Genomic DNA, 53,091 nt, shown 5'->3' on the forward strand with positions numbered 1-53,091 from the left:
CCCCCGCCCCCACAAACCCACTCTCCTGTTGGTAATAGCTTATCTAAAGTGATCACTCTCCTTACAATGTGTATGATAATCAAGGTGGGCCATTTCCAGCACAAATCCAGGGTTTAACAAGAACGTCGGGGGGAGGGGGGGTAGGAAAAAACAAGGGGAAATAGGTTTCAGAGTAACAGCCATGTTAGTCTGTATTCACAAAAAGAAAAGGAGTACTTGACTCTAAGGTGCCACAAGTACTCCTTTTCTTTTAAGGGGAAATAGGTTACCTTGCATAATGACTTAGCCACTCCCAGTCTCTATTCAAGCTTAAGTTAATTGTAGCTAATTTGCAAATGAATTCCAATTCAACAGTCTCTAGCTGGAGTCTGGTTTTGAAGTTTTTCTGTTGTAATATCGCAACTTTTATGTCTGTAATCGCGTGACCAGAGAGATTGAAGTGTTCTACGACTGGTTTATGAATGTTATAATTCTTGACATCTGATTTGTGTCCATTTATTCTTTTACGTAGAGACTGTCCAGTTTGACCAATGTACATGGCAGAGGGGCATTGCTGGCACATGATGGCATATATCACACTGGTAGATGTGCAGGTGAACGAGCCTCTGATAGTGTGGGTGATGTTATTCGGCCCTGTGATGGTGTCCCCTGAATAGATATGTGGGCACAGCTGGCAACGGGCTTTGTTGCAAGGATAGGTTCCTGGGTTAGTGGTTCTGTTGTGTGGTATGTGGTTGCTGGTGAGTATTTGCTTCAGGTTGGGGGGCTGTCTGTAGGCAAGGACTGGCCTGTCTCCCAAGATTTGTGAGAGTGTTGGGTCATCCTTCAGGATAGGTTGTAGATCCTTAATAATGTGTTGGAGGGGTTTTAGTTGGGGGCTTAAGGTGACGGCTAGTGGCGTTCTGTTATTTTCTTTGTTAGGCCTGTCCTGTAGTAGGTGACTTCTGGGAACTCTTCTGGCTCTATCAATCTGTTTCTTCACTTCCGCAAGACACCATCACAGCGCCTAATAACATCAGCCACACTATCAGAGCTCGTTCACCTGCACATCCATGCAGGCTCATTCACCTGCACATCACATGCTCAAATAAATTGGTTAGTCTCTAAGGTGCCACAAATACTCCTTTTCTTTTTGCGAATACAGACTAACACGGCTGCTACTCTGAAACCTCACAGACTTCAGTGATTGCTGCTGAAAGCTGACACTCACAGAAACAAGAGACAGTCTGAACCCCTGTTTTTAGCAAGATAACTTTCAGGCTATAACATCATCTGCTGTTTCCTTATTGCCTCTTTATCATTACAGCAAATTCTAGTATCTAGTCAGCCCAAAGTGTGTACCCTTTGGAGACTGGGAGCTGTCATAAAGGGATCACAACCTGCAAGTCCTCTGTCCTGCCCTCCCCAGCACCACTAGATGGCAGCAATTGTGTATCTTTTTCACTTCTTTTCATTGCTCCCATTGCACTTTTGTAAGACACACACTAAGCTTTAAGGCAGCCATGAAGCTGTCTTCTATGCTGTAGAGTGCCCTTCCCCTCCTGGTAAATAATTGTCTTTATCACCATTTCTAATCAAAGGGCTCTTTCTTATACTCTGCTACTTCTGGAATCTACCCTATAATGATGTCCTGGGGCCATAGCTCCCCACAGTTTCCAGTCCCTCCTTCTTTGACCATATTAATTAAGCTGTGACACTCTGGGGACCTTTCCCAGACCTGAAGAGCTCCGTGTAGGATGAAAGCTTGTCTCTCGCCCCAGAAGAAGCTGGTCCAATAACAGATATTACCTCACGCACCTTGTCTCTTTCATATTAATCAAGTGTTTTGCAGAGTGTTTAACATTAGTGACGTCTATGGATGTTTGTTGTAATAAAGATTAGTTGGCTTTATCAGTGAGTGTATGATCACTGTCTTGTCTGTCCTGGACGTTTACAATTCTTTGTCGTCCCCCCCAGGAGACTGATGACTAAGCTGGGGTTTTCTGTTCTCAGCTGTAACCTTTGACCTGCAAAGTCACAGCTACAGACAAAATCTGAAAGAGATTTCCACACACAAGTTATTCTGGCCAATGTGGTGACAGATACGTGTCACGATGTTTGATTCATTAGCTCCCTGGATTTTCCTTTTTGGGAGGGAAAAAAAAATCACAAATAAAAAACCAGTTTCTGTTTTATAGTAGCAATACCTAGCTCTTATACAGTCCTTGTCAACAGTGGATCTCAAAGCACTTTATAAAGGAGGTCAGTATCATTAGCCCTATTTTACAGATGGGGAAACTGAGGCACAGAGAGCACAGGTGACTTGCTAAGGTCACCCAGCAGCAATAGACCCCAGCTCTCCTGAACACAGGCCAGTTTCCTATCCACGAGGCCACACTGCCTAGTGAATTGTTCCTAAAGACGTCCAACTCTCTGTGGGTCTTTGTTTTCTTCCCCCAGAGGATGTTATATGTCTGATGAAACTGAAAGGCTCACACACACTTGCCTTGAGCACTTATCCTCCTTCCCCATACATCATACTGCCTTGTCAAAGCTATTTAATAAAGCCATGATATGCATATGGCTATGAGAATCTCACGAAGCCTCTGCTTCTAACTTACATCTAGAAGGTGCATTAGTGCTTGCAGTGCAATTCAGGGGATTTGAGACTCCATGAAACTAACTCTCTTGCGAGACAAAGATAAATCCTTTAAGGTGGCTGCTGTAGACCATCTGACTAACCTGGGGAGTCAGAAGTCTCCTGGAAATACAATGTCATAATTAACCCTTTTATAGACACTACATCACTGTTCAGAGACCCCACTAATAATTAAACTGAGCCCCTCCAGTAGCTGTCAGGTTACCTGCCAAGCTATTCTGGGAACAGACAAAACTAGAGCTGGTCTCAAGGCACAAAATTCAGATCCAGCAGCCCTAGCTTTGCAGGTTCTGTCTGTAGAAAGCCACTCCCTCCCCCCTCCCAGGTGGGGAAAGTAGGCAACTGGTAACGGTTAGTCAGCAAAACCCACTTAACCCTTTCCCTTCCCTGAGGAGCCGAACCTGTTAGCTGGGCGAGTGGGTTCAGATTAGTCTTGTTAGCCTGTCACTGGGTTGTTTCACATGGTTTCCTCAGCAGGTCTTAACAGATGCCCCCTCAGACTCCCGCCGGGTTTGTATCTCTATGAATGCGATGGGGTGGAATTGTGCTCACCCACACAGAGCTTAAGTAAATGTGATTTGTACAAAGAACAGGAGGACTTGTGGCACCTGAGAGACTAACCAATTTATTTGAGCATAAGCTTTCGTGAGCTACAGCTCACTTCATCGGATGCATACCGTGGAAACTGCAGCGGACATTATATACACACAGAGACCATGAACCAATACCTCCTCCCACCCCACTGTCCTGCTGGTAATAGCTTATCTAAAGTGATCATCAGGCTGGGCCATTTCCAGCACAAATCCAGGTTTTCTCACCCTCCACCCCCCCACACACACAAATTCACTCTCCTGCTGGTAATAGCCCGTCCAAAGTGACCACTCTCTTCACAATGTGCATGATAATCAAGTTGGGCCATTATTATTATTATTGATTGTCATGCACATTGTGTAAAGAGTGGTCACTTTGGATGGGCTATCACCAGCAGGAGAGTGAATTTGTGTGGGGGGGGTGGAGGGTGAGAAAACCTGGATTTGTGCTGGAAATGGCCCAGCCTGATGATCACTTTAGATAAGCTATTACCAGCAGGACAGTGGGGTGGGAGGGGGTATTGTTTCATATTCTCTGTATATATATAAAGTCTGCTGCAGTTTCCACGGTATGCATCCGATGAAGTGAGCTGTAGCTCACGAAAGCTCATGCTCAAATAAATTGGTTAGTCTCTAAGGTGCCACAAGTCCTCCTTTTCTTTTTGCGAATACAGACTAACACGGCTGTTACTCTGAAACCTGTGATATGTACAGTGAGTTTGAGGCTCTCTAGCCCTTTCAGTAGAGAAAAGAGCAGATGCACAGCTGGGCTGTGTCTGCAATGTACACCACCTTCACTGGGTTGGGAACCAGTTGATCAGCACAGTTCACTGCCAATGCCCTTTCCTGTCCCCTGTCCCAGGGCCCCTCCCTGCTGCCATAAAAAGATGTTGCGGTCATGATCCATGATTCCCTTCCTTTAGGGACTCCTGTCAGGGTTTGTTTGTCACACAAGCAGTGCATCCGATGAAGTGAGCTGTAGCTCACGAAAGCTTATGCTCAAATAAATTGGTTAGTCTCTAAGGTGCCACAAGTACTCCTTTTCTTTTTACAAGCAGTGCAGGAAGCTGAGTTATTCTTAGTCCCTAGAAATGCTTTGGAAAACCTGGTTTACTGTAACAATTTCCCACACACAGGACCCTCACCAAAAAACTCCAGTCCCAATGCTGTGCTCTAGTTCCAGAACCATGAATTACCGAGATGGTTCCAAAAAGTCTGTCACTGCAGAACATGAGGGGCTGCAGCCAAACAGCAGCCATGGAACACAGACAAGGAATCGTCTTCCAGCAGTCAGTGGCTCCATTCTGTGCCAGTCACAAGAGGAAATTGGAAGAAAGGATCTCTCAGAAAAGCTGAGATGTTTAAATCCTAGGAATCAATGTTATCTCCCTTTTAAAGTCCTGGTGCCCGTGGTCTCATGAGGTGACTTTAATGGGAGCAGGACCTCTGCACCTGATCTAGGAAGGGGCTGAACATCCTCTGTTTCTATTGGCTGGTGGGAATTGAGAGGAGGAATTTCTCATCCTCTGCAGCCCCTATATGCCAAGCAAGAATCATAAGCCCCGCAGCCAGTGTATCAGGGGAGTGGAGGAGGATCATTGTCGAGGGAGTCTCTGGAGTGCTGAGAGCTACAGAGATTCTGTGCTGCCATAGACCATGGAGCAGCTCACTGGCAGCCCACAAGAGGCTGCTGTAAATTAGAGCAGCTCTGAGCTGCTCTAATTTAGGTCTAGGGTACAGGAAGTCCTGGCTGCTTTAAAATGTATCAGCAAGACAAGATGGGTGAGATAATATCTTTTACTGGACCTTCTTCAGATCTAGGGAACTAACAGAGTGTCCAAGCTAAGCACAAGAGGGAACACATTGTTTAGCATAGGCAGTTAATATATAGTGCAAGGGGCCATTCAAGTGAAGTGGCCTGTTAATACCTCTCCAGTCATAGGAAGGGAGGGGAGAAAGGGCAGCTGAGAGGGGTTGTTTAGTGGACTGTAAATTGTAATAAGCCATAAATCCAGTGTCTCTACTATTCAGTCCATGATTTTAAGTGTCTAGGAAAGTTATGGATGTAAGCTCCCAGGCTTATCGTTTGAAGGTGTTATGCAGGTTTCCTTTGAGGATGAGGACTGAGAGGTCACATACAGAGTGATCACTTTGTGAACAGTTTTCACCCACAGACGATAGGGTGTTTTTTTCTTTTATCATTTTTCTGTGCAAGTTCATTTGAGCACGTAGTGAGTATCTCATTGCAGCCACTTAGTTGCTACTGGGGCATTTAGTGCACTGGATGAGGTACACCACATCTTGTGATAGGCATGTGTAGGACCCAGGGATCTTGAAAGGTGCGTTGTTGGGGGTGTTGATCATTGTAGAAGCAGAGATATGTCTGCAGGTTTTGCATCTGTTATTGTGGCAGGTTCTGGGGCCGCTTTGAGTTTGTGTGCCCTGGTGTGCGGGGAGCTTGCTTCTGATGATGAGCTTGGAGAAGTTGGGGGGGTTGTTTGAAGGCCAGAAGAGGGGGTCTGGAAAGATTTATTTCAGGATGGGGTTCCCATCAAGTATGGGTTGTAATTTTTCGATGGTACCCTGTATGGGTTCCATTGTGGAGTGGTAGGTGACAACTAGGGGTGTGTGGTCAGAGGGGGCATTATTTCTCTATTGAAATAGGTTTTCTTGGGTTATTTGTGTGGCCCGTTCCATGATGTGATCTACTTCTCTGGTGGAGTGTCCTTTGGTGCCTGCACTGGCCCCTACACAATCCAGAAACAAGGGTAAAACAGGGAAGTTAAAGCCACCCTTGTCCCCTGTTTTCCTGGAAGCACAGCACAGATGGGTTTAAATATGTCACAGGATCATATCTAGAAAGTCCATAGGTTTGAGATCTTTCTCAGATCAGGGCAGATTCACCTCCAAACTCTGCAGTCCAATATGCAGCAAACAAGTCTAAGAGTTTATTTTTCTTCATTTAAGTTTTATTTGAATATTTTATGGCTCCATTGCAAAATAAGAAAGAGAAATTTACAATGAAGAAATATTATTTAAAATAAATATCTTTCACATACAGATATATATTACAGAACACATTGTATATACATACACAGACAGGATTTATTTACCTAACACTATGTTCCAATACAGGCCGATTTCCAATTTACATTTATTTATTTATTTAGTAAGCACAAAACCCTTCTCTGAATGTGACTATCAGATAGAGTAGAAGCAACTAATTATCAATATTTATTTGAAGAAATCTTTCCAGTGCTGTGGAATGTATTTTCAGACCAGCTATGATCAGGATGTCTGAAGAGTTTTGTCTGTTTTTATTTATTTGCTCTGTAATGCTTGTTGATTTAAATATCAATAAACATGGGCTCACTATAATCCTATCTCCAAGAAATTGTAGATATAATGTATTCCCCGCCCCTGGAAATAAATGCGTAAGTCATAGCACGGAAGGATGAATACTGTGACTAGCTGGATATACCCAGCACAATTCAGAGCCCAGCCCTGTATATTTTGACAGATGTCCATATTTCTTTGTGTTGCAAGAAGTTTGAGGCTGGATGAGCTGGGTGCAACATGCAGACTGTGCTGTCTTCCAACCTGTGCAAAGTGGGAGTGAATTTTTTAAAATTGTTTTACTGAGTGATTTATAAGCCCATTAAATGTTTAGCTGGACTAAAAATTGCACATTTATCTAATACCTGGACCATCTGAAGCTTTAGAAACTGTTTTCAAACAGAACAGGGAGTCAGCTGTCTTGGAAGAGTAGCCAAATTACTGACTTTTGTTAAAACGCTCTTCCTAATCCTTTAATAGCTGAAATTGACTTTTATGATTCTGAAGTTCTCACAATTCATTAAAAGCAATAAAGAGTCTATTGGGGATTAAATCATTTGGTCCATGGGAATCAAAGATGTGCTCAGTATTGTACAAGACAAAAATAATATTAATACTCCCCCTCCCTCATCTCCTGTCTCTGTGAGGCTCACAGAGTAAAGGCAGCATTCTGCAAAACCTTACAACCAAAAGTAGTGCTTACTACTCATCCCAGTAGTACGAATTTGCATGATTGGGTCCTAGAACACAGACATACTGTAGATCAGGACCAATTACCTCCACCAAAGCTCCCCTCCCATCTACCCAGGACAATTAGCAATATGGGAAGGACAGGGTGGTTGTGAGCCCTTGACACCTATTTGCAATCCCCAAAGAAAGATAAGGCTTTTTTTTTCTTCATCCAATTATTTAATGTTGGGCTGCAGTAGGTATTTGGTCTTTACAGGCCTCAGAGAATAACAGGTCTTTATGAGGAGGTTAAAAAGGGAAAGGAAGGGCCAGCTGCCCTTGTATTGGGCGTGGAGGAAGGCGCGAAGATGGGCCTAGAGAAATAAACTCAGAAGGCTGTGAGTGGAGCTGTGCGAATAATGGATTTTCTGGTTCATTGGCCATTCTGGAAAATTAAAAACACCGAACCGCTTGGGTTGAACTGACAGGTTTCAGAGTAGGAGCCGTGTTAGTCTGTATTCGCAAAAAGAAAAGGAGCACTTGTGGCACTTTAGAGACTAACCAATTTATTTGAGCATAAGCTTTCGTGAGCAGCCGATGAAGTGAGCTGTAGGAAAGCTTATGCTCAAATAAATTGGTTAGTCTCTAAGGTGCCACAAGTCCTCCTTTTATTTTTGGGTTGAACTGAAACTGTTCAAAATTTTTGGGAAAACAAAAAGTTGGGAAAAAACTACAGTGTCCAGTCAAACAAAACGTTTGTTTCACTGCTGACCACGTCTGATTATTTTACACATTTTCAAAACAGTCAATTTGAACTGAAAAATCAAAATGTCATCTTTTTTGAAAGGAAACATTTTGATTTTCTCTGAGTCCTTTTTAAGGGATTTTGTTTGTTTTTCTCACCAATTTGGCAAAACCGACACAAATTCACCAAATGTTTTTGTCCCTGAAGAGGCAGGGCGCATTGGCCCATTGACATAGAAAGAATATGGGTCATGTTAATAGATCAGATCCAAGGTGTAGGCCAGGGCAGAGCTGAGCAGGGAAAAGTGAATGAAGAGTTCAAGCCGAGATGGTAAACAAGGGAGAGCAATTTTTTGGTATGGTGTGGTACCACTTTTAGTTAATTAACAACCTCTGTGACTCAGCTAGTGTTTTCTGGTCCTTGAAGGGTCACTTAAGGCAGATTACATGGTCATTCTAAAGTTGTTTGACTTGTTTTTTAAAACCCATATATTTGCCATGGGCAAGGCACACATTCCCCTGTTCACCCTGTGTGTCACCTTACTTGGAATAGGTCTATTTGGGTCTAGTTGTAGAGGGAGGTACCGTTCACCAGGAGTAAGGAAAGCAGAATCTGGCCTTTAAAGGCTAGTTTATTGAAGAAATGAGCTTTCAGACTCAGCAAAGAGCACAGATGAGAGTTTATAGTTTTGTAGTGTGACACCTTTTAAAATTTCATTTTGATTTAGGGGACTTTCCCCCAAACATCTCACGGGGCAGCTTGATTACAAGTTTTTCATATACACAAAAACCAACCAACTTGCTTCTCTTGTTCCATTCCTAATTAATCATGAGCACACTGAACTGCCAACAAAACAGGGGTAAAAGGCCATGTTTGAGGAAGCTGTCACTGATGCAGAATGGCTGCCTATAAGAGTTGAAGAGTATCTGATAATCGCAGTTCTTTTCTGCACGGCTAATTTGTTTACACTTGTCAGAATGGCAAATGCGGCCTTGAACCAAATCCAGCTCTGAGATTATGACCAGCCTATACGTGGGCAAAAAGAAGGGCTATTGTTTTCCCATACTGTACTTCTTGTCTATTCACATCTGAAAGAAGTTCACACCGACCCAGAGTGGAAACAGCTATTTTAACTGTCCACTGCACATGAGACTTCCACAGCAAAAATTCCCATGTTAAAGAAATGAGAGTATTACAGCAGGGGAAATTTTCGGTAAACTGAGTTATATGGATGGAAAGACAAACTCAGCTCTGAAGCCAGTTATAAAACTAAGATACTAATTACACTATGTCCACAATCCATTGTAATGGGCTACTGGGGATTGATGTAAGTTCTGTGTTATTAGTATGGCTTTCCATTTAAGCAACTGAATGGGACACAAAAGCTAAGTGCCACATCCTGCTTCCCCTCTGGGGGCCTGCAAGGCCCCAAATGCTATGGAAATGCCACCTTCCGGCTGAGCAGGATGCTAGGTAGTAACCATGCGCCAAAAGGCTTCCGCAGCCCTCTGCATGCCACAGAGCATGCTACATAGTGGCTCTCTGTGCAGGACTGTGGAAAGGAGCATTGTAGAAGGACTGGGGAAATGGCAGGGGCTTACTGACCCAATCCCCTATGAAGCAAGATGTGGCTCTCTCCAGTGCTTCTCTTCCTAGCAGCCATAGCCCAGCTAAGCAAGAATCTAGCTGCAGGTTTGAGGGAGGATTCTAACCCATGTGCATTCCCCTTTTCAGTTGGACTTCATGCAGGGAACCATGGTTTGGGTTTATGTGATCTTCTTGTCTTGAAACACTCTGGCACATGGTCTTGCATGGCCTACAGGCTGTTTTCAGCAGACAAATATGGTTTGCCATTCCGAGCAACTTTCAAGTAGCTGTGATCTCAGATGTTGCCTGCTGATGATGGAACCTTTGTGACACAGGCGAGGAGGGTGGCTTCTGACTTTCCATATTAGACCTGAGTGAAAGAAAGGAAATGTTTGTGAAACTGAAATAAAACAATGTGTGTGTGTGAATGCACTCTCAATACAGAGCGAGGCGATAAACCTACATAGGGAGAGGGCTCTAATGAGCAGCCAAAGATTTAACATGATCCTATGGTTTGAAGCTGAAGCAAGACAAATTCAGACTAGAAATAAGATGTAAATTATTCAGAGTGAGGGTAACTAACCATTGGAATGAGTAGGCATTGGCCATCACTGGAAGTCTTTAAATCAAGACTGGATATCTTTTCAGACGATATGTGCTAGCTCACTCAGAAGTTATGGGCTTGAATGCAGGAATCACGGTGAAATTCCCTGGCCAGTGTTAAGGAGGTAGTCAGACTAGATGACCATAAAGGTTCCTAATGGCCTTAAAAGCTATGAATCTATGCACTCTGTTGAAATGCATTGGACTAGGGGAGATTTATGGAGGGACCAAATGGAAAAACATTAAGTATTTGTTTAAAAAGGATAGGGATTGTCACTCCTAAGCAGGGCTAACTGGACAGTCTGAACAGGCCCTGTGCTCTGTGATTCTCTGTGATTAGACTAGGAGCCAAGAGTTCTGGGTTCTATTCACAGCTCTTCCACTGACCTGCCGTAACTTGGCCAAGTCACTTAAGCACTCTGTACCCCAGCTGCTCTATCTGCAAAATGATACTTAAAGACACACCGAGATCTACAGGTGGAAAATGCTATATAAGAGTTATTAATGCCAATTTGTATTAGAAATCTAAAAAAGTGGCATTACAGTCACATCAACTATTACATTATCTAGCTATAAATCTATTTACACACACCTATAGGCATATGTATTCACACACACTCACCTTTCCTAATAGCAGCAGCAGCAGCCACAGACTCCATATTTTCCAGCCTTTATTTCTATCTCGTCAAAAAACAACTTTTGTCCTCTTTCAGCTTCCACATAATTATCATAAACCACCTCCAACACAGCATTTCTGTCTGTCCAACTGAGAGTTCCTTTGATGTCCAAGATTATATTCAGATGTTCTTTCCTTTCCAAAAGTACCAGGAATCAGACCAGTAAAACAGAGGAGACAAATATGTTTGCTTGATAAGACCCAATTACAAAGAGCAGAGTCTTGGAAACTATTAAACTTCAACTGCTGATAAATTGGTTTCTAACACCTATGGCCACCCAGCCTGTTATAGCTGTATTTAAAATTATGATCTCACCTAGCCAAAGCTTTTCCTGACCCAGTTCTCTAGTAAGAGCAGACCAAGACTGTTTGATTGTTTGGAAGGTTGGTTTTTATGGTGACTCCACATTTTATTTTTAAAAGCATTTTTTGTACCCTTTCTGCAAAGAGATGGTGACCTCTTGGTCACCTGGAAGATGTTTTTTTCCTCTGTGTGGTAGTTGCTTGACTGAATTGAATGGTCACTTATCACCCTATTTAATGATGCGGGCAATAAGAACCCAAGTCAGATGTGATGTAAGCAGATGTGACGCCATTGAAGTCAATGACATTGAACCAGCGCTAGCTTTGGCCCTAAGAGACTACGATCAAAACGGGTATTTTTCCGAGTACTGTCTGTGCATATAAGTTAACTTGGAAAAATACAGTTACTAGAACAGGGCATCAGAAAAATGATGGAAGGAATTGAAGGAAAAAAACCAGAACAGTTTGACAAACTGAGATTAGCTACAATTTCATTTTTGGAACTAAAAGTCAATTTTAGTTCCTACTGTCAGTTTCCTGTGTGAAATGTAAGTGCTGAACGCAAGTTGGATAAAGTATAATTAACGACACACAAAAGAACGACGTTAGAAGAATGTTAAGGTTGCCAAGTTAAACATTCAAAAGTTAAGAATTGCCTGAATTAAGATTGTTGGTGCAATGCTAATTTGGCCCCCTTGTGCATGTGCATTATGATATAGTCTTTAATTACATGATCACATGCGACTTTTTTCCTCTGGACCCCTGCCTCATTCAGTGCACAGAATGGGAAATGTCAACCCAAATGGTCAACGTTTGATAGTTATAAGCAACTGAAAACAGGATCTAATAATGGAGGTGTCAGGCAGCCTTAACTATAGATGTTGGTACCAGCTCTGACTATAATAATCCCAAAGCACAGCCAAGAAGGTGCACAGGTAGTGTATTGGATAACAAATATTGTTACAGGATTTATGGCTGTAAATAACCAGCTAAGCAGCCTGAATAATCCATGAAATGCCTTACCTTATATCTGGAAACTTGTGGACAAGAATCACAAGCTGTATTTTCATTGCTTCGATGTCAGTAAGTAGAATAAACTCTAGGATTCCTTCAATAGGATCATCCAGTGAAGCAGTTCTAGGGCCCTAGGGATATAAGAACATATGCATTCAACTGGAGTGGCAGAGGAAGTAGAGTGCACTGTGAAGATCTGGCTTCAGGATCAGACTTGGGTCACCTACTTGTGGACCAGAAAGAGCTACGAGCATTGCAGGGGTTGTGTGCTATTTCCCCCCCTCCCCAAATGTAAGAATAAAGTAGAATCTAATCATGCAACTGCATTAGCATCCCCTACTGGTCAATACATGCAGCTGCATTATTGCCAGCTTTAAACAAGCCCAACAAAAGAGCGAGGCTATGAGGGGGTGAAATTCGAACAAAAAGACAAAGTGAAAAAAGGGTTTGATCCTGCATGGATCTGTGCACTCCTGCAGGACTGAACCCTATAAAAGCAAGCAAAGAAATATTCCTTTTTTAATGACATTTGATAGATGAGGATTGGAATGAACTGCCCAGAGTTAGCTTCAGATCTTGCTCACATTTTGAGTAGGAAGGTAATAAGAGTAAATTGCTACTCTGAATTATTTATGCCACAATATCAGCATAAATTCTATGGCAAAGCAAAGCTAGGGAATGTGCTGTTCAAATTAGTTCAGGACAAGCACACATTCCCACGATATCTACTTAGCACCAAGAATAAGACTGGATTTTCCAAGAGCTAGCACATCTCTGCACTGAACATAAATTCAAAAGATAATATTTAGAGAAAACCCTCCTCTCTCTCTTCCTCTGCATTGCAGAAATACAGACTGCGTGTAGCTCTGCATACCAAGAAAACTATAATTATTGCCGGGTTTTTTCTCCCTAACATACTCAAACTGTACAATATTCCCTGTTTGTCAAGCTCACTATTATCATATGTTATTTATTACAGAGTGCCAAAAAGGTCTACACAGAGAGGCAGGAAGACAAGATCCTTGATCTAAAATAGCCAAAGTGTAGGTGACTGAGCAGTAATGCTTAACACAATCTTGTTCGCTCTTCTTTTACAATATATGTAATTATTATTTAGCAAACACTTCTTTGAGGGGAGGGCTGGGAGTTTCAACATATGTTTTGAGAAGGGACTTGAAAGGGGAAAGCATGGGCACATGGCAGGCTAGGTCAGGAAGCAGATGCAACCATGGTAGTAACTGCATGCATAAATTAAGTATGCAGTTGAGCATATATCTTGCATGCACAATTATGCACCTAACTTGACTGAACATCAGCCTGCATTTTTAAGTATATTTCTTCTAGCAAGGTTTTCAGTGCTAATACCCTGAGCAATGAGAGAGGAAAGAGCATGGGTGACGGGAGTGGCATTTTACCAACTGCATGCAGATTGGTTCTTCAACCTGTGTATATTATAGATTGTGTGTGCTTATACATACAATTAGATTTTCTTGGATTGCCTATGCATTGCCTAATTTAGTGATAAGATCAGCTCTTCTTCCATGTCTTATACAATGCTGAGCACAGCATTAATGGCAAGTTTAAGAGCTATCTGTTAGAGATTCTTTTTTTGTTTTTTAAATAACATATTTCTGGTGGTCTCTGAAAGTTTTAAGCGCTCTTTAAATGGCCTACTTAATACAATAGACTTTAAAAGTACTAGCAGTTTTCATTTTTCCATACTGAGACTAATGGATTAATTGCAGTGAGTCTGAGCTTTTTCCAAGGGAGACTAAAAATTTTTGTTTATTTATACAGAGTTCGAATTACTGACAACCAGTTTACTGCAGCTCTCACTGAGGATAGAAAGGAGGATTGTCAAACCCAAGCAGCCAAAAATAATGAGTTGGGCCTAAGAAATCATGTGATTGACTTAAAATTAATAGATTCTTTAAAATAATTAATTTGGGGTCTTTTTATTTGTGCCATTTAGTTTCTGAGCCCTTTGGGTTCATGTTTTCCAGCTTTTCTCTCCAACCGTAAGGCTGGTAACTTAATTTTTTTAAATGAAAGCTAAGAGCCTGATGTAATCACATGACTCCAGTAGCTGGGGGATTAGGAAAAATGCCAGATGTTGAGAGATTTGCTATAAAATCAAAAGGGCTGGCAATACTACAAAAGCCTCTTTTCACATCCCAGACTGCTGTTTGCATGCACTTCCTTCTGATTTCACACAAAACATCCAGCCTCCTTTGGAAATTCATCTGTTCTGGATCCACCTGGCCTCTGCTTTGCTTTATCTTGTACTCACCAGTAATTTATTTGGGAAAATGTACCAGGTAGCCAAGAATTACAGTATTCTTAATTATAATACATTACTAGGCCCTCTGCAGTGCATTTCACCCATCTCTCTACATGTGCTTTACAAACCTTCATGATAATCCTGATCCCTCTGAGATAAGTAAAAGAGATACAGCAAGCCCTTTACCCACTACTGAAATGCAGCAACTTCTGTAGTGGAACACGGAAGCATCCAACCGCCTGTCAGAGCAGGAAGTGAGAAGGATACCGTATCCAACTGAAACTATACTACAGCAGACCTTTGAGGAGAGTGTAGGAGACTATCAGTTCTATAGGACTCTGCATTGCCCACCTGGCAAAAGCCGTACGGTAGAGCAGCATAGACAACGTCACCTGTTCTACTGAGACAATTGCCCCCTGAAGTACAATGGGCCTAGCTGATGTAATTGACTCACCCCAGTTTTGAGCCTCTCACTATTTCCTGTTACAGGGGAAAAAGTAGAAATCTTGTGGTTCCCCCTACATTCCAAAGCTACAAACTAACAATATTTTGCACCACTGATAGCAGATTTGAACTGCCAACATGATGTCTTGAAACATGACTGATGTTTATGAATGGGAAGCTGGGTATCAGTTTGTTAAGTGCTCCTGTTCCATTCAGAAATGTGCTGCTCATTGCCCAGGTTCTTGTACTTGGTGGTGGAAAGAGTAAACATAACACTGCAAAGCCAAATCAAAGACTTACGAAGCATTCTTCAAAGAGTGTTTGCATTGCCCTGTGATCTGCTTCAATTTTGTTGGCAATTTTCCTCCGCTTTGCAGAAGATGACTTCCCAGAAGCAATTAGGAGAGCCTGAACATACTCAGTGATAATGTTGTGATGGACAGTCTGGATGAGGGTCTGTTCCAGACAAAGAAACAAAGATTAGCCTCTTTGTGCTGAGTGTGGCTATGAGTAAAGGCCGATTCTGGATAGAAAGACACTGACCACTTTGGTTTCACTCAGAAGCAGGCCCCAATCTTCCCCCTCTGAACCCTTTTAAAGAGTCTTGCAGTGCTAGTCTGACACATGGATGTACTATGGTGGGCACAATCTGTTTAGAGACTATGGGCGATGAGGGCCATGTAAGTACTTAAAGGGAATGAGAGAGCTCTAGCCCTCAAATATTACTAAGAAAAGACAGTTTATTGGACAAAACTACAGATCATTAACAATTTAAATCAGGTCAGTTTTAGACTGCAGTCAAAGCACGTAGGAAATCTCTAACCCTACCCCAAACAAACTTAGCAACACAGTCAGTTCTGGCTTAGTGTTCTACCCCAGCACTGCTACCTGACATGGCATTCGTGTGACACAATGTCCAGTGACAGGTTCTAACGAACAAACAGAGTAGCTCCAAAGTTCTATGTTGCAATGCTTTTTCTATCTTTGAATTGAAATTAGTGGTGGTGAAAGGTGCCATATTTACAGATGTGGAATTGGAAGTCTTGTTTTTAACCATAGGACATGCATAGCACAGGCAGCAGCAATGCAAACTTCCCCTTAATGAAAGGAAGGATAGCCAGGTGTTTAGGGTACTAGCTTTCTATATGGGAGACGCAGGTTCAAATCCCTGCTGTGCCACAGACTTCCAGTGAGACCTTAGGGAAGTTATTTAGGTTTCTCTTGGCCTTCATTCTCCACCAGTAAAATAAGGATAATAGCAAGTCCCTACTTCATAGGGATGTTCTGAGGACAAATGCATTAAAAATTACAAGGGTTTCAGATACAATGGTAATGGGGGGCCTTAAAAGTGCTTAGCTAGACAGATTGCTACAGCCATGACCGGGTGAGGCACCTTTTAAGGTAGTCCAACCCCCTCCCCTGCCTGTTTCCATGCCCCTTCCTTTCCTGGCTTCTCTGCTAAGATCACAACAAGAGTTGTAATTGTAATAGTGGTTTTTGTGATGTTAACACCTGTCTGTTAGGAACCAGACTGAGACTATCAGGACTTCTTCTAAACTGCTTGGGGCTAAACGGGAGTTGGGGTTAACTCTGAAATACGTAGCAATCCCAACATCCACTAGCATGGTTTGTGGTGGTTTTTCTTAGTAATATCTTGCTTATTTCTTACCTCATAGGTCTCTGTATTTTTCATCTCAAACCTTGAAAAACTGGACCGTAAGCAGTCTAGAAATCTGTCAAAATCACTATGACCTTTTCTGAAGTGAGCCTTCAGTGCCACCTGAGGAACAGGAAATAACTGACGTCAACGGCAGACCATGTAGAGACATCACAGAGCTGGTATATGGGCTTTGTTTCTGTTTGCTCCATCCACTTTTAGAGGTGGAGTCATTCAAGTGCTGCAGCTTCTTCTTTTCATTCCCTTGTTTCAAATGATGAGCAAAGCGAGGAAAGCAGGGAAACAACTAAAACCCAAGATGGACTAAATTAACGTGCTGAAGCCCCAACACTGGAAGACCTCAGACTGTGGAAGAGACCGGGTGGGGAAGGCAATATCTTTTACTGGACCAACTTCTGTTGGCGAGAGAGGCAAGCTTTGGAGCTATACAGAGCTCTTCTGCAGGTCGGGGAAACTTACTCAGAGTGTCACAGCTACATACAAGGTGGAACAGATTGTTTAGCATAAATAGTTAACACATATTTCAAGGAACCATTGAAGGTGAAGTGGCCCATTAACACCCCTCCAATCATAGGGAAGAATGGGTGGGAAGGAAGTGGGGGGGGTTGTTAATGGGTTATAGATTTTTTGCAATAAACCATAAACCCAGGTCTCTGTTCAGTCCATGATTTTTAGTGGCTCGCAAAGTTATGAATTTAAGCTCCCAGACTCATCTTTTGAAAGTATTGTACAGGTTTCCTTTGAAGATGAGGACTGATAGGCCAGATATAGAGTGATCTCTTTGTGAAAAGCGTTCACCCACAGGTGACAGGGAGGTTTTGTCTTTCATCATTTTCCTGGGTGAGTTCATGCAAGACTGTAGTAACTGTCTGGTTTCACCCACATAGTGGCTACTGGGGCATTTAGTTCACTGGCTGAGGTACACCACATCTTGTGATAGGCATGTGTAGGATACATGGATCTTGAAAGGTGTGTTGTGGGGTGTGTTGATCATTAGAGCAGTGGAGATATGTCTGCAGGTTTTGTATCTCTTGTTCTCACAGGGTCTGGTGCTGCTTTAAGTTGGTGTGTCCTGGTCTGTGGGGAGCTGAAGAAGACATCTGAGTAAGCTCCAAAGCTTGTCTCTCTCATCAACAGAAGTTGGGCCAATAAAAGATATTACCTTGTCTCTCTAATATCCTGGGACCAACACAGCTACAACAACATTGCATGAAATAACGGAAGATACCTAATTTTGCCATCTGAAATGGAAACTCCACAGCATAAAGAAAAAGGAAGTGAAACTTACTAGCGACATCTACTTCCTGAGCAAATATGAGAAACAAAACATCATCCCAGAAGTCTCATCATCTAACACAATCTGACCACTATATACAACTCCAAATATGCTGAACAGCTTGGCAAATGGACTTCAGAAAAACTGAGGAACCACTTACTGCACCTCACATGCTCCAGAAGGAACCAGCTTCCTCCAAGAAACAACTGATTTCCTTCACAAACCCTGCAACATTAACAACCTCCCTCAGAATACCATTCTTCCCACCATAAATTTCACCTCCCTGTACACCAACATCCCTCACAATGATGGCATAACTGCCTGCCTCAAATATTTACAAGACAATGGACAACCCTCAGATATCCACCCCAACACACATCACCAAATGCATCCATTACACCCATTCTCATCCATAACAATTTTACATTAAACAATTAAACAACGAACACTTTGTCCAAACCATGGGAACAGCCATGGGTACTAGGATGGCTCCCCAATATGCCAACCATTTCATAGCCAACCTTGAAGAAGAATTTCTGGACAAATGCACCATGAAACCAATGATATACCTGAGATACATCAATGATATTTTCATCCTCTGGAAAGACGACCTACATGCACTCATAGATTTCTACCACAACTTCAACAACCACCGCCCATCCATTAAACTGTCTCTGGAACACACCCACACCAGCATCAACTTCCTGCACACCACAATCAACTTCAGCAATGGAACCCTACAGACAACTATATACAAGAAACCCATGGACCACCACACCGACCGTCATAGATCCAGTCATCATCCAAAACACACCAAGAAATCTGTAATCTACTCAGGCCATGTCTACACTTATAAGCTTACAACAGCACAGCTGTACCGATACTGCTGTGTCACTGTAAGATCAATGGTGTAGCCGCATTATGCCAATGGGAGAGAGCTCTCCCATCAACATAATAAAACCAACTCAACAAGCGGCTGTAGCTTTGTCGGTGGGAGAGCATCTCCCATTGACATAGCGTTGTGCACAAGAGCACTTATGCCAGCAAAACTTATGTTGCTCTTAGAGGGGTGTTTTTTCACATTCCTGAGTGACAAAAGTTTTGCTGACATAAGTGCTAGTGTAGACATAGCTTCAGATACCACAGAATATGCTCAGAGAAGAGAGCCTAGGATATACACCTTAACACACTCAAAACCACCTTCACCAAACAAGGACACTGCACCAGACATGCAGATCGCATCATGGAATGGGCCACTCAAATATCCCAGGAGAACCTGCTCCTATACAGAAATGAAACCCCTTCTGACTACATACCCCTAGTTGTTATCTACCACCCCACACAGGAACCCATATGGGGTATAAACAAATGACTACAACCCATACTCAAAGGGGACCCCATCCTGAAAGAAATCTTTCCTGAACCCCTTCTTCTGGCCTTCAAACACCCAACATCCCCAGGAGCATCATCAGGAGTAAATTCTCCACAGACAAGGCCACACCAACTCAAAGCGACACCAGACCCTGCCAGAATAACAGATGCAAAACATGCAGACATATCTCCACTGCTAAAATGATCAACATCCCCTTCCCCAACACATCTTACAAGATCCGTGAGTCCTACGCATGCCTATCACAACATGTGTTGTGCCTCATCCTGTGGACTAAGTGCCCCAATAGCAACTGAGTGGCTGCAATGAGATACTCACTACATGCTCAGATGAACTCACAAAGGACAATGATAAAAGACAAAAACACCCTATCACCTGTGGGTGAACATTTTTCACAAAGTAATCACTCTATATCTGACCTGATGTGATTGCAGAGCCATTGGCCATTATCTTTGAAAGATTGTGGCAATTGGGGGAGGTCCCGGACGATTGGAAAAAGGCTAATGTAGTGCCCATCTTTTAAAAAGGGAAGAAGGAGAATCCAGGGAACTACAGACTGGTCAGCCTCATCTCAGTCCCTGAAAAAATCATGAAGCAAGTCCTCAAGGAATCCATTTTGAAGCACTTGGAGGAGAGGAAAGTGATCAGGAACAGTCAACATGGATTCACCAAGGGCAAGTCATGCCTGACCAACCTAATTGCCTTCTATGATGAGATAACTGGCTCTGTGGATATGGGGAAAGTGGTGGACGTGATATACCTCGACTTTAGCAAAGCTTTTGATATGGTTTCCCACAATATTCTTGCCAGCAAGTTAAAAAAGTATGGATGGGATGAATAGACTATAAAGTAGATAGAAAGTTGACTAGATAGAAAAGCTATAAAGTAGATAGAAAGCTAGGCTCAATGGGTAGTGATCAACGGCTCAATGTCTAGTTGGCAGCCGGTATCAAGTGGAGTGCCCCAGGGGTCAGTCCTGGGTCCGGTTTTGTTCAACATCTTCATTAATTATCTGGATGATGGGATGGATTGCTCCCTCAGCAAGTTCGCAGATGACACTGAGCTGGGGGGAGAGGTAGACATGCTGGAGGGTAGAGATATGGTCCAGAATAACCTAAACAAATTGGAGTTCCGGCACCTATGTGTACGTTTGTAGTGTAGACCCAGCCTGAAAAAGTTTCCCAGTCCAGAAAAAGTGCTCTGTGTAAGCTTGACATTTTGTCTCTCTCACCAACAGAAGCTGGTCCACTAAAAGGTATTCCCTCACCCACCTTGTCTGTCTGGCATCCTGGGACCAGCACAGCTATAACAACACTTCATACAACTGTGGAAGGCAGACAGCCTCTCAGTGGAGCGATAGCTATATCAGTGAGGCCCACACAGAACTGCCAAACTGGATCAACCCTGGGGTTCATCTAGTCCAGCAGCCTATCTCCAACAATAGTCAGCACCAGATGCTTCAGAGGAAGGTACAAGAACCCTACAGCAGACATATGCAAGATAATCTGCCCTCCACATTAAATCTCATCCTGATCTCTAACAGTCAGAGGCTGACTTAAGGCCTCAAGCATGAGATTTAAATTCCCTTCCCAAATTTTGTTTCCATTGGCTATGATAACTCTGGATATGCTTGATCTCCAGATAAATATCCAGGTGCTTTTTGAATCTTGCTAAGTTCTTGGCTTTAATGACTTACTGTGGCAATGAGTTCCACAGTCTAATTGTGCACCATGTAGAAAAGTATTTCTTTTATCAGTTTTGAATTTGTCACCTTTCAATGTCACTAAATGTCCCCTCGTTCTTGAGTTATGAGACATGGAGAACAGAAGCTCTTGATCTACCTTCTCTGTACCTAGATTAACCCAGGGGAGACACACACACGGGCTTTGACAACCATCTGATATATTTGCAGTGGTCTTCATCTTTGGGAAGAAGTGAACAATACACCAAAGATAAATGGCATCACATTATTTAACTTTGTTCATTGAGAAATTCATAGCCATTAGAAATTAATATTTTTCGCTCCAGCTCTTGGGATTTGAATACAGGCGGGCAGCCATCGGTGCATCTTTAGTAACAGCGAAAAGACTATGGCTCCAAAAAGCAGAGTATTAGAATCCTGAATGATTAAATAGACAGAAGCTCCAAGGTACAGATCTAAAATATATCAATTCCTCAGTCCTGCAGGCAAAGCCATACATCATCCCCAGGATCAGGATAGGAACATCTGCCTGACAGCATGAAAATATCATTAAATGTTAACATTGGTCTCAGATACCTTGACTTTAGAAGTAATTGCCTGCAGAAGAAGTTCTCTACTCTGTTCTTCTGTACTGTCTATAAATTCCTTCACTTTAGCATCAGTGTCAGCACTAGCATGATAGATGTACATTAGCTTATGCCAAGCAGCTCTGTAAAAAAAAAAAAGAACAAACCAAAACCAAAAGTCACATTGGGCCATATTTTCAGTCCATGGTCTCCTTTAAGGGCTGATCCAACTCCCATTTAAGTCAACGGGACTTTTTCAAATGGTTGAAGGTTGTTACATGCTTAACTGCACCACTGGATGAGGGCCTCAGTGCACAATCACTGGTGCATATATTTTTGAGTGCTCTCGTTAATGTGTGCAACTTTACACAAACAAATGCCACATTTGTTAATGCAAATCAAACATAAATGGGTTTTGCAAATGCAAATTCTGTCATTTTCCCAAATGAGAGGACACAAAAAATAGCACACAAACAGGATTTGCACATGTAAGACAGCTTGCAGACAAATGGAGACTGGGTCAGGGATCCTTTGTACGTTTGGCCCATAACAAATGCAAATTGAATAGCACTGTACATTAAAAAGGCCAAAGCTTACAAGCAAAAAATACAGACATACACAATCAGAACATTCTTCAGATCTACATAATCATGCAAGTCCTAGGTTAATGTGTTCACAAATCAGAAATCATCATTTTTATTGTCTGGAAAAGGTTAATGTGTAATTTTTATTTTCACATTTTAAAAGAATAATATACATATTTTCTACTCAGTGGAGCCAACATAACTCTTCAGTTTAGGATTCATAGTGTTAGAAACATGTTATGGGACTCTTGCCTTTGCTGTAAGCTACATATCACAGCGCATATATTATGAAAGAAAAAATTACTTGCACATGACTGACTCTAAAATTGAAGTAAACACTGTGGCTATTTTTGGGGCTAGGGATTTTTGGCTGACTCCAAAAGATCCCTAGGTAATCTTACACAGAAAAACCACCAGCGAGCCTGTTTTCACCACTGTCACAAAAACTACTGAATTGAGCATTTTGGTGCCTAGAACCTCCTCTCTCCTTTTATGCTTTGTTGCTTCCTGTTCCTTTTAACAAAAAGAGGTAGGATGTTCATATAGGGCTTGATCCAGCAAAATCACTGAAGCTCTTGCTTAACTTTAAGCACTCAAGTAGTCTCATTGACTTCAGTGGGAGCTGGATGAGGCCCATAAAGCAGAAAGTTCACTTCACTTCACATGTCACACTGGTCTGTTTTCTCACCTGAAAATGCAGCAGTTCTCAAGTATTTGCAGATTGCTGTCGGTCTCAGAAAAGGTGTCAAGTTGGAGAAGGCTTCTTACTTCATGTTTATAGCTAGATAAAACAAAGTAATAAAGACATGTTTAAATAGCAAGGTCTGACAACATTACAGAATCGGCTAGCCTGGCAGCAAACAGACCAAATATTCCATTATTACTTTGATTCTTAGCGTTCACAGTTTTACTCTTCTAGGTGCTTTCTAGAATAGGAAAAAGATACAGTCCCTGCCCTAAGTAGCTGGAAGGGATAGGGAAGTGTTACAGTAATAAGACTGGGAAGTTACTTAGCTTAGGCATTGTCATTGTAATGGTTCTGGGGATTTTGTGTGTTCATTTTTTAAAATACTTGCTCCTTGTAAGCGACAAAGCAAAAGGGACTTGCCCGAAACCTGGTGCACTTCTAGAAGACTCAGTGTGTATGAGTAACCAGTGGAATCTGTAAAAGCGGCAAAGAGTCCTGTGGCACCTTATAGACTAACAGCATATATGTCTGTTAGTCTATAAGGTGCCACAGAACTCTGCCGCTTTTACAGATCCAGACTAACACAGCTACCCCTCTGATACAGTGAAAACTGGTGATAGCTTGAGTCCCTAAAGGCCTCAGATTTATAGCACTGCTGGGCAACTCACTCTTGTACTTAATTCCTTCCCTCTGTTAATTTAAAGGGACAGTGAACTTTAAAAGAAAAATAAATCACACTCCTTTCTGAAAATATATTGCCTACAAGTAGTAGTACAGGACTCTCTGCTGGATGGGATACAGTGAGAGACCCATACTGGAAAAAGAGGAGAAGGAAGGAGCCAGAAGAAATGACAGGGTAAGAAGCCTGTGGATAGTGGGGAAGCGGTAGATGTGGTATATCTTGACTTTTAGTAAGGCTTCTGATAATGTCTCACATGTCCTTCTCATAAACAAACTAAGGAAATTCAACCTAGATGGAACTACTATAAGGTGGGTGCATAACTGGTTGGAAAATCATTCCCAGAGAGTAGTTATCAGTGGTTCACAGTCATGCTGGAAGAGCATAACAAGTGGGGTCCCGCAGGGATCAGTTTGGGTCCGGTTCTGTTTAATATCTTCACCAATGATTTAGATAATGGTATAGAGAATACATTTATAAAGTTTGCAGACAATACCAAGCTGGGAGGGGTTGCAAGTGCCTTGGAAGATAGGATTAAAATTTAAAATGATCTGGACAAACTGGAGAAATGGTCTGAAGTAATTAGGATGAAATGCAAAGTACTCCACTTAGAAAGGAACAATCAGTTGCACACATACAAAATGGGAAATGACTGCCTAGGAAGGAGTACTGCGGAAAGGGATCTGGGGGTCATAGTGGATCACAAGCTAAATATGAGTCAACAGTGTAACGCTGTTGCAAAAAAAGCAAACATCATTCTGGGATGTATTAGCAGGAGTATTGTAAGCAAGACACGAGAAGTAATCCTTCTGCTCTACTCTGCGTTAATTAGGCCTCAGCTGGAGTATTGTGTCCAGTTCTGGGCACCACATTTCAGGAAAGATGTGGACAAACTGGAGAAAGTCCAGAGAAGAGCAACAAAAATGAATAAAGGTTTAGAAAACATGACCTATGAGGGAAGATTGAAAAAATTGGGTTTGTTTAGTCTGGAGAAGAGAACACTGAGAGGGGACAGTTTTCATGTACATAAAAGTACAAAAGGGAGAAAATTTTTTGTTCTTAACCTCTGAGGATAGGACAAGAAGCAGGGATAGGAGAAGAGTGTACTGATAGGAGAAGAGTGTACTGTGCAGTATGGTAAGCGCCTGTTAAATAGAGAGACCTGATTATTATATTAATGTAGAATGTTTCTCTAAACAAAAATCTCACTGTTGTACTGATAATTGTGTTGTCTCTGATACTTACATAGTAAGGATTTAGAAAGAAAGAAAGAAAGAAAGAAAGAAAGAAAAAAGAAAGAAAGAAAGAAAGAAAGAAAGAAAGAAAGAAAGAAAGAAAGAAAGAAAGAAAGAAAGATGAGGGTGCAGTACTTTATTCAAGTGGGAAAGGGTTAGGAGGAGGTAGTGTCCTCTGCTTTTAGTAACTAAGAGTGGGAAAAGAGTCTTCTCTCTGAGCAGTTAGGAAAGAGAGTTAAAAAAAAAATCTTACTGGTAATTTAGTGAGAGCCTTATTCTGGGCCTGATCCCAAACCCATTAAAATCAATTAGAGTCTTTCCATCGACTTCAGGGGTCACTGGATGAGGCCCTCAGACCCCAGAATATGCATGGCACTGGTACACTACTGTTACACACACAACACACGTGGGTACTAACAGAGTGTGAAATGTCGTTTTCTATTGTTTCCCAGAATAAATGTTGACCCAAGTACTTAAGAAAACCAAATAAGTCCAGAGGAATAAAATCTCCAAGAAAGGTGGTGAAACTTGAGTCTGGCAGTTTGATGAGAACTTGCTGTACAATGGGGAAATAAATGGGGAATTGGGAAACAAAATTAGTTTCAGACAAACAAAAAATCACCAATAAATCTGCTACCATTTCTTCTTTCTTTTACTGATGATGGGTCAATGCAGAAAAAGATGGGCCTCTTACCTATGCAGAAAATGCAGAAATTCTCCCAAACATACAGCTTCCACCTTATCTTTTATGGTATCACTGATATGCTGGACTGCCTGTGCCCTCCTTGTTAATACCTGTCGATTTAAGTAGTGATAGAACATTCTGAAGTTATTCAAATGTCATTGGGTGCGCATGATTTCTCACACCTTCACCTTTGAAAGTCCCTCCATCTTCTTAGGGAATGATTTAGTTCCTTGTTTTAAAAATCCTCATGTGAATAAAAATACTCCCTAGGGTCTAGATTTGGATACCCAGACTCACAGTGAATAGTATCTTACTCCACAAATGCTTCTGCTGAAGTCGGTAGGACTTCCTGTGCAGTACGGTGCCACTCAGTGCGAATAAGAGTAGAAGAATCTGCCCCACATTTGGGCATTACTAGTAATACTCAGCTGTAGGGCCCACTTCATACAATATTTGCCATCTTCATTTCTGTGGGGTTTGCCAGCAACTTTAGCATGACCTTGTATTTGAATAGATATGACTATATAGAGAAATCCCATCTTTGACCATAAAAAGATGCCTATATAAAAACTTACGTAGACAGTATTCCTGGGGTGAGATGCTTATTCGACCAGATTGGCGGCAAGAAATAGGTGGGCTCCATTTCATGGCCTAAGATAATAAACAGGGTCCTGGCAATTTGCTCATGTTAATTCCCCCTGACACCACCTTACACTTGCAAGTGGTAAGCCAAGCAGAGCACTTAGTTTCTTCCTGCCAGAAGGATGAAAATCAGTCTCTGTTTGGATTGACTTGAACAGGTGTTAACTTAACACTACTAGCTGCTCTGTTGAAATGGAGCCTTGCTGTAGGAAAGGACCAGATGGAAAAAAGGAGACAGACAGAATAATATATCCTGTGTTCAGCCCATGATCTGCGTAGTGTCAGAGAGACAAACGATGACACAGAGAGAGAATGGGATTTTCCATGCACTAGCCACAATAAATGTATCAGTTCATCAAAACAGGAGGAAGGAAACACATCCCCTTAATCTGAGCACGAGACATGTATTGTGAAAATATTGATAATCAGTTCATCTTTAGGCATACAGAAAACGAAATTGCAGAAGTTCTATTTTCATGATCTTACATAATGTATAATATTACATAGTAATATTATGCATCATCATCATATTTATATACCTAAGTGCCCCAGTGAAGGATCAGGTCCCTGTTGTGCTAGGCACTATACAAACACAGAACAAAAAGAAAGTAAGTAATATTTTCAGGATCTTACATTCATACAGCACTTTTCATTACAAAAAATCATCCCAAAGCCCTCTCCAAATAGCACCAACTCTATACACCACTGAAATGCAGCCAGATCTAGCAGTTGTTAATCAGGGTACAGCAACACTATGCATCAGTTTAGGACAGCGAGTGAAGAATGTTGTATTGAGTTGACATGTACAGAATGGTAGCTGGGTAATCACATCCCATCTCAGTCAGGAGCTTGATCAGGACATCAAGTCGGACAACAGTGTCTCTTGGGAAAAGAGGTACACAGCATTCAAAAGGAAGCCTTAGGCCTGCTCTACAGTTAAATTTTGCCGGCATTGTTACTTCAGTTAGGAGTATGAAAAAAAAATCACACTTGTAGCTGACATACCTATGCTGGTAAAAACCTTAGTATAGATGCAGTCATACTGGCAAAAAAAGTGCTTTTGCCAGTATGGCTTATTTCGTTTGGGGAACTGGTATAAAATATACTAGCAAAATAACTCTCTGGCCTGTATAAGCTGTGTCTCCATTAGGAGGCTTTGCCAGTACAGATATTATAGACAGATAGATAGATCATAGAATCATAGAATATCAGGGCTGGAAGGGACCTCAGGAGGTCATCTAGGCAACCCCCTGCTCAAAGCAGGACCGATCCCCAATTAAATCATCCCAGCCAGGGCTTTGTCAAGCCTGACCTTAAAAACTTCTAAGGAAGGAGATTCCACCACCTCCCTAGGTAACCCATTCCAGTGTTTCACCACCCTCCTAGTGAAAAAGTTTTTCCTAATATCCAACCTAAATCTCCCCCACTGCAACTTGACACCATTACTCCTTGTTCTGTCATCTGCTACCACTGAGAACAGTCTAGAGCCATCCTCTTTGGAACCCCCTTTCAGGTAGTTGAAAGCAGCTATCAAATCCCCCCTCATTCTTCTCTTCCGTAGACTAAACATCCCCAGTTCCCTCAGCCTCTCCTCATAACTCATGTGTTCCAGTCCCCTAATCATTTTTGTTGCCCTCCGCTGGACTCTTTCCAATTTTTCCACATCCTTCTTGTAGTGTGGGGCCCAAAACTGGACACAGTACTCCAGATGAGGCCTCACCAGTGTCGAATAGAGGGGAACGATCACGTCCCTCGATCTGCTGGCAATGCCCCTACTTATACAGCCCAAAATGCCATTGGCCTTCTTGGCAACAAGGGCACACTGTTGACTCATATCCAGCTTCTCATCCACTGTAACCCCTAGGTCCTTTTCTGCAGAACTGCTGCCGAGCCATTCGGTCCCTAGTCTGTAGCGGTGCATTGGGTTCTTCCATCCTAAGTGCAGGACTCTGCACTTGTCCTTGTTGAACCTCATCAGATTCTTTTGGCCCAATCCTCCAATTTGTCTAGGTCCCTCTGTATCCTATCCCTACCCTCCAGCGTATCTACCTCTCCTCCCAGTTTAGTGTCATCTGCAAACTTGCTGAGGGTGCAATCCACACCATCCTCCAGATCATTTATGAAGATATTGAACAAAACCGGCCCCAGGACTGACCCTTGGGGCACTCCACTTGATACCGGCTGCCAACTAGACATGGAGCCATTGATCACTACCCGTTGAGCCCGACAATCTAGCCAGCTTTCTATCCACCTTATAGTCCAGATATAGATAGCTAATCTAATCATAGAATCATAGAATATCAGGGTTGGAAGGGACCCCAGAAAGTCATCTAGTCCAACCCCCTGCTCAAAGCAGGACCAATTCCCAGTTAAATCATCCCAGCCAGGGCTTTGTCAAGCCTGACCTTAAAAACCTCTAAGGAAGGAGATTCTACCACCTCCCTAGGTAACGCATTCCAGTGTTTCACCACCCTCTTAGTGAAAAAGTTTTTCCTAATATCCAATCTAAACCTCCCCCACTGCAACTTGAGACCATTACTCCTCATTCTGTCATCTGCTACCATTGAGAACAGTCTAGAGCCATCCTCTTTGGAACCCCCTTTCAGGTAGTTGAAAGCAGCTATCAAATCCCCCCTCATTCTTCTCTTCTGCAGGCTAAACAATCCCAGCTCCCTCAGCCTCTCCTCATAACTCATGTGTTCCAGTCCCCTAATCATTTTTGTTGCCCTTCGCTGGACTCTCTCCAATTTATCCACATCCTTCTTGAAGTGTGGGGCCCAAAACTGGACACAGTACTCCAGATGAGGCCTCACCAATGTCGAATAGAGGGGAACGATCACGTCCCTTGATCTGCTCGCTATGCCCCTACTTATACATCCCAAAATGCCATTGGCCTTCTTGGCAACAAGGGCACACTGCTGACTCATATCCAGCTTCTCGTCCACTGTCACCCCTAGGTCCTTTTCCGCAGAACTGCTGCCTAGCCATTCGGTCCCTAGTCTGTAGCTGTGCATTGGGTTCTTCCGTCCTAAGTGCAGGACCCTGCACTTATCCTTATTGAACCTCATCAGATTTCTTTTGGCCCAATCCTCCAATTTGTCTAGGTCTTTCTGTATCCTATCCCTCCCCTCCAGCGTATCTACCACTCCTCCCAGTTTAGTATCATCCGCAAATTTGCTGAGAGTGCAATCCACACCATCCTCCAGATCATTTATGAAGATATTGAACAAAACCGGCCCCAGGACCGACCCCTGGGGCACTCCACTTGATACCGGCTGCCAACTAGATATGGAGCCATTGATCACTACCCGTTGAGCCCGACAATCTAGCCAGCTTTCTACCCACCTTGTAGTGCATTCATCCAGCCCATACTTCCTTAACTTGCTGACAAGAATACTGTGGGAGACCGTGTCAAAAGCTTTGCTAAAGTCAAGAAACATGCCTATGTGCCATGTTAAAGACATCATTTTCCACCTTGCCTTAACCAGGCCTGTGTAGTCATTTGTGGCCACACTGGCTTCGATTCCTAAATACCTGATGGAGCCACAAAGCAGGTGCTTAGACATCTGATCAAATTTCAGACATAATTTGTGCCTGAAGAGAAACTGAGGCCACTGTCTGAAGATTTGTGCCTAAATATTTATCGCATGTAGAGATGGGCCTGAAATGGAACCTCAAGTCTGAATTCATAATCAGATTTGGGAGACAAGGTTGATTTGAATAATTGGGTCTGAACCTTCCTGTAAGCAGGTGGCTTTCTTACTGGCCCAGGAAAGAACCAGGGCCATGCCAGAGTCTGTTTCAGGCCCTGCATCAGGGCCATGGGCAGCGCATAATGGAGATTAGGAGAGGCTAAGCCTCCCCAAACCTCTCACTTCTGGGGAGGGGGGCACGGATTATCACATGGACCCACAGGACCCATGCCCAGGGGCCCCTGGAAAAATCTCCCCCCACCAGGGCCACAGAGCTGGAGGAGGTCTCACTCCCAGCTGCAGAGCTTTTCCGGTCTCAGGGCCATAGCGGGGTGTGTGTGAAAGGAGCAAGCAAGCAGAGGGCAGGGCCTCGGGGGAAAAGGCCGAGTGGGGAAAGAACATGCGGGGCTGTGGAGGAAGGGGCAGAATGGGGTGGGGCCATGGACGGGGCTGTGGGCGAAAAGAGCAGAACAGGGGACAGGCTCCAGGCTTGGAGCTCCGGCAAGGGCCAAGAGCTCTGCTGTGGTCCCAGCTGGGGTTGAGAGCTCGACTACAGCCAGGGCTGAGCTCTCAGCCAACCTCCCCTCCCCATAACCCCAACCAAGCTCTCAGCCCAGGTTTTTTCCCTGCCTCTCCTTAAATCCCTTGCTCAGTCATGCGACAGGCAGGCAGCCCTTAATCCTTTCTTGGATGTTTCACCCTGTCTCACTGCCCCTATGGGATTGGTTCTGGATGTAGCCCCTGCTGGTGGAAATCTCATGAGAACACCTTGAGAGATTTCATAGATTCATAGAGTTTAAGGCCAGAAGGGACCATTGGGTCATCTAATCTGACTGTCTGTAGCTCTCAGGCCACTACATTTCACCCAGTTACCCCTGCACTGAGCCCAATAACTTGTCATTTCAGTACCACCAAATCCAAACTCCAATGCTGTTATACTCAATTAGATCTGCCTGCTGGCCGATTTGAGTATTTTATGACAAGCGGCAGGCCATTTGTGCAGAAGAATGACAAAATAAAAGGAAAAAAACCTCAGCTGCCAATAAATACAGACCTTGATTGGAACATAAGTATTAGTGTTTCTATCTTTTAACAGAGTTTATAAATCAACATTATTACCTGCAGTGCTTACTTTGTAATGAAAGAGATGCCAGGGCTCAGCCCCAGCACAAATTAAGCACTGGCTGGGCAGCCGAATAGCAGCAGCTGCTGGCCGGGCGCCCAGCTCTGAAGGCAAAGCCCCCACCAGCAGCAGTGGAGAAGTGAGGGTGGCATGGTGTGGTATATTGCCACCTTTATTTCTGCGCTGCTGCTGACAGCAGTGCTGCCTTTAGAGCTTAGCACCCGGCCAGCAGTCATAGAATCATAGAATATCAGGGTTGGAAGGGACCCCAGAAGGTCATCTAGTCCAACCCCCTGCTCGAAGCAGGACCAATTCCCAGTTAAATCATCCCAGCCAGGGCTTTGTCAAGCCTGACCTTAAAAACCTCTAAGGAAGGAGATTCTACCACCTCCCTAGGTAACGCATTCCAGTGTTTCACCACCCTCTTAGTGAAAAAGTTTTTCCTAATATCCAATCTAAACCTCCCCCACTGCAACTTGAGACCATTACTCCTCGTTCTGTCATCTGCTACCATTGAGAACAGTCTAGAGTCATCCTCTTTGGAACCCCCTTTCAGGTAGTTGAAAGCAGCTATCAAATCCCCCCTCATTCTTCTCTTCTGCAGGCTAAACAATCCCAGCTCCCTCAGCCTCTCCTCATAACTCACGTGTTCCAGTCCCCTAATCATTTTTGTTGCCCTTCGCTGGACTCTCTCCAATTTATCCACATCCTTCTTGAAGTGTGGGGCCCAAAACTGGACACAGTACTCCAGATGAGGCCTCACCAATGTCGAATAGAGGGGAACGATCACGTCCCACTCTCCAGCTGCTCAGACAGAGTTTAATTGGCAGGCCACACAGGAAACCTTGGCGGGCCAAATTTCAAAGGATCCTCAGTTTGGCCTGTATATGTGCCCATGCAAATTTCCTGTAGTAGCTATTTTTGCAAAGTATCACCTGCACATTCCTAGGTTGGTCTGACATGATTTTTTCCTGACAAATCCATGTTGACTGTTACTTAGCACCTTATTATCTTCTAGGCATTTGCAAATTGATTGCTTGATTATTTGCTCCAGTGTCTTTCCAGGTACTGAAGTTAAGCTGACTGGACTGTATTTCTCCAGATATTCCTAATTCCCCTTTTTATAGATTGGCATTACCTTTGCTCTTTTCCAGTCTTCTGCAATCTCTCCCATCTTCCATGAGTTTTCAAAGATAATCACTAATGGCTCACTCAGTATCTCCTCAGTCAGCTCCTTGAATGTTCTAGGATGTATTTCATCAGGCCCAGCTGATTTGAAGACATCTAACTTGTCTATGTAATTTTGCATTTGTTCTTTCCCTATTTTAGCCTCAGATCCTACCTCATTTTCACTGGCATTCACTACGTTAGACGTCTGATCACTACTAACCTTTTTGGTGAAAATGGAAACAAAAGAGGCATTTAGCACTTCTGACATTTCCATGTTTTCTGTTATTATCTCTTCCCCCCCAGCCCTACATTGAGTAATGGGCCTATCCTGTGCTTGGTCAGGTTAGGAAAATCTGGACCACTGCCTCTACACCACATATTAAAGTTTCTTGCAAACATGCATGCAGCACTTCAAGCATGAGCCTGCCCACAAAGAAGTTAATGGCAAAACTCCCACTGACTTCAGTGGAAGCAGGAGCAGGGTATTACTGAGGACACAGAGAAACATAGGAAAGTTCATTATTTTTCTTTTATACAAAAGAGGAAAAACTCTGCTCTCTGTGACACAGCTACAGCTGAATTCCGTAGGATTGCAGCAACACAATGCAGACTTGAGCCTAGATCTGTAAAATTAGAGTATATTAGCAAATGCTGAGGATCTTGCATGTAATGACTTGCATGCTACAAAGAACATCAGCTGTGGTTTACCTGAATGATTGTAGTGTCTGTATAGGGTTTTCCCCTCGCGGTAATTACTTGTCTGAGCGCTTCTCTTACTTCCTTCTGAATATAACAAAGTTAAAATACAAATATTTACAATATGAACCAATTTGTAATCTGTTAGGTTTCTCTATCTCACCCCGCACCTGTGCATTTGAAAATCTTCTGCCTTTGTGTTATGCTCACTGTCCAGTCCTGTTTAACCCAAGCGGACATCATGCAGCTGCCCTATGGGAAGCTGGCCAAGGACTATTGGATGCACCATAAACACAAAATCTGAAAACAAACCTGACACTGTAAAGAGAAGTTTCATTGCTTCAATGTGAACAGCAAAGGATTTTTTTATAAATTGGGCTTGTGCCCTTTTTTGCTTCTTATGATGAACAGAGAAGACCTGACATTGTTTAGCATTTTTTATTTTTTTAGATTGTGGGCAGTCTTTTTGTTTGTTTGGCTTAGAAATATCAAGAATGCAATATCTGGCCATCCCTGTTTTTTGTGGGCAGACCTGTGGGAAGTTTAAGGGAATTTATGTTGGGCACTTAACTTTATGGAAGGGATGAGAGTGCTGAATCTTTAACAAAGTATTAATTAATTATTACACCGTCATTCAAACATTTTAATCAAAACCAAATAAACAGTCTGATGAAAAATCCTTCTCTCTCTCTTAGTAGCTGAACTTTCATGTTTAGCTCTTGTGATGTCGCTAGTTCTCCAGTCACCACAGAGTCTTCCAATCTAGAGAGGATCTGAACTTCCCATGTAAAAAGCAAGCAGGAACCAAACCTCCCCCTCCACTCCTCAACTTTCAGACCTTCTTTTTTCAGCATAAAAAATAGAGGGGGAAAGATGCATGCTCCATTTTTTCCCCTTTGTGGGTCACTTTGAACTTCGGCATCCTGCCAAGTTTACATCCAGCTGTGCATACCCTGCTGTGTCCTGTATGAGATGACGGATCAGCCATTAAATGACAATCCACAATGCTATGGGAAGAAAAGCTTTGAAAACTGGCCCCAAGTGGGGATCAAATTCCCCACCATTGTATGTCAGCGCTTCAGGATGAATCCCTGACATCTGCACCAAAGAAATGCTGATAATTTGATAAATCTGCCCTCCAAGACAGCTAACCCACAGGGGCAGAAAACATCATCATACTAGTTATAAGAGCTCTCAGCACTGGTAGGCTGAAGACCAAAGTAGGCTGAATAGGGCAAGACAGGGTTTGGGTGAAGCCATGTATTCAAAGTCTGAATGTCCATTTGATTTGATTGTATCCCTTGCTATTTTCTATTTGTGAATGTCTGTGAAAACAGCCTTTTGTATGTGCAAATATTTGGGCAATACTCCAATCAGAAAACAAATCAGGATGTCAATTAAAAGAATTAGACAAGTCATTCATTCTTTTTCTTCTTAAAAGTTTCAGACACCCATGCAAGGAGCAAAAATAATACCATGTGACTTACATGATCAGTCAGACACCAGGAATGTAATCTATTCAAAGACACCAACTCATGAATAACCCATAGGCTGACATTTTTTCATATGTCTTGATTATCATATAGTTATTTCCCAAAAGGAATAAAAAGGGTGAGATTCACCATCAAAATTATTCAGGATGGATAATTGCATCAGCTCTGCCAATGATGCAGATGCATTCTTGGAGCTGGTCTTACAGTGCTTACCATGATTATAGTCACATCCTCATCTGAAACACATGCTGAAGAGAGACATTAAGAGCATGAGGTCTTCCCTATAGTCCTGATTCAGGAAAGCACTTAAGCATGTGCTTAGCTTTAAGCATAAAAAAAATCAATCAGACTTAATCACATGCTTAGATGCTTTCCTCAACGGGTGCCTATATGAGTATGTACATGACTAAATATGCCTTTTCCTTCAGAAATCATTCCTGGGGCGCTGCTGTGGAAAGCGTAATGCTCCATAGTATTTCCTGAACTGATTCAGCCAATTGTAGTGGTTTTCCCCTCCTTCACTAGCTGGGTTGCAGGTGGATGTTGTTTGAGAGAGGCTGGGGAAACGAAAGAGATAATGTTACAAGGGCCTGATGCCAGCTTACTGCAGCCAGTGCTAGGGGAAGTGGGCCCTGCCATGCTTGGGTTCTAGTTACATTAAAAAGCACCTTCTTCATTTGGCTACCCCTGACATTGCAATGTATACCGTCAGAAGCTCATCTCTTTCCTTTGGAGCCCACACCACATTCCTACAAAGCATCCTTCTAAGGGGTTTTTAAATTAAAAAATAAATACTGTCCTGGAAGCGTTGGGAGTTGGAGTCATGGTTTGACTGTAAGGCCCCCTTCCCCACTCAAGCCCCACTAAGGGTATGTCTACACTGAACGTAAGCCCGGGGTTAGTGGCCCTGGTGCCAGCTGGGCTTGAGCATCTACATTGTATTTTAACCCTATGTTAAGACTTTTCTAACCCATGCTCAACCCTAGGGCTCTGGGGTCCACACTGCAGTGCACAGACCCAAGTCAAAGTAACCATATCCCAGAGTCCCTAGCTGCCCCCCACCTCTGAAATGTGGCCACTTTACTGCCCTAGGGCCATGGTGCACTGTAGGAAAACTTTACTGCCTGCCCTGCACGTTTCCAGGAAGCAGCTCACTTCGCAAAAGGCTTGATCGCTTTGCTCTCCACAGCAAACCCAGGAGGGCTCTCTGACAATGGGTTTGCAGATCAGAAGAGAATGGGTTAACACTGACCTGAGCTGCTGCCATTTGCAAAGCCATTTGAAAAGAGCTTCCATTTTCAATAAAGTGGATTGCAGATTGTTGGGACCGAGAAGACTAAGGAAGTTGTCCCGTGGAATTGTGGGATACTTCCAGCTGACACCCGGGAACCAAGTCAAGCAGGGCTGCATCTATACTGCAAAGCAATAGGGCTTGGACCCTGGGTCCTGGCTTAACTTGAACTTGGGCCCTGCAGGGTCCTGGGACCCTGGGCCTGAGCCCTGGGCTAGCGCAATTACAGAATAGACGCAAGGGGGATTAGGCCTGAGCCCATGCTCAAGCACAGACTTATGTTGCAGTGTAGACATGCCCTTAGAGGCTCTGTGAGGTGTCTGTGTGCTTTGCCAAGGAAACTGTATCTATGCCAGCCCCACAAAGGTTAGCATGGAAGGCCACTTTGGGGCAGGCTAGGGGTGACCATAGATCCATATTACTCAGATCCAGAGGCCCCAGTATCCTGCATGACTGGTGCAAAGGGTCTGTGACCCTTAGTCCAAACTATAGGCTGATTAACATCCATAGGGAAAGGGGTATGTAGTCCCGTGAAACAGCCCTGGGTTAGTTGGGGGGTGGATTTCACCTCCATGGTCTCCTGTACTCCACCTGGATAGAACCTAAATATTCTGATTTTGTGTGTGTGGAGTGAATCCCCCCCATAGTGCAGGTATAGTAATAGCATGAAAAGAGGCAGTTCAAAGTTCCCAGTAGCCTCTTGCCAAAGTGCTCAAATAGGGCACCGCCTATCGGCGAGGAAGGCAGACTGCTGTTTGTGGACCTTCAGTTCTTGGCTTCTTTACTGAAACTACCAACACATTGAGATGGGGGCCGTTTGTGATGTAGGCACCTGTCTGCTAGGAACCACCCTGAGACCATCACCTAATTTAATACCATTCTCTGTGTGGTATGTTTTCATTCTCCTACTAAATAAACAGATTGAGGAGTAGAGCCATGGGGTAGCCAGCTGGACAGGAGTATTTGACCTTTTCTGTACATGAGCCAAAATAACAAGGAAATGTATTATTAAAAAGAGAATGATTTGGGGTGACAACCAGGTTTGCTAGAACTCCATGTTCTTACCTGGATGACTGTGAGCAGCTTTTCCTCCACATTTGAAAAATTCCACTTGAGAACATATGCATCAGCTAAGAGCATCTGCTGTGGAGTCCAGCAGGGCATGAGGAGCTTCTCACTGTCATTGCACACAGAAAACAAAATTGCAGTAAGAGCGGCAGTTTTCCAGTAGCTTTGTGGCTCTTCCAATCCCAGTACTGAGAACCTGTGCTTGGCTATGGCCATATTTGTGACGTGTAGCTCACCTGGCTAATTGCATGCACAAAGCAGCATTCAGCTCTCATCTAAGGAACAATTGCAACTAGGTAAAATATTTTTTTGATCCTCCCCAGCCCCATCCTTTTTTTATTCTTCTCTTTTTGGCCCTTTTTGTGGCCCCATTCTCCAATTACATCCTCCCCTCTCCTCTGTCTCACTCCTTCCTGCAGCTCTCTCTTGGCCTTGTCTGCACTAGAAAGTTGTACTGTTAGTGTAGACCCTTCAGACTCCCAGTGTGGATACAGCTATATAGGTTCAAAGGTGATATTCCTATATGGGAAGGGGAATAACTATACAGTACCAGTATAAGTCGAAAGGCTTTGGAACTCTCCTCCCCACTTGCTCCAACAGATCATAGATTTGGTGACCTTCAGAACATGCCGTACGACACACAATTACACATTTCCCCAGGCTTTTCTTGAAGGGAGCGTGTATGTGATTGATGGATGGGATGACTGAGGCGTCAGAAGGCTGGGCAGAGTAATGTAGTTTGACAATGGGAAGAGGAGGCAAAAATTCTTTACATCTGAAATAGGGTCTGCTGGTGTCACTGGGTTTGGGCAGCCTGTTGTTGATCTTCAAAATGTGCTTTAGGTAACATTTGTGTAATAAGCCTAGCGTTAAGAGAGGTGCAGTGTACAAGTTCAGATAAATATGCTTACAGCTGAGAACACCTATTATATTTGTCGTGAAAGAGATATTCGGGATAGTTAAATGCAAAGACCTTAGCACCATCAGCCCTCCCAAAAGTTCTATTAGTTCTGGGTACTCAAGAGTCTCTGTTGGGAAATAATAGAGCTCTCCTGCTATTTCCACACAAGCTACGCTGATTCATGTGCAAGAGTCAATCATTAAAGCAAACATTCATATTTTACAGAATATACATGATATTCTGTGTGGATAGGTGCCATCCCAGGGCACCCCCAATGGCCTGGGATGGCACTGCACACACCTTGCCTCAGTTTCCCTCTGACTTCTCAGAATAATCCACTTACACCCAGAGGCTTTAAAAACAATATTCCCGCCACTCAGGGTCTCCTTTATTCAGATTAATCAGCTCCCCCAAAAGAACGCTCCTTTTAGATTCAGGGTTTCACAGCCCTCCCTCTTGGTCTGTGTGCGTCTAGCCCCAGCCCCCACAACTTGTAAAATCTCCCCTCAAGCTCAGAGTATCCACAGTCCTCCTTGGTGGGGCCTGCCTGTGTTTACCCAGTCAGGCTAGTGGACTTTCCCCTGAGGTACAGAGGTTGCATAGCCCTCCTTCTTGGGGCTTTACGCTAGCTGAGTTCTTCCCCTCAGCAGCTTCCCCTGACTAGGCTTGGAACCTCCATTTTGATTCATCTACCCAGTTACCTGACTACTCCCTTAATCCTTCCCAGGGGGTCTAGCAACCAAAACACCTGCCTGGACCAGCTGAGAGAGATGAGAGCCATGTCTCACCCACTCTGCTAGGCTCCTGGTCCTGGGCCCATAAAGGAACACTAGCCTGGGTTTTTCCTGTCACTTCATCCTCCCAGAAACTAACTATTCCATGGGATCACCTGCCTCTCATCTCCTTCCAGGTAACCAGAACAGACATTGGGTAATTGGCCTCTCACACAACCTCTCCTGACCTTAAAGAATCAGAACCAGCCCATCATAATCGCTCTTAAAGGGCTGGGAAAGTAAATAATATTTGGCTGCAAACATACAGCCCCAGTTCAGCAAAGTACTTAAGCACATGCCTAACGTTAAGCATGCGAGTAATCACACTGAAGTCAATGGACTATTCACTTGCTTGAAGTCATCACGTTCTTTGCTGAATTGGGGCAACCAAGACATTTCCCAAGTTGTACAGTCAGTTCTTAGGGTCACTGGCTTCCAGAACAGCACAGAGATGGAGCACTGCTTGGTCAGAACTGATCTTCACTATGAATTTATGCTGTTAGGATAAGGACAACAATCATTACATTTCAGGGTGCAAAGTTTAAAATGTCAGATGAGAAGCTACACAGAATAGAAAAAGCCACATCACCATAGCAATAAAAATTATCAATGTATCCAGACTTTAATGCAACTGGTATGGTCGTACACGTTACGAATTACACCTGAGAGGACACGCACACAACTGCTGCGAATTACACCTGGTAGGACACGCACACAAGTGCTATGAATTACACCTGGTAGGACACGCACACAAATGCTGCAAATTATACCTGATAGAACACGCACACAAATGCTACGAATTACACCTGGTAGGACACGCACACAACTGCTGCGAATTACACCTGGTAGGACACGCACACAAATGCTGCGAATTATATCTGATAGGTCACGCACAGTTCGAATCTAGGCTGAGGCACATAAACAAAGTCCACAACTGCAGAGTTCCCAAAAGACACTAAGTTTATTACGCTCGAGCGTGGTGCCCCCCTGCTAGCCAGGAGGGGACCCTGAATACAGATTATACAAAGGTTATATACTTTTTAGCAAAGCATGTTGCCCTCGTGCATCAGAAACCTTAGCCAATAAACAAACCCTTGTTTTATCTACTACCTATCCCTGCTTGGTGCATTCCTCGTGCTAAACCAGTATGTTAATCACACAGCATGGTCCTAAAGCCATGCATCAGTAACTTTTATTATCAGGATGGGAGGCCTCACATCAAAGGCCAAGAGATAGGGAGTTAGAGACTGACAAAAAACAGATACTGGGAGTCAAGGCAGGCTGGAGACAAGGAGGAGGATTTTCACAGGGATTCAGTATCTAAGGATCACTCCTCCTGGTGTATGATGTGCTTGCTTTTAGACAATGGTGGGCCCCAAACCAAAATGGAGTCACATGTGCTAACTTTTCCGTAACAATCATTATCCCCACTAACACTTTCTAAGCCCCATCTACAAGTTCTTAAGTACACAGTGAAGGATGTTCAGTGCTCAAATCACTAGCTTGTGCTGTGGAAAACACAGGTTCAATTCCTGCTTTGCCACAAACATCCTGTGTGAAGCTTAGCAAATCCCCAAGGCTCTCTGTGCCTCATCTGTAAAATGAGGATAATAGTGCTCCCCTATAAATACTTTAAAGATACAGTAGTGAGTTCAGATACAACAGTGATAGAAGCCATGTAAGTACCATAGCCAGAAAGAGGTTGGGTGTATGCTGAGGGAACTGCTTCCATGGCCAGTATTCTGGAGACAGGCACAGATGCGCCGTTATTGGTGAGAATTGTTAACATCTCCCTGTGGGAAGGCTGGATTCTATTCCCCATTAAACAAGAAGAAGTGCTGCCCCTGCTAAACAAAGTACCCCTAGGATACTGTGATCAGTAATGGGCACCACATTACCAGGAGAAACAACCTGCAGGGAGTTCAGAGACGAGCGGTGCACCCCACTATGCTTGCTCTGTTCTAACGCAGCTCACACCACGGTGAGCCCTTCATTTGTTAAGCTCAAGGCTAAATGGCTGCAATCAGTTGTCTTGTGCTTGAGCCATCCTTGAAAAGCACTTGAAGAGTGCAGGGGCCAGAGTGCTGGGGCTGACCTTGGGAGTGGGGTGAGCCATCTGTGGGTAGAGGGACAGATTATGTGCTACAGATGAGTTCCACTCAGTGCAGCAGAGCTGGGGGACTGTCAGAGGGCTGGTTACAGCTCCCCAATTCTTTGTTCAGCTCTTCCCTAACACAGGTTAGAGTACCATCTGCCAGTTAAAAACAGATGGAGCAGAATACAATCCAGCCACACCTCTGAGCCAGGGCTGCAGCAGGGGTAATGCAGGAGCCCACCGTGCTATCCCTAACACCACTGGGAACTCCTCAACAGCGGAATCCCTAGGTGAGATGCAGGTGATTTCCAATCTGTGTAGCACAAAGTGAGCAGAATAGGGAAGTCAATCTGCTCCATAATGCCTATTCTTTAGACTGTCTCTCTCGTCAGTTCTGGGTGAAGTTCAAGGTTGTGCTCTACCGGGCCCTAGATGGTCAGGGATTCAGCTACCATGATACCATTTATAAATTGGTAGGTATCTAGGGGCTTGTCTTCACATACAGCTGTGCTGCTGTAGCGCTTTAGTGAAGACGTTCCTACGCCGACATAGCACTGTCTACACGTGGATTTTTTCCACACCCTTGAACAACGTAGTTATTCCAATATAGGTCTGTAGTGCAGACATGGCCTCGGTCTGGAAAGGAAATCCATTCACTAAGAACAAGCAAAATCAAACTCATAGAAAAGACACCGTTATGGGGGAGGTTGGGTGGCTCCCATGAAGTGTGTCTTTGGCCTATGGGCAGTGCTGGTAGGCATGATAGCTGCCTTCCATTAGATTAGGCTAAATGAGGGAGGTGTTAAATGCCCCTTTCATGAGTAATAGCTGAAACAATAGAAGCTACCACCCAAAATAACAGACCAGCATGGCAAGGCTGGAGTAGGAGTTGAGCCATGTGGTCTAAGGAATTTTTCCTGGGGCCTGAATACAACCGCAGGGAGGCAGGGCATTGTTTGATGGAGCTGAGCATGTCTGTGAGCCAGAAGAAGTCAGACGCAGACAGAAAGCAGCAAGAAATCCAAGGAGACAGTAAGAGAAGCACTAGCAGTGAGACCATGAGAGAAAGCCTAAAGAGAGAGCTTTTGGGGCAGTGCGCTGACTGGAAAAACTGTGAGCAAAGAAAATGCCTCCTGTTGTTTGATGCCTACTGTGCTTAGGGAAACAGGACTTTGTGTCCATTCCTTGTAAATAAACAGGATTGCACCAAAGAAATACCTATAATCAATTTCTCCTCCTAACCCACAAGGGCCTGAATATTGGCTAACCTTTCCCTTTATGTTCCTTCAGTATCACTGCCTTGAAGCTCAAGAAGGACCATGCTCAGAACTAAAAGGGAAACTGAAAGGTATAAAGAAAAAGAGGAATTACTTGGAACATACCTTCTGTACATATTAAAGCCCAATTCATAAATGAGAAGACATTTGCTGAAGCTCATATCACCGCCTGTAAGTGTGGAAAGGTAAGAAGACAAACAGGCATTACAACATTTTGTAAAGGTAGTAAGCAATCCTGCTTCTTTGAAGACATCTCTTTTGCATCTCAGGTTGGGAAAAATTGTGGTTTCCAACTGACTCAGATGATCTTTTAATGCAGACTCATCTGTGTTGCTAGCAGACACGAAGGAGGGAATCTGTGTTGCCATGCACTCCATTAGCAGTTTCTCGAGATCTTTATTCCAGTATTTTGGGCTCCAGGTTGAAACAGATTCCATGTCTTTGACACTGTCAAACCATTCTTTTTCTTTCTCTTTTTCCCACTTCAGTGATTCACCTACTGATTTCAGTGGCTCCAGTAATGTACTATCGCTTCCACTGATTGCTTCTTGCACAACTGACCACATTCTTTCTGCTACTTTTTTGTAAAGTAAGTCAATCTTTATTTCACTCTTATGTTCAGATTGCTCCAGATCATAAATGTGATTACAAGCTTCAAGAAATTTTGCTTGATCTATCAATTCACAAATGGCTTGATCTGAAACAGTAAAAATACAACCAGAAGGTTATTGACTTAGCTATAGACTTTTCTGTGGCAATCATAGTAATTACTGAGCAACTCACAGATAATAAGAATGTATTCTCATAACAGCCTTGTGAGGTAGGGTATCATTCCCATTTTACAGGTGGGTAGACTGAGGCCCGGTGCAGTTAAGTGATTTTCCCACAGTCATCTATAGTTAGGCTTGGCAGAACTTATATATAAGTTTGACAAATACTATTGATGTTTGTTTTTCAACACTTTTCAACATTTTTAACCATTTACATTTTCACAGTTGCACACAATTATGGGATTTAATCTTTTTTAAATTTTTGATTGATTTAAACTTTCACAGTTCCAGGAAATGGGATGAGTCAGACAATAATTATTTAATGACAGTAGAAGCTGCAATTCAAAAAGTTAAAGCTTTATAACACTTAAAACACAATTGTCAACATCACAAGTCAAAATATACAAAGTGAATAGCCTTAAATCAAACTCTAATAAGTTCTCAAGCAGCAATAAAAAACTAACTCTTCCAAGCCTAGCTATAGCAGAGCCAGGAAGGGAACCCAGATCTCATGGGAGCCTATGCTTAACAGGCTGGTGTGATTGGTGATTGGTCACACCCTGGAAACAATTTCAGATACATCTGTGGAGAATGAGGGAGTTGTGTATTATTTTTTATACATATCATGTGCACCTCAGTATACTTGTGCCTGATTACATAGAGTGAAAAGAGGCTGTAAGTGGGAAACCAATAGGAAATTAAACAAATGAAGCAAAGATACGGTACAGTCCATAGAATACAAAGCGTCTCTAAGGAGACAAGCAAGAAGCCACTGATTGGAGAATACTCAATGCCTGGCTCCAGCTCCTATGGCAAGGTCCACTCTTCCCAGACTTAAATCAGGATCAAAGGAGATGCTAAAACTTTAAAGACGTTGGCCTAGGAAAGAAGGGACTTGAGTGGGTTGTCATGATGGGGACAGACACGCACATTGGGAGAGGGGGTCACAGAGCATGCTGCAGAACTCAGTGTCACTCTTCTGACCAGAGATGGGATTAACTCTGTTGAGCTTGCAAGGAAAGATTAAGGTGTAGGCTAGGGGGAATATGTACACAGGCATTTTTGCTTGGTACCTTTGCTCTGCATGCTTTGTACCTTTGGGTGAATAGCCAATGCTTTGTTTTGAAGAAGCTATTTCTGTGTCCCTGCAAATCCATTCTGTAACAGGCTCCCAGAGAAAAAGGACCTGAAGATGCCAAACCCAGCTGGGTCTGTCAGGTTAGCCAGAGGGCTGCATCCTGAGATTTAGTGTAAGGGTGGTAAAGTCACATGGTTCCAACCTTGGGAGTGGTTTAGGCAGAAAGGTCTGTCACCTGAGGGGCGCACTCGAGAGGGATTAAGTGTTTGTCTACACTGCACACTAAGCCCGGGCTTTGACTCAGGTTTGAGCCCAAGACTCCCTTCCATCCACGCACAAATCAGTCTGACTCAGGTCAGCAAACACCTAGGACCTGTAATTTTGCAGCATGGACGCAGGTTAAGCCGCAGACCTGTGACAAAAGGTCTGCATAGTGCAGTATGGATGTGTTAGCAAGGCTGTGAAACCCAGGCCCAGCAATTGTAAACCCAGGTTTACAATGCAGTTTTTAGATGTGCAAGCATGGGTTTGGAAACACCGACTCCCCAAGCACGGGTCCCACAAACCTGAGCTTGAGAGCATGGTAAACACACCTTAAAAGGGGTCTAAAGCCCAGCTCGTCCTGTAACTGTGTCTATATCTTCACTGTTTGTCATTAGAGTCAGGATCTAGGAGGGCATTGCCCTTTAAGGGATATAAAATGATGATTCACATAGGAAAATATTTCCCAGAATCCAGCTTCCTACAAAATGCTTTATTGCGTCTAGTTAAAAAGTGTGCTTTTAACTCTCTGGTTCTCACAACAATCACTAAATATCAATTGCCTGTGGCAACAGATTTCTTTGGTATCGACATATAAGGGCCCAGCACCTGCCAATAGATGTAGCATGGAGAGGGAGCTAAGTTGGCATAGGTTACCTACACATGCCCCCCTGCACATTACTGGAAGAACAGACCACCATATGAACACGCTTACAACCAAACTCTGTTTGTATCACATCTTTCTTACAAACTAAACCAAGGCGCTTTGCAGGGATGGATAATACAGTTGCAAAGTGAAATACAAATGAGCAACAGAAAGGGGAGTAAAATTTAAAAACATCGGCAAGGAGAAATATACGTTTCAGAAAAGATTTGAAATGAGAGGTGAATCCAGGAGGAGGAGAGAGATAGGAAGCCTATTCCAAATGGCAGGAGCTGATGAAAACAGTTTCCACGGTGAGAAGAAACAGGAGGCGGCCAGTGGGGAGGACAGACTAGCAGAGAGTACCTGAGAGATACTGCCTCCCACCAGACTCTTTGTCCACAGGCTTCTCTTCAGTTTCCTTCTTCAGAGAGGACAAATTCTTCAGCAATTTGACTGCCATATCTTTCACTCTCTGTCTCCTATTTGATTTCTGCTTCTCTCTCTCCTTTTGAGCCTCTTTGGGAAGCATTGATGCATTTTCACCAGAAGATGGTCCCTGCAGCTTTCTCCCTCCAGTGAATTGGGAATGCTTCATTTTCTTCATACTCCCAGCAAGAGCCAAGTGTTTGCTATCAGGTTGAGAAGGCTAACTGGAAAACGTTGGCACCACGGTAACTCAATGTGATTTTACAGTCTCAGCCTTAAGAGTTCCTCTCCGTGAGACGATGTCTGTCCCCAGATTCAGTGTCAGTGCTCCTGCCTGCTTTAACTGACTTCCAGACAACTCAGCCAACTTCATATCACAGTTTAGTCCAGTAGTTTTTATAACCTACCAGCTCTATTATGTAAATGATCCCCTGTAGCGTTACATCAGCAAACGTTTAATACATAACCTAACCACAGGTGCTGGAGGAAAGCCAGTGGAATTTTCAGCAGTTTCTAAATGACTAAAATTCCCCTGGATGCTGCCAACTAATTTAGATTCAGAGTCCTCTCAGTCCAAGAGATTTTGTTGTTGACAGTGTCCATGAATACACACAGCAGCTCTACACTGATGCACTTGCCTTTCTACTGACTCTGTGTTATTTCTCAGCACCAAGGTCATCCCTTATTTTAGACCCAAATTTGCCTCCATCTTCAAGAAAATCGAGTATTCCGCCCTTGGGTGTGCAAACCCCAAAAGGACTGGCATTGGTTTTCATTGTTGAGCTATGAGGTTCTTATGTGATGAGACTGGATCTGAACTCCTGGGGTACCCAGCGGCTGCCTGGGACTGCCCTCTAGCAGTTATACACAACCCAGCATTTTTAAATGAAGAAAATGAAAAGTTTAAAGTTATAGGGGCAACTAGCCCCTTGGTTATCTACCAACAAGAGAACCAGCCAGCCTCTCTCATCCCTCTCTATGGTATCCTACATAATTAGGGCCTTTCTTTTCATATATTCAAGTACAGTAACTCCCATTGTCATTCATGGGGATGGCTGTAAGTGTGGAAAGAGATCTCTATCAAGCGTTCTTACAACTACAATACCCACCTGCTGAAGTGAAGAAACATATGGACAGAGCCAGAAGAGTACCCCAAAGTCACCTACTACAGGACAGGCCCAACAAAGAAAATAACAGAACGCCACTAGCTATCACCTTCAGCCCCCAACTAAAACCAACTAAAACCTCTCCAATGCATCATCAAGGATCTACAACCTATCCTGAAGGACGACCCATCACTCTCACAGATCTTGGGAGACAGGCCAGTCCTTGCTTACAGACAGCCCCTCAACTTGAAGCAAATACTCACCAGCACCACACACCACACAACAGAACCACTAACCCAGGAACCTATCCTTGCAACAAAGCCTGATGCCAACTCTGTCCACATATTTATTCAAGTGACACCATCATAGGACCTAATCACATTAGCCACGCCATCAGAGGCTCGTTCACCTGCACATCTACCAATGTGATATATGCCAGCAATGCCCCTCTGCCATGTACATTGGCCAAACTGGACAGTCTCTACGTAAAAGAATAAATGGACACAAATCAGACGTCAAGAATTATAACATTCAAAAACCAGTCAGCGAACACTTCAATCTCTTTGGTCACTCGATTACAGACCTAAAAGTGGCAATTCTTCAACAAAAAAACTTCAAAAACAGACTCCAGCGAGAGACTGCTGAATTGGAATTAATTTGCAAACTGGATACAATTAACTTAGGCTTGAATAAAGACTGAGAGTGGATGGGTCATTACACAAAGTAAAACTATTTCCCCATATTTATTCCCCCCCCACCCCCGCCGCTGTTCCTCAGACGTTCTTGTCAACTGCTGGAAATGGCCCACCTTGATTATCACTAGAAAAGTCCCCATCCCCCCCCCCCCCCCGCCCCCGCTCTCCTGCTGGTAATAGCTCACCTTATCTGATCACTCTCCTTACAGTGTGTATGGTAACACCCATTGTTTCATGTTCTCTGTGTCTATAAATCTCCCCACTGTATTTTCCACTGAATGCATCCGATGAAGTGAGCTGTCGCTCACGAAAGCTTATGCTCAGATAAATTTGTTAGTCTCTAAGATGCCACAAGTCCTCCTTTTCTTTTAACAGAAACAGTGAAGTTCTAATGCACTGTGGGTGGTGGTAAAATGCAGGAAGCCCAGAAAAGGGTCCTCAATATGGTGAGCCACAGGGCTGTGCTTCATAACGTGTGCTTTACCAGCTAACAAAAGATCCAGTGGGAGGCTAACGTAGGTAAGATGAGGAGCAGAAGTGATGCGTACGCAACTATGTATATCTGCTAGTCAAACTCCACACTGGGGGCAGAGGAAAATTCTGTCCCCTCAACACCTACGGACATTTTCTTGGGCCCAGATCTAGGAAGAGGTTCTGGCTCATGTTTACCAGACTGAATTCATACACAGTAAATCTAATTTAATGCATCAAATTGCAAAAAAGTATATTCATGTTTTAAAAGTCTCTCTCTAAACTAATAAGAGAAAGACAGTTGAGGTGTTAAAGGAGCACTCAAGGAAGACAAGGCCATTGAGGAGAAGCTAAATGAATCCTTTGCATCAGTCTCACTGCAGAGGGTGTGAAGAAGGTTTCCACACCTGAGCCATTCTTTTTAGGTGAAATTCTGAGGAACTGCCCCAGATTGAAGTGTCAGTAGAGGAATTTTGGGAATAAATTGATAAATTAAACAGTAATAAGTTCCCAGGACCAGATGGCATTCACCCAAGAGTTCTGAAGGAACTCAAATATGAAATTGCAGAACTACTAACTGTGGTATGTAACCTATTGCTTAAATCAGCCTCAGTGCCAAATGACTTACTCCTGGGGGAATTCTGCATCACTGTGAATGCACAGAATTCATGTGCCCTGCAGATTTCTTTGCTTCTCCACAGAAAAATGACTTCTGACGGGGAAGCAAAAGAAAGCCTCAAGACTGGTCACATGCCCCTCCTCAGCACCTCAGGCAGGTCGGTTTGGGTACCTGGAGTAGCCAGTAAAGACGTAAATCACCGCCGGGGGGAAGTGGGGTACTGGGCCATCATGCATCTGAGAGAGAAAGTCATTCTGTCCCTCTCACATGCTTTTGCGACACGCTTAGCATGGAGGGGCAGGGCTTTGGGGTATTTCTGAGCAGGTAGGCGTGGGGAAGGCTCTGTCCCCTCAGGCAGAGAAGAATGTAGCAGCCTGCCTGCTTAGTGAATTGTTTTTAGTGAATTGTTCCCATTGTCTTTGTGAATTACCCAGGAGTATAAAACAGGTGTAAACATTTTAAGGTTCCTTTACATTGCCAGAGTGGTGTAAAGGAGTCTTATTGTAAGAACAGTATGGCTTATAAATGCTTATGTTGCTTTAGTGATTAGAACTGATCTAAAAGTTTGGACTGAAAACATTTCCTAATAAAATATGCTGCATGAACTGTTTGCTACTGAGCTTTCTGGAGATGGTCAGTAGCCAATATAAATTGTGAGTTTGATTCACCAACTCTCATCTGCTCTTCAGTTGCCTATGATGTAACACTGAGCATGTGGCTGCATATATTTGTTGACTAATAACTAGAAATAAAGGGTCAAACTTATCTACACTACTATTAGAGAAAGGAGGTTTGGGGATTTCCTCTAATGCTGCCCACTCCATTCTCCAACCATTATATTGTAGTTTAAACAAATTACCAACATAATTGAAACCAGGATGATTATATTGTGTTAGTTTGACAAATAAAATATGCAGAATTTTAAAATATTGTGTGCAGAATTTTTAATGTTTTGGAGCAGAATTTTTAAATTTTTGGCACAGAATTCCCCAGGAGTAATGATTGGAGGATAGCTAATGTAATGCTTATTTTTCAAGAGGCAATGCTGGCAATTAAAGGTCAGTAAGCCTAATTTCAGTACCAGACAAAATGGTGGAAACTATAGTAAAAAAACAGAATTATCAGATACATAGATGAACTTGATTTGTTGGGGAAGAGTCAACACAGCATTTGTAAAGGAAAGCATGCCTTCCCAATCTATTAGAATTCTTTGAGGGGGTCAACAAATGTGGACAAGGGTGATCCAGTGCATATTGTTTACTTGGACTTTCAGAAAGCCTTTGCAAAGGTCCCTCACCAAAGGCTCTCAAGAAAAGTAGGCAGTCTTGGGTAAGAGGGAAGGACCTTTCATTGATCAGTAATGGGTTGTAAAACAGGAAACAAAAGGTAGGAATAAATGGTCAGTTTTCAGAATGGAGAGCAAGAAATAGTGGTGTCCTCCAGGAATCTGTACTGGGTTCAGTGCTGTTCAACACATTCATAAATGATCTGTAAAAAGGGGTAAACAGTGAGGTGGCAAACTTTGCAAATGACACAAAATTACTCAGGATAGCTAAGTCCAAAGCAGACTGTGAAAAGTTACAAAGGCAGGGATGAAAGTAACATAAAGGACTTACTGGTACTCCGGAGTCCTGAGCAGGGAGGCATGGCCTCAACTGGAAGAGGCAGGCCTTTAAATACCCAGGCCCTTTAAATCAAGATTTAAAGGCCCCAGGGCTCCATTTGTGGCTGGGAGCCCTGGGGCCTTTAAATCACCCCTGGAGCTACCAGCTGCAGAGGCAGTTGGGAGCCCTGGGGCGATTTAAAGGGCCCCAGGCTCTGGCCGCCGCTACCGCAGCGGAGCTCCGGGCCTTTAAATCATCACTGGAGCCCTGCTGCCGCTACCCCGGGGCTCCAACAGCGGGGCTCGGGGGGCACTTTAAAGGGCCCAGGGGCTCCGGCTGCTGCGGGGAGCCCCAGGGGTTCGTGGGGGGGGTGCTTTAAAGGGTCCAGGGCTCCCCACAGCGGCCGGAGTCCCTGGCCCTTTAAATCAGCTCCGGAGCCCTGCCGCTGCTACCCCAGGGCTCTGGCAGCAGGGCTCGGGGGGCACTTTAAATGGCCCGGGGACTCTGGCTGCTGCGGGGAGCCCCGGGGGCTCTGGCCACCTCAGGAGCCCCAGGGGTGCTTTAAGGGGCCTGGGGCTCCCCACAGCGGCCGGAGCCCCTGGCCCTTTAAATCGGCACTGGAGCCCAGCCGCTGCTACCCTGAGGCTGCGGTAGCAGGGCTCGGGGGGCACTTTAAAGGGCCCGGGGCTCCCCGCAGCAGCCAGAGCCCCGGCCCTTTAAATCACTGCTGGAGCCCTGCCACCACTACCCTGGGGCTCCAGCAGTGGGGCTTGGGGGGCGCTTTAAAGGGCCTGGGGTTGCGGCCGCTGCGGGGAGCCCCCAATGATCCATCTAGCCCAGTATCCTGTCTTCCGACAGTGGCCGGAGCCCCGGGCCCTTTAAAGCACAGGCAGAGCCCTGCTGCCACTATCCTGGGGCTCCGGCAGCGGGGCTCGGGGCGGAGGGGGGGGCTTTAAAGGGCCTGGGGCTCCTCGCAGCAGCCGGAGCCCCGGGCCATTTAAAGCGCAGCTGGAGCCCTGCTGCCGGAGCCCCGGGGTAACGGCAACAGGGCTCCAGCCGCACTTTAAAAGGCCCGGGGCTCCAGCCGCTGCAGGGAGCCCGGGGCCTTTTAAAGCGCCAACCTGGGGAAACCAGTCCAGTCTGGCACGGCATACTGGGTCTTGCCAGTATGCTGTACCGGACCGGACCGGCTTACTTTCACCTCTGTACAAGGGGATCTCACAAAACTGGGTGACTAGTCAATGAAATGGCAGATGAAATTCAATGTTGATAAATACAAAGTAATGCACATTGGAAAACATAATCCCAACTGTGCATACAAAATGGTGGGATTTAAATTAGCTGTTACCAAGATCTCAAGAAATAGATCTTGAAGTAATCGTGGATAGTTCTCTGGAAACATCTGCTCAGTGTGCAGTGGCAGTCAAAAAAACCAACAGGATGTTAGGATCCATTAGGAAAGGGATAGATAATAAAACAGAAAATATCATAATGCCACTATATAAATCCACAGTATGCCCGCACCTTGAATACTGCATGCATTTCTGGTCACCCCATCTCAAAAAATATATATTAGAATTGGAAAAGATATAGAGAAGGGCAATAAAAATTATTCTGTGTGAGGAAAGATTAAAAAGACTGATACTTTTCAGCTTGGAAAAAAGACAACTAAGGGGGGATATGATAGAGGTCTATAAAATCATGATTGTGTGGGGATAGTGAATAAGGAAGTGTTATTTACTCCTTCACATAATGTAAGAACCAGGGGTCACCCAAAGAAATAAATAGGCAGCAGGTTTAAACAAACAAAAGAAAGTACTTCTTCATACTGCGCATAGTCAACCTGTGCAACTTGTCAACAGATGTTGTGAAGGCCAAAAGTATAACTGGCTTCAAAAATGAGTTAGATAAGTTCATGGAGGATAGGTCCATCAATGGGTATTAACCAACATGGTCAGGGATGCAACCCGATGCTCTGGGTGTCCCTCGCCTCTAACTCCCAGAAGCTGGAAGTCAATGACAGGAGATGGATCACTTGATGACTACCTGTTCTGTTCATTCCCTCTGAAGCATCAGGCATTGGCCACTGTCGGAAGACAGGATACTGGGCTAGATGGATCATTGGTCTGACCCAGTATGGCTGTTCTTATGTTGTTATGATAATACACTCAGAGCTAAGCTGAAATTCCACTCTTAACTTGCTCTGTTTTGTTTAAATAATTGCAATTTGTTTTCTTTTTTTCTCATTACTGTTAACAAGGGAGTCAAGGAGCTACACCAATTTCCAGCTACTGAGTATCTGGTCCCATTAAATATTAAAGCCATAGTTGTTACAAACCATATATCATTAAGGAATGGTTTCAGTAGGTATCAGAACTTAAGGGGTAAATTTTCCATGCAGCATTTAGAATGAATGGGATACATGCATTTAAATCTCCGGGTATGGCATCCAGAATTTACCCCAGGGTATCCCTACATTTCTATGCCAGGGAAATCCTACTAGTTTCTATTTTGAAACCATGTATATTTTATCCTGCTTTTTGTCTATATTTTCTATTTTTATCCTGGTGCCTCAAGTTTCCTGGCTCTTTCCTACAGTGCAAACTATCAGATAACAGTTACGTTGTTATACCAATAAAATAAAAACCAGCAGGAACTTATTAAAGGGGAAAAGGCAAAATGCCACATTTATTGTGAATACAGAAAGAATCATAGTAAGCAGTTAGTTATAGCTATAACATTCCATTCAATTTCATATTTATTCACACATTTATTCATACATACACACAGAGGTTCTGCAAGTTTATTATCATTGTTACCAGGCTTAGAGTTCCTCATGCCAAGCCACTGACCAGGTGGCCTGGACATGAGGAGGGAGCAGGGCCTTGTCAGATGCACATCTGATGCTCCTAGAAGTTGGTTTGCAGAATCCGACCCCAAGTTCTCAGTTTCTAGAGTCCATTTTTATAGGAATTTATTCCTATGCCAGTCTATGGGAATTGCTTCATCATGCTGTTGCTGAATCAATCAGCAGAGGGCACATTCCTGATGGCTCCGTGTTGTTCTTCAGTTCTCCCGTCCTTGAAGCTGTTGGGTGGATTCCAATCTGCCCTCCGGGGGTCCTCTGGTTGTTTCCACTTGACGCCTTCTTCGGCTGATGGACACTGGATTCTTAGGCCTTGTCTACACTACAAAATTAGGTCGAATTTATAGAAGTCAGTTTTGTAGAAAGTGTTTTTATACAGTTGATTGTGTGTGTCCCCACACAAATGCTCTAAGTGCATGTAGTCGGCGGAGCGTGTCCACAGTACCGAGGCAATCGTCGATTTCCGGAGCATTGCACTGTGGGTAGCTATCCCACAGTTCCCGCAGTCTCTGCCGCCCATTTGAATTCTGGGTAGAAATCCCAGTGCCTGATGGGCTAAAACATTGTCGCAGGTGGTTCTGGGTACATATCGTCAGGCCCCCCTTCCCTCCCTCCCTCTGTGAAAGCAAGGACAGACAATCATTTTGTGTCTTTTTTCTTGAGTTACCACGGCAAGCATGGAGCCCGCTCAGCTAACCATCACCGTCTGTCTCCTGGGTGCTGGCAGACGCGATACTACATTGCTACACAGCGGCAGTTTATTGCCTTTTGGCAGCAGACAGTGCAGTATGACTGGTAGCCGTCGTCGACGTAGTCCAGGGTGCTCTTTTAACTGACCTCGATGAGGTCGGGGCGCCTAGGCAAACATGGGAGTGACTCAGCCAGGCCATTTCCCTTTTAAGTTTCGTCTCATGGCGATTCAGTCCTACCGACAGTCTGCAGCCAGCAGAAGATGATGG

The 53,091-nt window shown here is 43.7% G+C and overlaps 1 protein-coding gene across 4 annotated transcripts; it reads right to left on the reverse strand.

Annotated features, from left to right (window-relative positions):
- Window positions 1–7,880: 7,880 nt before the first annotated feature.
- Window positions 7,881–45,149, reverse strand: LOC140913399 (exocyst complex component 3). Of its 4 annotated transcripts, XM_073349728.2 has the most exons (12): window positions 44,709–45,149; window positions 41,696–42,287; window positions 36,542–36,653; window positions 32,705–32,779; window positions 25,379–25,479; window positions 22,771–22,863; window positions 21,509–21,641; window positions 16,556–16,666; window positions 15,187–15,342; window positions 12,171–12,292; window positions 10,791–10,979; window positions 7,881–9,935 (listed from the first exon to the last, which is right to left on the reverse strand). In XM_073349728.2, exons 1-11 carry the CDS (start codon window positions 44,947–44,949, stop codon window positions 10,796–10,798), a joined length of 1,920 nt encoding a protein of 639 aa, XP_073205829.1. In that variant the 5' UTR covers window positions 44,950–45,149; the 3' UTR covers window positions 7,881–9,935; window positions 10,791–10,795. The 4 variants fall into 4 exon arrangements, with proteins under 4 accessions (XP_073205829.1, XP_073205832.1, XP_073205833.1 ...); XM_073349731.2 differs by lacking the exon at window positions 15,187–15,342; XM_073349730.2 differs by lacking the exon at window positions 7,881–9,935 and having other exon boundaries at window positions 10,805–10,974.
- Between the last annotated feature and the right edge of the window lie 7,942 nt (window positions 45,150–53,091).

Source organism: Lepidochelys kempii, chromosome 6 (assembly GCF_965140285.1).
Source record: "Lepidochelys kempii isolate rLepKem1 chromosome 6, rLepKem1.hap1, whole genome shotgun sequence".
In the NCBI taxonomy this organism is placed as follows: Eukaryota; Metazoa; Chordata; order Testudines; family Cheloniidae; genus Lepidochelys; species Lepidochelys kempii.

Excerpts from the sequence above, each read along its gene's own strand:
- LOC140913399 (XM_073349728.2), bottom strand. The coding sequence starts at position 44,949 with ATGAAGAAAATGAAGCATTCCCAATTCACTGGAGGGAGAAAGCTGCAG. Across the intron at positions 25,480-32,704 it reads CAGACACTACAATCATTCAG|GTATTAACAAGGAGGGCACA; the intron begins GTAAACCACAGC and ends TTAAATCGACAG. Across the intron at positions 10,980-12,170 it reads CACAAGTTTCCAGATATAAG|GAAAGAACATCTGAATATAA; the intron begins GTAAGGCATTTC and ends ACTTTTGGAAAG.